Source organism: Setaria viridis, chromosome 6 (genome assembly GCF_005286985.2).
Source record: "Setaria viridis chromosome 6, Setaria_viridis_v4.0, whole genome shotgun sequence".
Classification (NCBI taxonomy): Eukaryota; Viridiplantae; Streptophyta; class Magnoliopsida; order Poales; family Poaceae; genus Setaria; species Setaria viridis.
In genome coordinates, this window is record NC_048268.2 from 10,537,978 (window position 1) to 10,608,804 (window position 70,827).

A 70,827-nucleotide genomic window follows, 5' to 3' on the forward strand; every position below is an offset into this window, starting at 1 on the left:
CTAAGATATCTGGAATTTCTGACATCGAGTCCTTCAAGAGGCTCCTCAAGGGGCTTACGGAGAAGGTCAGCTGGCAATCAGATGCTGCTTCAGCAATCGCTGCTGTTGTAATACAATGCAGATCTGGCAGTGGGAAGCGGCGAAAAATCGGGACAAGGGGTGACATGTGGCTCCTGTTTGTTGGTCCTGACCAAGCAGGCAAGAGGAAGATGGTGAATGCATTGTCTGAGCTGATGGTAAACACGCAACCAGTGGTTGTAAACTTTGGTGGCGATTCCCGGCTGGCCAAGGATGGTAATAGACTCAATGCAGGTTTCTGGGGGAAAACCTCACTTGACCGGATCACTGAGGCAGTTCGGCAAAATCCATTCTCAGTTATTGTTCTTGAGGGTATTGATCAAGTGGATGCTGTTGTGCGAGGAAAGATCAAGCGAGCAATGGAAACTGGTCGTCTGCCAGACTCCCGGGGCCGTGAGGTAAGCCTTGGCAACGTCATCTTTGTTCTCACCACAAATTGGTTACCCGAGGAACTCAAGGGACCAAAATTCGAAACATTGCTCCAAGATGAAGGAAGGATGTTCGAGGTAGCAAACTCTAATTGGCAGCTTGAGCTCTCTATTGGGGACAAGCAGGTCAAGCACCGAGCAGATTGGTTGTGTGATGATGCTCGCCCAGCGAAGTTAGCCAAAGAATTATCCGGTGGGCATGGTCTATCTCTTGACCTTAATTTAGCTGTTGGGGCATTGGATGACACTGAGAGCTCACGGAATTCCAGCGATCTCTCTGTTGAACAAGAACAGGAGAAAGGGCACCTTTCAGTCAAGTGTATAACACCAGCCCCTGACTCTGATCTATTGAATCTCGTTGACGATGCCATCGTGTTCCGGCCAGTTGACTTTGGACCATTTAGGAAGAATGTCACAGATTGCATGGGGGCGAAGTTTGAATCACTCATTGGGAGCAGCAACTCATTCAGAATCGATGAAGATGCCATTGACCGGATGGCTGGTAGCGTCTGGCTCACTGACGAGAAGCTAGAGGACTGGGCTGAGAAAGTGCTCATGCCCAGTATAGAACGATTGTGGCGCAACATGAAGCATCACAATGGCCGTGCTGTTGTCCGTCTTGCAGCAGTCGCAGACAAGGCATTGCCAAGGTGGGGAGGGGGGCGAGAAGGGCTACCAGCAACGGTACCGATCGCCATTGATGGCATGTAGAGAGGGAATTTGGGGGGAGTACATTCTTTTGTATGGTAGATATGTAAATATTGGGGAGAACTCCCTTGTTATAAGCTTAGGGAGGTTACTATATGAAGCACATAGGAGGGGAGGGAGAAAATCCTTTTGACTACCAAATAGGCATGGAGGTTATAGATCTTATAACAACAAATGTGATCTATAGTTTTGATAATATATGTAGCTATGTTCCTTGAAACAAAAAAAAATTCTCTTTTGCACTTCCTAATGTTGCAAGGATTGATGGTGTAGAGGAAGTAAATAATGATGTAGCCCTCAATCAAATTCGACTCCGATCAGATCAGTTGTTGCCATTTGCATAAACTATTGAGTACGCATCAAGTGGCAAAGATTTGACATGTGAATGTATCATTTCTTTTTGCTAGCTCTGTACAGTTGTTTGATGTGAATGTATCAATACATCTTCCTCTGCTTCTTGAATGTTTCGGCAATTCTATTGAAGGATACGGTCGAAAAATGAGACAAATATTATAGTATTCTTTGAGCTGTCTATAAACTAGCTCCAAATTGGTTGAAAATGAAGAAACACGTGTGGTCCTCTTTTTTTAAAAAAAAATTATTGCTAGTGCCGACTTCTTATGTATTTTGCTTATTTTCCCATTTTTCACGTCGTTTTCAAGGCTGAGTTGAATGATGAATCTTAGCCATACCACTGTCCATGTCGAACCCTACTTTCATAATTTTCCAGAAAAGAAGTTTTGAAAATGAGAATATAAAGGTATTCCCAGTTTCTCACTACTTTGCATGTGACAACACAACATTTCTCCTTTATTCTTTTGGAGAGGTTAAAGGTTGACCACACAGATCAATATCACTTTCTGCTATGCTTTGTCTTTTTACATCTCTTGCTTCCTTTGCTCTTTACTTGGGTTATCTAATTTCCAGAAATAAAACCATCAGAGATTTTGTTTTATGTTTTGTGTGTCATGTGACTAATTAACCAATTAGGTGATGCCCTGCCAGTGAGTTTAGCCACACCTAAAACTATTTAATGTGTGTTGGTTATGTGGCATGTTTTGATCCACCAGCACAACACTTATTTGGAACTAAAGCATCTTGTTGTTTTCTCCATGGAAAAATCCTCCTGATCCAAACCAAATGGCCACTTTTTGGCCTAATTGCGGGCCCACACTGATGTGGCAGATCACCAACTCGAATCAACTTGGAAACATTCTATGCTTGTTTATATTAATGTTAAGTGCTCATTACAGGGCTGCATGCATGAGGTGCCCCAAGGAATTGTACCCCTGAAACTCACGCCAGCAAAATAGTCTATGAATCACTAGCTCATCTAGCATTTGTCAGTGACCATAACAAGGGTTCCAAGCGCATATTGCGAGTACGTGTAGCGGTGGCGATTTCTTTAATCATTCATCAAGTTGGCTCTATTATTAACTTTAACCTGTACTTTGCATCCCTCCCTCAGTTTGTTTATTTGATCATGCTGGGGTCACTCAACCTTTGCAAAAAGGTGTGGCAATTGTTTAAAGTGCCTTTTCCATGTGGCAAAAGATAAGGCCATGCACCGTTTTTGTCTCATATCGACGTGGAGTGCTGGTCTGTTGGATCCACATCCTGAAGGCAGATAAACTTGGCTTTCAGGGGGTCCACTTGTCACTGGGTGATTGGTTCACATTCACATACCGCTGTTGCTGCACCAGAGCTCGTAGGTGATACGTTTTAGTCAGTCACCATGCTCGGGAAAAAGGTAGCTGTGACTTGGGGGGCACTGCCGGTTGCCTTTTCCCCAGGCTTAGTTGCTAATGCGCTCATGCGTCTCCCTCGCTTTTTATTGATCTCGCAATCACTTGTGTGTGACTTCAGCTTTCTGGACCCTCTTTGTCCCATGTGGAGTGAAAGTGATCATCATGGAGCAACTTGGCTTTGAAATGGTATTCTTCCCCTGCTTTCAACTGTAGATTGAAAGTTGGAGGATGGAGCTAGTGAAAAGATTTTGGCTCTCCTTTTTAACCTGATGGTTTGGTTTCGAAGGTTCTGTGCCAGCAGAATCATGGTAAAACAGTTTAGAAGGCAAAATCAACGCTTAAGTCTTCTCATAAAGCATATTTAGGTCACTCTCAATGAAAGTTTCACTCTCATTAAATATAGTCAGCATTTTTAATGATGTGGTAAAGAGTTAATGAAGAGAAGTAAAATGAGTTTCACGGTGATGAAACTATGTATACATTGTTCCTATCATAGTTTGTGTCTTGCATGTAGCCTGCGGAAACAACAATGAATGAAATAATACATTGTATGAAACTATTTCAACTATGTACTAAATGTTTTCTTGAAGGAAACATAAACATGAAAGTCCCTCGTTGAGAATGGTCCTTGTTCTTGGGTACTTGTCCCATAGAGGTTGGAGAGGAACAGTGCAAAAATACACAAAGCAACAAGCATGGACAGGAACAGGATCTTGCTACAAAGTACAATTTACACTACAAAGGAATATACTATACACAATGCACACAATGCGCAGTAGCTCTGACTTGATCACCAGGCATTCACGCACAACAACACAAGCTTTTCAGTTTTCACACTGGGAGCAGAGACACTCACAGCCGGTGCGTGACTGATGGCAGGCTCTCACATCGTTGCAATGGCAGCCCCACCGAGACGGCCGGGGGGCGTGCGCAGTAAAGGCCGTCTTTCAGTGCCGCCACAGCCCTTGTCGATCAAATTCGATCTCCTGCACTGCACCCTGTGATGATGGAGGAGTGAATACTGAATGGGTAGGCAGGGCAGGGAGACGTGCGTGCGTGAGAACGGGCGCAGAGATGACAGATTCTGCCTGCGTGCAAGATCCAAGGAGACAAAGGCGGACGCGCCTGGCCCTGCCCTGCCTTTTCGCGAGCACACACATTCATGTCCGGCCAGGCCCCGGACCCTCAATCATGCGTGCGTGTGCTGTTGCTGCTCGTCAGCCACAACAAAGTCCTGTTACCTTGTTGCTTGTGCACGAGGGGTGGTACCCTGGGCCTTTTCTGAAGAAAGAAAAAAAATTCCTTGGCTTGTTTAAAGATCACAGAATAAAATATGCATATTGAAAGTTCTATGTGATGATGAAAAGAGTAAGAAGGTTTATTGTTTATCAGGCCAAGAGGATAGTAGGTGTTTTCGCCCCCTAGGTTGAGTTTTGACAGCTCTATATTTAACGATGCCAACCGGGAATGCGTCTTGCAATGACTCTCGCTGTGGGTCGATATGGACATCACTCGTAAAAGAAAAAAAAAGATCGATATGCACATGCTTCATTTTCGCCGTGGCAACGATTATCCTCGACTCATCATTATGATTTGAGTTAGCATTATTATGTCTCTATCTATTCTCAGCATTATAAGGTGGGGATATGCCATATTCTCTCGCTCTCGCAACGCCTTTTCTGCAATCGAAAAAGTGAGTATAATTGGCAGCCGTGTTTCTAGTTTCCTCTCTTTATATGTTCCCTAGCATTAGTGACAAAGTGGTTCCACTTGGACCACACCTTTTTCTAGTTCTCAACGTGACTTGGCCACCTATGACCACTATCTTTTAAATTCAATGGCGCCCCAGGCACAGCTCCCAACTATAGCTACAAAACTGAAACATGTGCACTGATCCAAAGTTGGAATCAAATCCGCCCCCAGAGCAAATCATGCCAAGGTTGAATGCCTCTTTTTTAATGCTTAACAGATGATTCAGTCAACTAGAGGATCATCAGCCTCTGGCACAAATAAAAGAGGCCACTTGGGAGGTTGGCCACAATGGATGGTAACTCAAGAGCCGTTTCTTAGAAGGCATCCCAGCCAGGCCAAGCCAAATGGGATCACAAGAAAAAGAAGTCCAAAAAGATGGATGGCTGAAAGATACATGCCTTTACAGGTTCATAGAATCAAACAAGAAAGGACATGAGAGACTTTAAACTGAAAAGGAGAGTGGGACCCACACCCACCCACAGAGGCCCCCTCCCCTCTCCAACTGCATTTCCATGTGCATCCATTTATTTGCTTTTGCTCCAGACCTAACTCTGGTCTGCTTGCTGGTTTGGGTTGGTTTGGTCATGTGGTGTGTGATCGATCTCTCCTCCATCTTTCTCCTTTAGCTAGCTCCTCATGAACATCATCCTCCCATCCATGCATGCTTTTCAACTTGCTTATCGTCAACAATGGGAATGGTTGAATTGACCTGATCAGATGACTTGTGGAAAAAGTCCAAGGAGAACTCATAATAATTCTGAAAAAATACTGTGATTTTCTTGGCCGCTTTTTGTGAAAAGAGTGTCAAGTGCGTACGGAAAATAGTTTTTGCACCATCAACAATTGGTAGCCCTGTTTTCATAGTAATTGAATTATATATGCAATTAGAATAAATGTTAGAATTAGACTAGTGATGTTGCAAACTAGTAATTCCTCCGTTCCAAATTGTAGGTCGTTTTGACTTTTCTAGGTGCATAGATATTATTATGCATCTAGATATAGTGTATGTCTAGATGCATAATAATATCTATGAACCTAGAAAAGTTAAAACCACCTACAATTTGAAACGGATGGAGTACGAGTAACACCTAAATTCAACAATTACGTCGATGCATAGTTTCAGTACTGTTCAACTGGTACGGGTTCTCTGGATCTGAGTATATATATGAAATAAATGTAGTGAAAAGTACATAACACAAGCATGAAGCATGCCCATGCTGTCAAAGAGAAAGTGAAAATGCCCATAGGGTTGAAGAAAATATGATCACTTTCTGTTAGATCCTGACTGGGACTTGCAATTAACTTGCAAGTAGTGCATGAAGAAACGGAACTGGGAAAAGCAAGTCATCTTTTCCAGAAGGAAAAATGGAGCCAAAAAGGTGAGTGCAATCAGGAGAACCTTGACCAAGTTGCTTGTGGCCATGGATTCCTTGAGGGCACAAGGAAACAACTTTGTCAAACAAGAAACTGTTGGCCCACTAACTAGGACAATGTCACTGCTGCATTATGTCATCTCATATCTGTACACGTTCGCGCAGGAAACATGTCCGGTGCATAATCCAACACATTCAGTTGATCAGTTCCTCCCGTACCAAAACCTAGCTTTCCGAATTTCAGTGGATCGGATGACAAATTACACTATCTTATAAACAGAAGTATTAGATCCATCCACTTGGTGCAATTCTTGAAATTTTTTGTTCAAATATAGCAGTGTATATCGTTCATAGTCTATGCAAAAATTGGCCTTGATATATTCAATCACATTAATTCCCATTTCTTGTGTCTTTTAGTTGAATCTGGAAATTATGTTTTGGAGGATGTATGATGGATCAATGCTATCAGCAGAATGGCAAAGAATTGAACAAGGAGGAGCATGACAGATTGGCAAATGTATCATGCAGCTTGAGAATCTCCTCCCAACCCTATCCGATCCCATCAGTAGCTAGAGCAGCATGGGTTCAATCGATCAGAGCGTGAGTGATCCATCCATAAAGGCAGAAAGGTGCCTGCTGCATTCCTGATCGATGAGATGCATGAGGAGACCTACTAGCCTTGTCTTGTTGGCACTAGCAGCTGCCTGACTGCCGGCCTGCCAATAACCCACCATGATCATCAGAGAGACCCATGGCACGAAATTATGGGGAGGCCGAAAAGGCCATGGGGGCCAGATGCCATGATGCTCCATCGATCGCCAGCTTCACTTTTCCACATCTCGTCGCCTCTTCCAAAAAGGCTCCATGGCCAAAAGGTGGCAGCTGCAGAAAGGCAGCGAGCAAAGAAAATGCTACTTGCAAAGGTGACCATGACTGCTGTCTCTTCTTGTGCTGCCGAATCTAGTGTGTGTGTGCTGTTGCATCTCTTTTGTGCGCGTGCATGGCATGGTTGGGTGAAAGTGAGGAGGATGCTTGCAGCAATAGCAATGTAACTTTAACCCACTTTGCTGCAGGAACCCTATTTTTTCTTTTGTTGGTGGGAGTGGAATGGGATTCGACCCCCCCCCCCCCCCCCCCCCCACCCCAAAGTTTTATGCATGTGGCAGTGTGTTTTTGCTGGGGGCTCGGGGCACCACGGATGCGCATATACAAGTGTGAAAGTTGCGTGGCTGGGGTATTTCGGATCTTTGGATCTTTCCGGGTCGTCTCCGGAAGAATAAAAATTCTTCAGTGGCTCACAATTGGTAGTCCAGCTGGTGAAGTGTCGGGTCCGCCTTTGCGATGTAGATCCCGATTGCTTTTTTGAAGAATTTTATGAATTATTGTTAGGTTGCTTGCTGTCCTAATCATATCACTTTTCAGGGTTTTTGCAACTTATTGTTAGGTTTATTTTGTGGAAGCGGCTTAATTAGCGACATAAATCCTGTCTCTTTTGATACACACACACACAATCTTGGCAACACAAACCATGTGATTTTGAGAATATCATAAGATTGTAAACCCTTAGGTTTATTTTGCCTTAGCATGGCATGAATTATGTCACTTTTGAGTCAAAGCATTGTAACAACGTAAATTCTATCTCTTTCAAGAATTGCTGAAGATTACTATTAAGTTATTTTGAATTTTCGGGTTCCACGATGCACAATCCATGCATGTGAAAATGGCACAATATTTTAGTTCTTTTGGTCTTTTGGATCGTCTCCGGAAGAATAAAAATCCTTTGGTTGCTGGCAATTGGTAGTCCAGCTGGTGAGGTGACGGATCCGCCTTTGCGATGTAGATCACGGTCGCCTTTTTGAGGAATTTTGTGAATTATTGTTAGGCTTAGGGCTTGTTTGGATACCTCATGTTAAAGTTTAACAAGTGTTAAAATTTTAACACTTTCAAATGGAGTGCTAAAGTTTAACACATTGGGGTGTTTGGATGGTGTGTTAAACTTTAACACCTTTGATGAGAAATGACTCTATTGCCCCCTCATTTATGGCCGGCGGAGAGAGAGGGAGGAGAGAGAAGGGGGCAATGGTGGGAAAAAGTGAAGAGGGGGACCACTTTTAACAAGTTTAACAACTTTTAACACCCCCTTGAGGTGTTTATGAAATTGGGGGTGTTAAACTTTAACACATCCCTTTTAACACATGTGTTTGGGAGGCAATGTGATAAAAAGGTATTAAAAGTGGGGTGTTAAACTTTAACACTCCCTATCCAAACAGGGCCTTATTGTTGTCCTAATCATGTCACTCTTAGGGTTTTGTAATTTATTGTTAGTTTTATTATGTGGAAGCGACTTATTTAGCAACATAATAAATCCTATCTCTTTTGAGATATACACCATTCTAGCAACATAAATCATGTTTCTTTTGTAAAGTTTGTCGATTATATATCCTTTGGTTTATTTTGCCTTATCATGGTGTGAATTATGTCGCTATTATGGAGTCCAACCATCATAGCAATGAAATTCTCTCACTTTTGAGAACTGTTCTAGATTACCATTAAGAAATTCTTTTCCATAATGCACAATCCATGCATGTGAAGTGGCATAATATTTAAGATCTTTCTATCCTTTTGGATCATCTCCGGAAGAATAAAAATCCTTTGGTGGCTGACAATTGGTAGTCTAGCTGATGAGGTCTCGGTTCCGCCTTTGTGACATAGATCCCGGTCGTTTTTTTGAGGAATTTTGTGAATTATTGTTTGATTTGTTGTTGTACTAATCATGTCACTTTTCCAAAAAAAAATTAAACTTATTGTTAGGTTTATTATGTGGAAGCCACATAAATTCTATCTCTTTTAAGATATATACACCATTTTCAAAACACAAATCATGTTTATTTTGAGAATACTGTCGATTATATATCCTTAGATTTACTTTTCCTTTATCATGGTGTGAATTATATCGCTATTAAGGAATCCAAACCATCGTAGCAGTGGAATTCTCTCACTTTTGTTCCCTTTCGCAAAAAAATAAAATTCTCTCACTTTTGCAAACTGTTCTAGGTTACTGTTAAGTTTTTCTAAACATTTCAAATTTAAGTGTGCTCCATGGATGTGCAATCCACGCATGTGAAAGTTGTATGAAATGGCATATTTAATATATCTTTTGTCTTTCAGAGTCCTCTAGAAGGATAAAATTCTTTAATGGTTGCCGGTGCCTTGTCCGCCTTGTGAAGAAAATATGGTCCCTTTTCCGTTGTTTTGTAAATCTTCCCGGCCATGTGCATAATGTTGTTTTTGAGAATTTTGGTTAGTTACCATTAGTTTAACTTTTATTTTGTTAAAAATGAAATTTGTGTCACATTTATGGCGGATAGACCATCTTATCTACGTAAATTCTATCACTTTTAAGAACTGTTAATAATTATCATTAGGTAAATTTTGCGTTAGCAAGACGTGAACTTTGTCACCTTTTTTCGTGCCCAAACTTTCCTTGCTATGCGAATTCTATTACTTTTGATAATCGTCATAGACTACAGTTAGGTTATTTTTTTATTTTTCATGTTTCTAGATCATCTTTAGAAGAATAAAATCCTATATGTGGTGGCTATAGCCATTGGTAATCCAACCAGTGCCGCGGCCTTTGCGATGTAAATCCCATTGCTTTTTTTCAGAATTCCTTATTAGGTCTATTTTAACTGAATTGGAGATGTGATTGTGCCATTGTTGAGAATTTTGTAGCTTTTATTTTTTAGAGATTAGAGATATAAATCATGTCACTTTTTGCAGTGTCCATACAGTCTTGGAGACAAAAAATCATTTCACTTCTGTGAACCTTTTTAGATTATAGTTAGGTTTGTTGTCCTAGCATTATTCAAATTTATCGCTTCTGAGGTCTCTGAGATCATCCTTGTCTTAGAGCATCAAATCATATTACTTTTGGAAAATGGTATAGACTATGTTAGATTTATTACGAGTCAGTCCCATTGATCTACTTCGGAATCTTTGAAAATTTAACTATGTGTTCTAACAATCTAGCATTGTACTCTTAAGGTAACTATACTCAACCTATGAAATATTTATTATTTAATGAGAAATTTTAGAATAATTTTAAAAAATGAGAGCCGTCTATAATTTTTTATAGCTAAAATGCTACTCCGATCCAATCATATCACAAGTTCAACCCAAGGTGCCTAAATGACGCAAGACCTAGATCGTTCGATCGTTCCCAGCATAGTATATGAACAATTCTTTCCAATGATGCTTTCCAACAACTCCTCAGCTCCTAGTCCAATTCCTTTCTGTCGCCTCCTGCTTGTGATCTTCTTCTCGAGACCATGTCAAGGTCGTCGTCTGAGTCAGAACTAATACCACCTTTTTGTTAGTCCGGCTGACGCGTATCTTTTTGCGGTTACATCAGCCATTAGGTGTCCTACTAAGCAAAGGGACTTAAACCCTAGTTTATTTATTGGCCGGCCAGAGTAGATTAATGTGACAAAAGTGCCGTCATGTCGTGTTGCATCATGGGGTTAAAGTAATTGACAAACAAAAGTCCCAAGTATTGTAGACGTCTCCTTGTTGGATCTAGTCAATAGGCCAGAGTCAGGTGGGTCCTAATTGGACTCAATAATTCATTGGTATTGGAAATTTCAACTGGATGATCGACTTCTAAATACCGCTCGGTAACCCCTCAGTACCAGACGTTCAACCGATATCGCTCGTTATTTAGTATCGGTCAACCCAACCGGTACTAAATGCGCCATTTAGTACCGGTCGGTAACTGCGAGCCACGTCACGCTATTGCGGACGGCAGTTAGTACTAACCGGTACTAAAGTTTATTTCTTTTCTTTTTTTACCCTTTTGTTTTAATTCGTATTCGTATCCGACGGAGCTTTTACTAATAATATTACGTTAATATATCAACCCATTCAAATCCAAGTATCACAAGTATCAATCCATTCAAATCATTAACACTCAATAGTTCGTACATCAATACTTAAGGTCCTAGAGATGACAAGTTCAAATCCATAAGAAAAGGGTACGTTAGGAGTCCATGCATGCTACACATTTAATAATACGCTTCGCTTATGTAAATATGCCACATAGCTTAAGTCTCTAATCGTAAAGCCTAGAACTTCATCAATATAAGTTAGATCATGAATTAGTGCACTCTCTAGCGCTTCACAAGGACGGTCACATGCACTACCATAAATCTCGAACAATGGAGATGACGTCAACTGAAATGACATGTAGAAAGTGAGATGAGCCTGGAGCTTGAAATCCCTGGTGCGTATCAGGTTTCCATCGGTGTAACTATAATTCAACACATCCAAGACTTGAGTCAGAATCGCATGAAAGCTCATTGCCGTCAAGGTTTGACCAAAGACATCCTAAAAGAAGAGAATAACGTGATGAAATTTAAAATATGTAACATAATTAAACATAAAATGATGATTAGATATGTTCCATACCATGTCTTGTTGATTCAGCTGACAAAACATCTCAATAGTCCTAGTCACATTGCTTTCTCCCTCCTTCAGTGCTTTTATTCGAAAATATGAGAAGTCTGGCACAAAGTACCCATGATCATTAAACTGTTGTAGGCAGGTCTTCATGACGGTCCTTTCAAAAGTTACCCTACTTGGTGCTAATTGAGCCCATGCGGCAATTGAAACCATCAGGATGGGCTGTCCTAGTACTCTCATCCGGTTAGCCTGTGTTTCTCGAAAAAAAACTTAATAAGAGATTTTTACTCTTTTAAAATTCCATGGACCTAACTATCTCAGATTGCACTAAAGCAGAAGTACCACCTAGAGCTTCGACAACATCTTTCAGCCATCTAATATTGTCAATAAGCTACATTGTATGTAAGTAATTTAGGAATTATTCATATGTAGTAAAAAATCAATTACAAGAAGGAAAGAATATTACTATGTTGGGAATTACTCCTCTGCTTCCATCGCCTTTTGGCAAGTCAATGATGCGATTAGGGAAGTGAATTCCTGGAGGATGAGCAAACGGTGGCTCCTCGAAAATGTAGTGTCCACGGCCGCCACCACCATGGTGGCCACCTCCACGGCCGCCACCACCACGGCGAGAAAAACTTCCACTTACCATAGTTAGCCCAAACTGTCCAAATAAAATTGTGATAAGATAATTTGCCACCATTTTTCTTAACTAATCAACTTTGCCACCAATAATACATTGTCATATATGCACATCATATGCATTGAAATAAATCTAGACCATTATTTCATAGCCATTCAAAATTCTATCACAATGCTATTCGTGAATATCTACGTGTCCTCTAAGAGATATAGCCTTATGCCATAATTGTATCAAAAAAATAATTACTTAGCATCCAATACAAATTGGTATCCAATTCAAGGAAAAATCATAGCTATTTTAATCCAATATGGGTAGCAAAATCATTTTAATGCATCCAAATCAAAATTATCAAAAAAAAACTAACTGGGGAGGGCATGTGAGGGAGGCACGGCGGCGCGTGGGGGAGGCTGGGGAGAGAGAGGCGCGGCGGCAGCCCATGGGGGAGGCGGGGAAGGGAGAGGTGCGGCAGCGGGGACGGGGTGGTGGTGGTCGGGGATAGGGCGACGGGGAACACGGGTGACGGAGCTGGGTATGGGGTGACGGAGATGGCGATGGAGCCAAGGACGAGGTGATGGGCGACGACGATGGGGACGGCAGCCGGGGACGGGGTGGCGGCGGTCGGGGATGGGGTGACGACGATGGTGATGGAGATGGGGATGGGGACCGGACAGGGCGGCGGCAATGGCGATGGAGACGGGGATAGGACCAGCGCGGCGGCGGTGGGCGACGACGATGGCAACAGCGACGGGGACAGGGCAGCGGTGGTGGGCGAGGGCGACGGGACCGGTGCAGCGCAAAGTGAGGAACTGCTAATTTTTGGAAACTGTTAAGTATTTGGAAAAGATTAAGTATTTGTAGGTGGGATACTTTAGTACCGGTGCTAGCCTTTGCCCGGTACTAAATTCCTCCATTTAGTACCAGGTAGGACTCCCAACCGGTACTAAAGTTGCTAAATGGCAGGATCTTAAATTAGGGGCATTTAGTACCGGTTCCAGCCTTTGCCCGGTACTATTCCTCCATTTAGTACCGAGCATGCTTCCAACCGGTACTAAAGTTGCCAAATTGGCGGGAGACTGTCCGCCTCCAGCAGTTTTCTTTCCCGTGCACACTATTTTAATTCTAATAAAATGTTTCAATCATTACGATAAGGTTGTCACATGTATATATGTATATATATGAAATAGTAGAGATAAAAATTCATCACAACTATTAAATAGAGTACATTACATATGAAATTCATCGTACATATTAAATCTTACATTAAATGAGATACTTAGAACCTAGAATCGGCCATGTCGTGACCGTTAATCATCACAACATACAAACTATGATTTATATCGATGATGTCAATTCCTAAGAACCTATTGATATAATTTAGCTCATATATGTATGCACTATCCCTAGCCTTGTAGGGCATGTGAAATGTCTCTCCAAATATTCTCACCGAAGTCGTGGATGATGATAAAGTAATGTCAGCTTGCCAACCGCCACGTACTTGACCCCGCGTAGGACTTCTTTTAGACCTTCGTCGGCGTGCATGAAGCCATGCTACTACCGGTTGAACATACCAGAGTATTAACTACGAGTCCTCATGACATACATAGAGTATTAACTAGAGTAAATTATATATATGAAATAGTAGAGATAAAAATTCATCATACATATTAAGTTTTACATAAATAATATATGTAGAACATAGGATTGCCCACATCACGACTGTTAATTTGGGAGACAAAAAGATACACCAGTCCTAAAATAATGGTACAACATGAGATCTACGAGTCCACCTACTTTGGCTGAATATCATAAAGGAATCTTGAAATAATTGTCCAAACGTCTTTTGGAGCAAGTGCCATATTTTCATAATAGAAGTATGGTGGCCCAATAGTCTGTCCAGGTAAAAGACATGTTCACTGAGTATGGTCCATTTTGGCAATCCAAAACCAATCATAAGTCGATGGGTCAAGGTCAGTGAATAAATCTCTGTCTGAACTGGCTATTGGCCACCATACTTCTATTATGAAAATCTAACTCCAAAAGGTATTTGGAAAACTATTTCAAGATTTTTTTTATGATGTTCCGCCAGAGTTTGTGGACTCGAAGTTCTTCTGTTCTCTGTTCTCTGGTATTGGAGGAGCGAAGGTATTACATCTATTGCCGGTCCATTTGCATCGTATTACGTGAAAAATTGGACATAAAGCTTCGTATTAGATAAAGAACTTGATCAATTTTAGGTAGAGGAAAGATAGAGTAAATGTGTTTATAATATTTAATCCTCGTTCTAAAAGATCAACAAGTACTCTATTTTGTAACATAAAACTCATTCTAAAAAACTCTCCATTCTACTCACTCTAAAAAACTCTCCATTCTCCTCGTTCTAAAAGATCAACAAGCTAGTACTCCATTTGTAACATAATACTCATTTAAAAAACTCCCCATTCACCTCACTCTAAAAAACTCTCCATTCTCCTCGTTCTAAAAGATCAACAAGGTAGTACTCCATTTGTAACATAGAACTCATTTAAAAAAACTCCCCATTCACCTCACTCTAAAAAACTCTCCATTCTTCTTGTTCTAAAAGATCAACAAGTACTCCATTTGTAACATAAAACTCATTCTAAAAAACTCTCCATTCTCCTCATTCTAAAAGATCAACAAGCCAGTACTCCATTTGTAACATAAAACTCATTCTAAAAAACTCTCCATTCTCCTCATTCTAATAAAGCAACAAGTACTCCATTTGTATCATAAAACTAGCTTATTCAAAAAAACCTAGAATACTATGACCAGAGGAGGGAGAATGAAGTTGCTAACCGGTCTAGCGAAGAAGCTGGTCGAGTGAAGAAAAACGAAGCCCAAGCAAATGGTTGAGCTTGCTTGAGGAGGAAGCTAAGGAAGCAGCTCATTTATATATAGAGAAAATGGTTCACATTAGTACCGGCTGGTAGCTTCAACCTGTACTAAATGGCATTCTCAGTACCGGCTGATGGTTTCCTGGGAAATCTAGCTGTTGGCCACATGGTCCACGTGCTGCCATTTAGTAACGGCTGAGGCTCCAAACCGGTACTATAGGGTTTCTGGTAGCACTGTGCGTGATGACCGGTACTAGTACTGGATGAAAACATGTTGGACAAATACCGGACGAAAACGTGTTGGACGAATGCTTAGTTTCCAGTAGTGTTAGGAACCTGTATATGTTCTCTGTTGATTCTTTGGCATCTTGGTGAGGAAAAAGACTGAAGTTGCAACAATCATATAGAAACTTCGCCTCACACGCTAAAGATAATTGTGTACACATTATTGATGCGTACCAAAAGTTGGAATAAAATCCTTGTAGCTCCTTCCAACACTCAATCCTGCGTCTGATACAACTACCCACCAGGCCACCACAACCTAACCGATAACCATCCATCTGAATTCTCTACATATTTTGTTACATCTTCAACAACCTAGTTTCGGAGCATCCCTCTGGTCTCTTTCAGCCAAACTAGCTTCGAATTTGAGCTCCACGCTCCGCCACCGCCGTACCAGATATTCAAAGAGAACTAAACAAGCAGGTGGTACTGAAACCTGCACCGTGTCGTCCAACGATACCAATACAAACATTTCTAGCACACCCAATAAAATCGTCCCAGAAAAGGCACATTCATACTGCCATACCAACCGACCGATCTGAAACTGCAATTGAATCCAGTCCAATTGAATCGAGCCCTAAATTTGCCGGCATTCAAGCTGCCGTCAGGGTTGTACGAGTACCGTCAGGCACAATCTGCGTTTGGATGCGTCAGTGACCTGTTACCCTTCTCCTTTTGATCTGAAATCTCAGTGCAGAGGATGCTCAATGATGGGCACATGGGGAAATCAGTGAGCCGCAGATGAAAAGGTGACACAGAATCTATTGAAGCTGCAGCAATGCTGTACAGAGATGCAGATGAGGACGATGAGACAATCAGCCGGACCACATGGCTGGATGGCTCCTAGATTGAGACCGCTCATTCATGGCATCATGATCATGCACACTACTCGCAATAGCAAAGTTTCTGTCAGCTTTATCGTTCAAGAGTTGTTCTGGTGATACAGGGGAGGAACCACTCAAAACAAAACCAACCAGATGTGATCAACAAGGCGTCACTATACAACAGCTCAGGCACAAATTCTTTGTAGATTCAGATCTTAAGAATCTAAGGTACATATATCAACCATGTTAAACTTCAAAACTTGACCAAAGTTCACTTGTCCTGCTAAGGATAACACAGCAGGTTGGCATGAAAGCCAACTAACCTGAGGTATACCCATTTTAGATACAGTGGACGAGCTATTCGGAGTCTGATGAGTCGCCAGTGCCTGATTGCCGGACACTTCGTTTGGAGGCAGCGGCGGCCTGCTTCGACACAAACGCAGACCCTTCTCCATCGAGGAAGATCACTTGGGATTTCGCGAGGCGTTCCTCCAGATCCTCAGTGCTGAAGTCATCTTTGCCACCAAGCTCATCGAAGCCAACCTTGTGATACCAGAAGAAAGAAAAATGATTGTATGTTAAATACAAAGCTAACGAATCAGCTAACAATAGTGTTCACTTACCACATAATCCTCAACCTTGGCATTCTTTACTATAGCAAGGGTTGGAAGGACGACGATCTTGAGCTTCTCCGTCAGGAATGGAGCCTTCTCAGCATGAACCTTAATAAACCGTGTCTCTACATGCTGTTTCGCAAGAATTGACAAATGTTTGTCCAAAACCTGCAGACCAAGAGTGAGATGTGATAAAAATTTTGGATAGTGCAGCATTGAACATGGCATCGCTGGTACCAGAAATGCAAATAACCAAAAGAATTAATAGATCATAACTGCACTAAAAAGGGTGAAGAAAAAAACATAAGTAATAATATCTCTGAAATTATAATGGAAAAGTAGTCGATGGAGGTTAAGTTTGTGACTTTTCCTATACAGAATGTCATCCATGCAACCCAAACCGCACTCATAGTGCAAATACATATATCTACATTTTAAGTTCACAATGCTCCATAAGAGAGCAGAATGTCATACAAGGAAGATGGAACACATTCACGATGGAACTCATGAACCCAAATCCGGTGAAAATGCCTCAGTTTGTTGTAATATTTTACCCTAAAAACGGAAGAACCACGTGCATCTGGTGGCCCACAACTAGATTTACATTCATGGAAGAGATGGTCCACTACAAACTAACGGCTGGGTGACAAGCAAAAAAAAAATGCTATCGAGAGTCTGCACATGACGAAATGCAGTGAAGTTGCTGAACCAACCCTCTTCTATTGATTGCTACCATCAAAGCTTAGCCCTGTACAGCTAACTCATTATTCCACGATGCACTCGAACTCATTATAATTCTTCTCAGAAGCCTAGAATGTAAGTAAGGAATCACAAGTCATTTATCTGAATGGCTGGCGTTTGTAGGGGACTAAGAATCAACATTTGTTGGAGGTAGCATGTTTTGGTATGTAGAGGACTAAGAATGGTTTGTCAATCAAATACTGTATAATACTTGGTATGAAGTCCCCAAGATTGGCTTCTATTAGGCCAAAGGGAGTTCAAGATGTCACAAGTGTTTGGATTTTGCATGCGCAGATGGCAAGACCAAAAGATGTTGAGGTGGAGGAGGCAACAAAGGGAGTGAAGGTGTATAACACAGGAAGGTTAGAACTTAAGCTGAGTTGGCGGCACACCAGAAGCAATTGAGAAAGAGCAGATACAACGTCTTAGTATACTACATGCTCCATTCCTAAACCTTTCTTGGATGCCTCCCCAACCCAAATACCATGTCTACTGAATCAAGTCATATCTTCTAATATTGAGCATTACAAAATCCATGTCATTCACCTGTATTCACCTGCGAATAAAATATTTATTGCGTTCAAAAATACAAGTGTTGTCTAAGATTAGCAAGTTGCTAAGCAGGCAAGTATGTTTAAAAAAGCACCTTCGCACTCTTGCGATGAAGAAAAAAATAAAAGCCTATTTAACTTCTCACATGGATGATAGAAGCAGGATGCGAATAGGTGCTACCATGAACCAAACTCCTAAAGGCAAGGTTGGTTCCAAAAGGTTATATGGGCTATTGCATTCTTGCCCCTATTTTTTTGAACTCTAATTATGATTTTACCCTCGGTTTTGTTCACTGTGTGATTTCACCGTTACTTTTTGAATTTGAAGAGAGAGTTTACCCCTACTCCGTGAACAGCACATAACGGTGTCAAATAAGTTGAAGGAAGACAAATTTGACCTTATAAATATGCCCCTACTTTGTTGTCTCAACATAGCAGGTCCCGAGCCCTAGTAAAGGAGGAGGGTTGTGATAGGCTTGGCGAGCCAACGTTAAACCTAGCCAGTCTAACGGAGATGAAACCCAAGAGAAATCCGTTGGGGCATAACCCTCCTAGCGACGCGCTATATCAGAACCCAGGTATGGTGTTAAATGGGCAAGGGCCGGGTCGCCTCCCCCTTGGTGACGCGTCGTGTCGCGATCTGGGCATGGTGTCAATTAAGCAAGGATCGGGTCGTCGTTTCCTTAGTGGCGCGCTACATCGGCGCCCGGGTGTAGTGAAAAATGAGCAAGGGTCTTCACATCTCTCTCGACGGGTGCAAGGGGCAAGGAAGCTAGTCGAACCAACTAGGATTCGTGTAGGTAGTTGGAATGTAGGGTCTCTTATAGGTAAGTTAAGAAAGTTAGTTGACGTAGCAACTAGGAGGCGTGTAAATATCTTATGCGTTCAAGAGACTAAATGGAAGGGCCAGAAGGCGAAGGAGGTGGACAATACCGGTTTCAAGCTTTGGTACACAGGGACAGCTGCAAATAGAAATTGAGTGAGAGTTTTGATTGACAAGAGTCTCAAGGATGGAGTGGTGAACGTGAGAAGGCAAGGGGATAGGATTATCCTAGTTAGGCTTGTCGTTGGTGATATGGTCCTAAACGTAATTAGTGCATATGTCCCCCAAGTAGGCCACGATAAGAGTGCTAAGAGGCTTTTCTGGGAAGATTTAGATAGCCTGGTTAGAATTGTACCTTCTAGCAAGAAGCTTTTCATAGGAGATCTTAATGGGCATGTAGGTACAACAAGTGCAGGCTTCAAGGCGGTTCATGGAGGTTTTGGGTATGGTAGTAGGAATCAGGAGGAAGTCTTGGACTTTGCAGTAGCTTTTGACTTGATGATAGCGAACACTTTCTTTAGGAAGAGACGGTCCCATTTAGAGACTTTTAGTAGTGGCCAACACTATAGCCAGATTGACTTTATCCTCACAAGAAGAGGATAAACGGGCATGCTTGGATTGCAAGGTGATACAAGGGGAATGTGTTGTTTGTCAACATAAGCTTGTGGTGGTGGACTTTCATTTTCAGATGTACACACGCAGGGACAAACAAGCCAAGATTGCAAGAACAAAGTGGTGGAACCTGAAAGAGGAGATGTCAGAGGTCTTCAAGGAAAGGGTAATAAAAGCGGACCCTTGGAAGGAAGGAGCGGAGGCAAACAACATGTGGGAGACGATGGCAAACTGCATTCGGAAGGTGGCCTTGAAGGTGCTTGAAGTGACCAGGGGGGTAGAGGCATAGATAAAGATACTTGGTAGTGGAATGAGGAAGTCCAAAGGACTATTAAGGAGAAGAAAGAATACTATAGGCGCTTGTTCCATGACAGGAGTGTGGACAACATAGAGAAGTACGAGGCAATAAGTGTGGCAAAGGGTAGGGCGTATGAGGATATTTACCAACAATTAGGTACGAAGGAAGGAGAGAAGGACATCTATAGGATGGCTAAGGTTCGTGAGAGAAAGACGAGGGACTTCAACCATGTTAAGTGAATTAAGGATGAAATAGAGAACATCTTGGTAAAGGAGGATGAGATCAAACATAGATGGCAAGAGTATTTTGACAAATTGTTCAATGGTGAGAATGAGAACACAACCTTGCAGTTGGATGACTTTTTTGATGACACCAACAGGCACTTTGCGCAGAAGATCCAAGAATCTGAGGTCGGAGAGGCGTTGAAAAGGATGAAAAGTGGTAAGGCGATGGGCCCGGATGGTATCCCAATTAAAGTGTGGAGATGCCTCGGGGACATAGCCATAGTATGGCTAACCAAGTTGTTAAACCATATCTTTCGGTCAAACAAGATGCCGAAAGAGTGAAGGAAAAGTATACTGGTACCAATATACAAGAATAAGGGAGATATTCAAAGTTGTACTAATTACCGAGGAATTAAGTTGATGAGCCATACTATGAAGCTATGGGAGAGTTATCGAGCATCGTTTGAGAAGGATAACACGGATCTCTATGAACTAATTTGGTTTCATGCCTAGAAGGTCAACCATGGAAGCTATTTTCTTAATAAGACAAGTTATGGAGCGGTATAGGGAGAAGAAGAAGAACCTCCACATGGTTTTCATTGACTTGGAGAAGGCATATGACAAAATACCAAGGAATTTTATGTGGTGGGCTTTGGACAATATAAAGTCCCAACAAAGTACGTTGGACTGATTAAGGACATGTACAACAATGTTGTAACTAGAGCCCGTATAAGTGATGGCGACACAAATGACAAACATAAAGTCCCAACAAAGTACGTTGGACTGATTAAGGACTGAATAGGACTGCATCGCGGGGCTACTTTTGAGCCCTTATCTATTTGCCTTGGTGATGGATGAGGTAACAAGGGATATTTTCAAGCGGATATCCCTTTGTGTATGCTCTTCACGGATGATGTAGTGCTAGTTGACGAAAGTCAAGCAGGAGTAAATAGTAAACTGGAGTTGTGGCGGGAGACCCTAGAGTCAAAAGGTTTAGACTCAGTAGAACTAAAACTGAATATATGAGATGTGACTTTAGCACTACTACACATGAGGAGGGAGATGTCAATTTGGAAAGCCAAGTAGTGCCCAGGAAGGATACATTTCGATATTTGGGATCAATGCTACAACAAGATGGGGATATTGATGAGGATGTTAGTTATATAATCAAAGCAGGGAGGATGAAGTGGCGCCAAGCATCAGGAATTTTATATCACAAGAGGGTTCCATTGAAGCTAAAAGGCAAGTTTTATAGGACGGCGATTAGACCTGCAATGTTGTATGGTGCAGAATGTTGGCCTACAAAAAGACGACATGACTAGCAGATAAGTGTTGCGGAAATGCGTATGTTGCTTTGGATTTGTAGTCATACAAGGGATCGAGTCCGGAATAAGGATATGCGTGATAGGTTAGGGGTAGCACCAATTGAAGAAAAGCTTATCCAACACCGGCTGTGGTTTGGACATGTCCAACGAAGGCCTCCGAAGGCACCGGTACGTAGTGGAACCCTAAGACGTGATAGTAATGTGAAGAGAAGCAGAGGAAGACCAAAATTGACATGGGAAGAGGCAATAAAAGGAGATTTGAAGGGATAGAATATACCCAAAGATTTAGCCCTGGATAGGAGTGCTTGGAAAACAGCTATTCATGTGCCCGAACCCTAATTTGTGGCTCTTGTTGGGTTTCAACTCTAGCCTACCCCAACTTCTAGGACTGAAAAGCTATGTTGTTGTTGTTGTTGTTGAAATATGCCCCTAATTTTTTGAGAAATTACTGATTTCGCCCCTATTTCCTTAAACTCCATCCCTTGGGAATAAATTACTCCATGGTGGCCACCAGGATTGTAACAGGATTCCATTTGTCTCTTTTACTCAATACAATCTGAAACCCATTAGGGAATAATTAGTAAGTTGTTGTTCCAAAAGGTATAATCCATTCCTTTCAATGAAACAAGGAAAATGAGGACAGTGAGGTTAGTTTTTTAGCTAGGTGCCCTTCTCTTTGCTTTACGAATCTGCTCCTATTTCAACTAGGGTAATAATCTTTTAACCTGCTAGAATCTCCGTTATTTCCTTGTGCTCTGCCCGCAGGCTGCACCAACTGAGCAGCAGCCTACCAATGCAAGGTGCAAGAGGCTGGAGCAGGACTGCAGCTCTGATCCACAGGCGCTGGAGATGGAACTGCATCTCTGAGGGAGTCGAACTCGCTCCTGCCTACAGGAGATCTTGAGGCCCCAAGAGGAGGCTGAACGCGAGCTACGGGAGCTGCGGGAAGCTGACGTGAGGTGCTAGAGGCCGAAGAAGGACTAGCCGCCGCTCGCCGAAGATGACTAGCCGGCCATTGCCGCTCGCTTGGCTCCCGCACGAGGCCACACCCGCGCCCACGCCGCAGGCCAGCACGCCTGCCCGCCCACCGCCACCGGACATCATCACCTACCGCATGCTGGAGTTAGGAGAGATACTGAGAGGAGAACGGTGAAGGCCTAAAGGTATGAAGGGATAAGGGATATTTTTTGTCTTATCACCATACTATGAAGGGTTATTTTTTAATTCATTTATTCTGGATCCAACTAACAGAGTTAGGAATAAGGGTAAACAGAGTCTTCTAATTCAAAAAGTAGGGGTAAAATTATAAAGTGAACAAAACAAAAATGAGGGTAAAACCACAATTGGAGTTCAGAGTAGGGGCAAGAACGCAATACTCCCAAGGTTATAATAAAGCACATGTAAGAAACTGTAATGATACATTTGCATAAGTGGTAAGGATAAACAATGATAAGAATATCGATTTGTGCATCCTCAACTTTGAGCGGTTCCTTCAATAGTTGGATGCGAAGGATATTTTCCTCCATGGTGATTTACATGAAGAGATCTACCTGGAATTCTGGATATCCCTTCTGGATATGGAAATAGAAAGGTTGTTATCAGGGTTGCAAACTCAAGAAGTCAATCTATGGCCTATAGCAATATCCAGAAGCATGATTCAACAGATTCACACAAATGATTAGTAGCATGGGCTACTTTTACAACCAACCATAATACTTATTAGCCATTTAAAAAAATGTTATTTGTGCAAATTGTCAGTTTTAGCCTTCACAAGTCATCATCTTCTCCCACTGACACCCACTTGTCGATAATCCTCCCACAGCCACCTCCCCATCTACTAACCTACCACGTAACACTCTCCAACTGCTTCTAAGACTAACACATTTCCTAGAGACTTGCCCCCAAACTTGACATTTGCATCGGAAATAGAGCTGGCACAAAAAAAGGAAAGAAAAAAGAAAAGAGAGAGGGAGAGAGAGGAAGCTAGCTTCCAAACCGTCCATCAGCTTTGAAAAACTTATTTAGGGGGAAAACACATAAAGAGAGGGGAATATAGAACTTTCTAGGGGGATACCCACACAACCTGGAAGTACTCGGAACCCAGGTGGCCATCCTCTCTAGTGGAGGCTCTACAAACTGTCTCAATGCAGATAACATCAGTGCAAACCTTTGGCTTATGCTACGTATCAAGTATCTTCCAATTGAAGATATGCTGAAATGCTAAATAAAATGTGCAGTACAACAAAATCCCACTTAAAATACAGGTGCAGTACGTGCACTCACTCAAATGAGGGGCTGAAAAAATAAAGCTTGAGCAGCAGCATTGCAACAACTGGGACATTAGCACTTCAAGTCTAAGAACATGCCTCTGGTGCGGGACGCGTCTACCAGTGGCACATAAACTGGTAAGTGATAACATTCGCTCACAAAGAAACTGGCAAGTGATAACATAATATCTGTGCCATCCTTCGGTGAGTTCCTAGTGAATATAAGTCTTTTGTGAATGTTTCTTACGTGGTGCCATAGTGCCAAAAGTGGCCGAGATGTGAAAGAACAATTATCCAAAACAACACTTGATAGCTCATACTGATAAATCCTAACAATACATTATCATTATTTTGGGGATATTTTGCTAAAGGCACAGACCTGACATACATTTGAATGGGTTGATAAAAAATAATCCAGCATATATCTACTTGAAAGCCCCTTTAAGTGTGCAAGTATTTTGAGTTGATCAACGCACTAGTCAAGTACAAATCCTTTTCAGATAGGGTCAGCTTCAAACTTTTGGCTGACCCTCCAAATCAGTATTCTAAACAGAGATTGCTAAGAGAAATTTCTGTAAGATGCAAGTAAAGATTAACACAACAGGTTGAATGTTGGATATTTTGTGATCTTCTCGGATAACAACTGAGAGGAACTTGTCGCGCAAGTTCTCCACCTAAACTCGCATCAAATTAGTTGCTGTGCTGTGATCGGCAAGCACACATAACATAATCTAGGACTCGGCCCCAGTCCCTCTTGCACCTCTTTTTTTTTTGGAACGAACGGCAACAGATTGCGCCATTTCTATTGATATAGAAGAGATTTACAAGTAACTGGCCCCAGCAGACTGGTGATCAAAGAAAATTGGAGCTCAAAAAAGGAGAGCTGAAAAACAAAAACCAGGCAGGAGGCTGCCCGAACTGTACACAACAAGAGACCTAAATCTCTCCCAACAGGCCGGCCAGGTGCTTCGCGCCGGCCATCTCCCAAGCACGATCCTCTTCTTTGATCTGTAGCATTAAAACATGAGCCGGGCGTTCTTTTCTTTGGAAGGTTCTAGCGTTTCTCTCTAGCCACAACTGCCAAGAGACGAGCAATAGTAGGGAGTGGAGTCCTTTCTTGGGGACCCCCGCCAGGGCGCCCATGTGCATCCACCATTCCTTTACAGTCACCGATTGCTCCCACTGTGCCGGGTTTAACTGGGCATAACTATGGTCCTGCACTCAACTATGAGGTGTTTAAATGCCTGAAATGCAAGTTCTGATCACATTGTTTTGTGGGGCCAAAATAAACTATGCTAAGCAACTATAGGCATTGAACTTCTTGGGTGATATTCTAGAGCTTTTGGATTAACTGGCAGCATAATGCAAAATGTGTGTCTAAGTTCCATTTAATTCATCAGGAGAAAGAGCTTATGTTAGATTATCAACAAATCGATGACAGTAAGTTAAACAGAAAGACTAAATCTGTAGAATGGAGCTGCTGTCACTAAATCTTGCGGATGACTCTGCTACATGCAACACGAACAATACTAGGACGAGAATGGGATGACCTAATCTTGATCTACTCAAATCACAGCACAACACAAATACAATCCCCAACGGGACTCACACAATTCACCACGAGATCCGCATCCGGACCAAGCCAAGCCATAGCGCAGCAATGAGAGAGAAGTCCCGAACCTTGCATGGCCAGTTGTCGCGGTAGAAGTGGCATACGAGGCGCTCGCTGGCCTTGGCGGCGGAGAAGAACTCCTTCTCGGGGACCTCGGCGTACTCCCCGTGCCCCTGCGCGCGCCACTTGGCGCGGCGCTCGGCGGCGCGGCGCATCTGCTGGATCCGGCGCTCCCGCAGGGCCTCGATGTCGTCGGGGTCGAGGCGGTCGAGCGCGGAGATCTCCTCGTCGAGCTTGTCCTCCACGGCCTTCGCGGCCGTCAGCACCTGCTTCTCCAGGATCTGCAGGCAACCAGCCCGGCCGCCGCCGCCGCGTCAGGGAGAGCGAACAGAGAGCAAGAGAGGGTGGGTTGAGGAGGAGCCGATGGATGGTTACCTGGCTGACGACTTCGTCCATGGCGGCGCAGTAGGAGGGAGGTGACGCCGGCGGCTGGCCGAGATCGGATTTGGGAAGCGAACGCCGGAGAGTGAGGAGTGGGGAGCGAGAGGGACGGAGGTGGTTGTTGGGAATGTTGCGAGTGATGGGCCTCCAACGGGGATTTGTGCGAAGAAGTTGGGCTTCCAAATTGGTATTACGGCCCAGCTTGCAGATTTTCCCACGTCACGTCCCTGTCACCTTTTCGGTGGTAAAATGAATTTTCGCGGGCTATTAGAATATTTTCACCAAGCGCCTTTTTTATCCGAGAGCTAAATTTTAGCTCTGCACTTTTAGCCTAAAATTTAGCTCTTGGGATCCAATCTAGCCCAAAATTTAGCTCTTGGGATCCAATCAGGTGGGCAAAACGTGGCAAAGAGCTAAAATTTGGACTAAAACTTTTAGATCCCAAAGAGAACCTAAAAAGGCCTAAAAGTGTTCCTCCCCACCATTTTCCACCTCCTGCCCTCCTTTCCTCTCTCTCCTCCGCCTCCCACCCGCCGACACCCTCCCGTCCGTCGCCGCCCGCCCCCGTCCGCCGACCTCCCTCGCCGCTCGCCCGCCCGTCATTGCCTGTCCCCTTCCTCGCGCGGAGATCTGTCGACGCCGGCCCCCGGATCTCGCCGCAACGGGCCGCGGCGAGTCCACGGGAGACCCCGGCCTCCGCCGCAGTCACCGGCGACGACGATGACCGCGCCACCGCCTCGCCTTCCGCCACCTCCTCCTCCGCCTCCGCCTCACCCCCGCCGCTACCTCGTCCTCCGCCTCCTCCTCCGCTTCCGCCTCGACCTCGCCGCCGGCGGCCACGATGCCGCCGGTCACTGGATCTGGGGGCCGCGGCCGCCGGCGGGGAGGAGAGCGCCGCGACCGCTGGCAGGAGGGAGGACGATGGGGACAAGCTCGCCGCCCCTCTCGCTGTCCGATCTCACTGGAGGTGATGCGGGCGGCCTCCCGCCCGGCCCCCGCCGCCTTCGCCGTCGCCACCCCTTTCCCTCGCCCGGCTCCCACTGTGGGCGCGGCTGGTGGGGAGGGGAGGGCCGCGGCTGGAGGAGCGAGTGGGCGAGGGAGCGAGTAATGATGAAGGCTAGAGAGGGCTGGAGTGGGGTCATTAATGAAGGGGCAAATCAGTCATTGTTTGATGAGAGACTAAAGTTTAGCTCATGGATCCAAACACCCCAACAGTAAAGTTTAGGGGCTAAAATTTAGTCCATGAACTAGTGATCCAAACACTACCCAAGTCTTCTTACATTTTATTTTGATTTGAGATAGAGTCATTTCTGACTTTTGCCCACGTCTCGGTGCACACAGATATACATAAACAGATAAAAAGAGAAAAAAAAAAGAAAAAGAAAGAGGTTTCCACGATCCTAAATCATCATGACCTCTGCTGGTATATCAAAAGCCTGCGTTAAAATCACCTTTTACCGATATGCCACCACCCGTAGGGTAATGTCGATGCAGCACCGGATCTGCCTTAAGAGCAGCCACAATGTACATGTAAAGGTAACATTAAGCATTTAATGCAACTATAGGAGAGCACTAGAATCATTATGGGTAATGTTCTCATATTTTCTGTGAGTGTCAGAAATTCTGACACCAGCCGGAAGTATTCAAAAACTTCCGACCATGAGTCCTCGGCTGATTTTATCTGACGGCATCGGAAGTTCCGATGATGTGTCGGAAGTTCCGATAACAGTCACCGGATGTTTTTTGAAACTTCCAAGGAGAGGCTCTCAGTCGTTTTAATCTAACTTTGTCGGAAGTTTCGACAAGCACATAAATGTATAGTAATAGCTAGTTTTGGGGGCTCGGATATAAATACCCCCTCAATCCCCCATTCATTGTTGCTAAACAGCTCGAGCTAAAACAGCCCCAAGCATTAAATACTCCTCCCCCGCTCCTATTTGAGCTAAATCCTTGAGAGTTTGAGCTAGGGATTGGGTGAGAGCAAGATTGAAGGTGTGAGTCTTGAGAATTTGAGTGTGAGGTCCAACAAATTCATATCAAGAGCACTCCAAAGCATCTTTGACCATCGATTCGCGTTTGTTACTCTTGAAGCTTGCTTCTAGACAGCTAGGCATCGCCCATTTGAGTGCCCTCTTTGTGTGGTGCGCCCGGTAACGTTTGTATCACCCATCTTTCGTGGATTTATATTAAGTGACTCAATCCTCCTTTGTGGTTGATTGAGAGAGATAAAGGGTTAGTGAGGAACGGGCTCTTTGTGAGCTCCTCAACGGAGACGTAGCTTCCTTTGTGGAAGTGAATTTCGGTAAACAAATCCTTGTCTCTTGTGCTTATTGTGTTCTTCGTGTTCATATTGACCTAGAAGCTTGATTTAAGCCGATCTATAAATTTGTGTGGTTCCTTGCATATCTATCACCTGCAGTAGTCTTTACATTTCATTTATAATCTTTTGAGTCAAGCAGAATTGGCAGATTTAGGTTTCATTTTGAATTTCATTTAGCTCACTTTCTACTGTTGGAAGTTCCGACCCATCGAAAGTTCCGGCACAACGTCGGAAGTTTCGACATATCTAATACCGTTGCGAAGTTTTTCAGGAAAAATTTGAAGTTAGTTAATGTGAAGATTCTCTGTTCTCTCCGTGAACAGTAGTATGTACTATTCTTTGATTCATTCTCCTTTCTATGACAATGGGCCATTGCATGCAACTTTTTTCTTTGCACCGGATGCCCAAGTTAGCTTCTAGTTCCAAGCTAGCACCTCCAGCAAAATTTGCTCCAGTGATTAGCTAGGGTGCTATCTCCTTCTCTTTCCTCTTCGCACCCTAAAAACACCACACTGGAGCTGCCCTTAGGCTTGTGGTGTACCACAAACGAATAAAAACTAATAAAAATTGTCGAATCTCTCTCTCCTCCATCCCATTCTTCTCTCTCCAATGTCGTTGCCTACTCCCCCACCACTAGGAGTAAGCCGAGAAGATGCCCTGCGGCTCCAGCTAAGACAGTGCAAGGTCGGCGACAACCTTCCCCTATCCCATCATCGTCGAACCCGAAAAAGGAGCCGTGAGAGAAGAAATTGATTGAGATATAACTCATATCATGAAAGTCATTGGCAGTCACACCTTGAAATCCACCGGCTTGGGAGCCAATCCTATTGATGCGAGAGCCATAAGTTCACAAGCACTTGATGTTTCAAGTGGGGGATGCCCCCATAGCCGAATCGAAGGATGAAGCTCGGTGACGACGAAGACAATGATGTCCTTGTAGGGCACAATGAAGAGCAGGCACACCTTGGAGCCGGAGCCATGGGTGAGGAAAGAAGCACTCGATTTTACAAAGATCTGGTCGGCAGCTACCGGATTTGGTGAATGTGAGTTGAGATTTCATGGGATTGGAGGAGGGGTAAGCAGAAGCGAGAAGGGTGAGTGTCGCTGATGCGGAGGAGAAGGAACCCGGGAAGAGAAGGCCGGTGGTTGGATTGGACTTTTTTATACCCATGTTAATGCTACCTTTTTCGCACGCTACCTTTTTACGTTTCCATTGTGCATGGAAAAGTAACAAACGATAACTTTTTTGGACCCATGCTCTTACCTCAAGGAGGTGTTGCAAAGTCATGATGAACATTCTGAGTCACGTTGGAAGCCACGAAAGAGCTACGCAAAATGGTTAACGCATTGGGAACGTGAAATGCTTAAAACTTGTAAACGTTAGAACATATATGAATTTTATAGGAAATATGTGAAAAATAATTGAAAACCCGTTGAATTGCAAGTGCAATTTTTTCTCATATAATTAATTAATTTAGTTAAGGTCCCGTCCAACCAGTTCGCACACGGCCCACCCGACAGTGCTCACGCATCCTCGCATTCCTCTTCCAGTCTTCCTCCATCTCCACCCTCACGCAGCGGCGGCGCGAAGGGAGCGGCGGAACGCGACGATGTCGGCGACGACGGCGGCGGTGCCCTTCTGGCGCGCGGCTGGGATGACCTACATCGGCTACTCCAACATCTGCGCCGCGCTGGTGCGCAACTGCCTCAAGGAGCCCTTCAAGTCCGAGGCCGCCTCCCGCGAGAAGGTCCACTTCTCCGTCGCCAAGTGGGCGGACGGCAAGCAGGAGAAGCCCAGTGAGTGCCCTGCCCCTTCCCACCTCCCGATCCGTTCGCTCCCGGCATCCTTTGTTGGATTCTTTTAGATTCCATGCGATCTGCGGGGTTCCTGTGTGCTGTGACCGGATCTTAGGGTTCGCATTTGGCTTCTTGGTGGTGCCTTCAATCTGACCTGCGATTGTTTGATGCTGTTAGCTGAAATATGATGTGTAGAGGAAAACTTAAAAGGATGCCACCTTGGTCATCGTCAATAATAACATTCTGGGGATTTTGGGAATGGGCTAATGACGAGCTGCCCAATTAGTAATGTGACTCCATCTGTTTGAATTCCATGATGCAATTTGAAAACATCAAAAGAAATGCCAGCATTGTGTAAAACGGAGCTACCTAGAAATCCCTGCTGACTACTGTAGTTGATGATTGTAGAGCTGAATGGGTGCTTGTGAAATCTGAATACATTGCATGGTCGATCTTATATGTATGCGTCTCAGGATCTCAACTTTTTGTGGATAGGAAAAAACTAGAGACTTTCGCTTTCCCATTTCGAACTGTAAAAGTTGGATTTAGGGTCCTATGAGAACATACTGAAACCATGATGACGTGCAGCTGCTCTACATTGTTGGATGAAGTTGTGGAGGTATTACTGCTATGCATGAAAACGGGATGCACATCACTACAGGGAATCACGATGGTTGATATAACTTGGAGGAAATCATGGCACTGATGATGTCTAGTCTATCTTGTGTTAGAAAATCTAGCTTGAGGATAGCAATTGATGATATTTGTTGATTCATTCCCCTGACAACGGTGCTGTTTTTTCTATCTCATTTTTTATGTAAATTTTAGAACCATATAATCAGCTGAATGCCTGAATCTGTCATTGCACAAAATCACACATAATTTGGGGGAAAAAGAAAAATCCTCGTAGAAAGAAAACCAATTGTTTTATGAATGTTGATATACCATGTTTCAGTACCTTGTAAGCTAATTCCATGGAATTAGCTCATTATGATTCTAGATGAGATTGAATGTTCCTTAATGATTGGATAAACAGTTGTACCTTCACAGTTTCAGTGCTTAATTGTTCTGCAGATGTCTTATCGAACTTGAACCATGTTAGCAAAAGGATGTTTACAATTGTACACTTGCACAATGAACACTTGGGTAAAATGGTTGAAAACTTGCAATATGTTCTAGTGATCCAAAGCACAGGATATTTCAGTTTCACGCTAGCATCATCCAGGGCACTTGCAATCTGCATAAAAGTAAAGAAATTATAGAAGTATAGTGAGTTTGATATTTCTAGGTGTTCGGATTGGATGTTATTGTTGCTCACAATGATCTTCTGAAATTGCTGCATCTCCATCTATTTTATTTTGAGTAATTAGCAATCTCTTTGATATATGGGAGTGTTTGTTGTTTATATTTTACTTCCATAATGGTTGTTTGCAGCTTGTTTTAAAAATTTTGCAGAAGAAAAATGAATTCCCATACATAGTGTTTTTGTATGTTTCTTTTGAAACTTACTTGGTTCTTCGTTTTCAGCTGTCCGCACAGATTCTGATCAATAAAGGTGCTACGGTGACCTGGGCTGTTCGGATTGAGAAATTATCTCATCCTGGATTTGATGGTCCATCTTGAGATCACTCCATTTCAAGGGATGAGGAATGCAGTGGATCTCTGCATAGACAGCCTGAAAATTCTTTTAGTTTATCCTCCACAAAGTTATATATTAAAAAAATTGAATTTTTATATGGAAGGTAGAAACGTCATATACAACATAAAGGTAATCTGTTCTTGCGAGCTGTTGTACCTGGAATCTGCTATTTAGCAGCTTGATAGTACGGTCAGTGCTGAAGAATAAATTCTTTGTTACAATGGATCCTTTTTGAACAATCTTGAGTTATTATCAATGTTGCTAATTGCTCTTGTCTATTCAAATAATCACGTGTAGTTCGATCTTCCTCTGTCATTTGGTATCAACTATATTTTCGTAATATGTCGTGCCAGTGTCCTGGCCAGACAAAAGGATTCCAAGCTACCCTCAGCTATTTCAAAATTTGCCCCACTAAAGCCACATTACCTGTGTTGCTAGCATATTATGATCTACATGCCGTACTTGATCTGCAGCTGTTTTTACTCCCCTGTGAGTTCTTCGAGAATCAAAATTTATTACGTGTTTCTTGTGAAGTTCTGCGAAGCATCAAACCGTTGTGAATTTCCTCATAGTTTGCCTGCCGATGAATAGAATACTCCTGTAAGAGGGTGTTATCTTGTACCTGGAGTGAGCACAGTGCGAATTTTGTAAGATCAAATGTTTGCTAACATGATTCGGTGAGCTCTGTTTTCAGGCACGAGCGCCAAACGAATTTCAATTTGTATGTGTAATCTATCACAATAAGCTGCATTGAGCCTAGATTGGATCTCACTAACCTATTAAACATTTATAACACATACAAAAAGCGTTTACCTGGAATGTAACAAAACTAGAGTAGATATACTTTCGATTTCAAAGATGGACAATTATTTTGAAGTTGGAGGCGCTAACCAACGGTTTTCTAAAATTATTTTAGATCGTGGTAATAATAGTAGCCAGATGCCAATTGGATCATCCATAACCTATTCGAACTGTCCTTTGTTTACCCCCATCTATTCCATTTCCATGGAGAGCTCTCGTGCCGTCTCCATCTTTAAGAGCTCTCCTATGGCTGGATACGCCCTCATTCTTTACTGCCGCGCCAACAAGGCATTGACAAACCATCATGTTGAATGCCTTCGTGCTAGAACCGCATCTGTCCTGTCTTTTGCTACGAGAAAATTCATCGTGTATTCTTCGATTTTTCAGAAAATATACATCTGACCATAGTTTCTGAAAATCTCTTTTGAAAGAATCATCGTAATAAACTTTGACAACTATTTCTATGTCCAAATTTATCAAAAATAATTTCCTTTAGCTTGCCTGCCTGTGCAAGCTGGCGCCCAGCTCTTGAGCCTCCTCCTCCCCTCCTCCCCGCGGGAAAAACCAGCCATACGAAACCGCGCCCCGTTCCTCCTCCCTCCGCTCCGCTCCAACCGCCGCGCCGCGCGCTCGCCTCCCCCTCCCGCCTGCCACGGCGCATTCCCCGACCCCCACCAGCGAGCGATCGCGGTCGCTGTGGCGATCGCGGTCGCGGTCGTGCTCCGACGTCGCGGTCCCCATGCCGTCGTCGTCCTTCTCCTCCTCGGCGGCGCCCTCGCCGACGCCCTCGGAGCGGGCGGAGGCGCCGCGGTCGCCCACCCCGCCGGCGCCGCCGCTGGTGGGTGCGCTCATCGAGTCGCTTTCGTTCCGCGGCTGCGGGTTCGGCCGCGCCGCCGCGTCCCCGTTCGAGAAAGAGGACCTGCGGTCGCGGGCCGCGCTCCCGCGGCGCCTCCGCGCCGCCGTGCACGCCGCGATGCGCGCCAGGGACCCCGCCGCGGGCGCGTTTGCGCTAGACGACCGCGACGGCGCGTGCAACCCGTGGTTCGACGCCGCGGCGCACGACGACGCGCCCGAGTCGCCGCTCGTCGCCTTCGTCAACCCCCGCAGCGGCGGCCGCCTCGGCCCCGTCCTCAAGACCCGCCTCCAGGAGCTCATCGGCGAAGACCAGGTCAAATAACCGCCCCTTTGTCTTCTCTCTCTCTTTCTATTTGTATATGGCCGTTCGTGTCGCGTGCCGTTGCCCGTGACGTCATGAGATGGCCGGCGTCGCGGGCTACGTGGAGCTGCTGTCCCACTGCGGCGAGGCGCGGGCAATCGCGCGGATCCAGGCGGCGCTGGTCACCTCGGGGCGGCTGCGGCGGAGCGCGGAGCTCCACGACGCGCTCATCCGGGCGCTCTCCCGCTCCGCGCGGCCGCACCTCGCGCACCCGCTCTACGCGCATCTCCTCCGCGCGGGCCTCCTCCCCACCCCGCACACCCTCCCCTCCCTCCTCAAGTCGGTCGCGCTGTCCCTGGCGGCCCCGGGCGCGTCGGCGCTGGCGCTCGCCGTGCACGCCCACGCCGTCAAGCTCGGCCTGGAGCGGTTCCTCCTCGTGAGCAACGCGCTCATCCGTGTCCACGCCGGTCTCCTCGGCCGGCTCGACGACGGGCTTCTGCTCCTGCGGACCGCTGCTGCCGTGGACGCCGCCTCGTTCAACACCCTCATCACGGCCTATGCGAGGGCGGGGCGGGTGGCGGACGCCAGGAAGCTGTTCGACGAAATGCCAGCCAAGAATGCCGTGTCCTGGAGCGCCATGGTTAATGGGTATGTGCAGGCTGGGGACGGGAGGGAGGCTCTGGAGATATTTGCACGGATGCAAGCTGAAGGTGTTTGCCCAGACGACACGGTGCTGGTTGGGGTGCTAGCAGCATGTGCGCAGCACGGGGCGCTGGAGCAGGGGAAGTGGGTGCATGGTTACCTGAAGGCGAATGACACTCGGATCACTGTATTTTTGGGCACTGCTTTGGTTGATATGTACGCCAAATGTGGTGAGGTGCAGCTTGCAATGGATGTATTTGAGGCAATGAAGGACAAGAATGTGCTGGCTTGGACTACTATGATAAAAGGCCTGGCAATCCATGGTCGAGGATCAGAGGCATTAACGCTCTTCTCCCAGATGGAGAGCTCAGGTGTCAGGCCGGATGATATTGCTTTCATTGGCGCATTGTGTGCGTGCACACATGCTGGGTTGGTTGACAAGGGTCGGGAGCTTTTTGATTCTATGGTGAGGAAATATGGCATTAGACCAAAGATTGAGCACTACGGATGCATGGTAGATCTTCTGGCACGAAATGGCTTGCTTGGTGAGGCAAAAGAGATGGTTCAGAAAATGCCCATGAAACCAGATGCCCTGATTTGGGGAGCTCTCATGGCTGGTTGTAGATTTCACAAGAATGTGGAGTTGGCTGAGTATGTTGTCAAGCATTGGATTTTGTTGGAACCTGACAAAAGTGGTGCCTATGTACTTCTAGCTAACATTTATGCTGCTTCAGGTAGGCACAATTCTGCGAGGGAAATTAGGCACCTAATGCGTGAAAAGGGAGTTGACAAGACACCTGGTTGTAGCACTGTGGAGATGAAAGGAATTATTCATCAGTTCATTGTTGGAGATCTGTCTCATCCACGCATAAAAGATATTTTGGCAAAATGGCATGAAATTGATAGTAGAATTAGGTTAGAGGAGGGTTACATCCCAGATAAGAAGGAAGTTTTGCTTGACATTGAAGAAGAGGAGAAGGAGGATGCTCTCAGCCGGCACAGTGAGAAGCTGGCAATTGCTTTTGCTTTGATTAGTACAAGTGTCGACATGCCCATTCGGATAGTCAAGAACCTCAGAGTTTGCCATGATTGCCATCATGTCACCAAACTAATATCCAAAGTATATGGAAGGGAAATTATTGTTAGAGATCGAACACGCTTCCATTTGTTCAAAGATGGCAGTTGTTCTTGCAAGGACTATTGGTAACAGCTAACAATGTTTGCGCAAAAATTGGTACCTGATTCATGAGTATTGCCTATTGGTTAGTCAATACAGAAAGGTTTTTGTTCATCAAAATTCTGAGTATCAAGGATTCCCATGTGGAGGGAATCAAGTTAATTGAAGGACAAATTCCTTGCTTCTACTAATCTACACCTGTAGTTATGCTGTCACCAAGTTATCGTCCATGGATGCAATTGTTCATACTTTATTTATTGATTTTTGAACATTCAAGATACAGTGATGAATCTGCATTGAGCTCATGCTATAATCATTTGTGGAAACTGAGGCTATTGCCTTTTTAATTGATAATTACAAGTAATCTACTACATAGGTGTGAACCTTGCCTGTGGATTAAATGGGAAATGCTACTGATCCATTGCCACCATTCTTACCCTACTATGGCACTAAGTAAGAGATGAACTGTCTAACATTGGTAGGGATCTAATCTTTGTACGTGGAGATATAGTTAAATGGAGGTAGTACATTTTCTAGATTTAGATAAAATAAAATTGAGCTGGGTAGAACAGATCATTTTCCTATGCTAGCATAGGAAACTTATTATTTCTGTTTTATAATCAATACATTGTGTGCTAAGGAAATTTAAATTGTCAGATAGAAAAACTGATGCACATTCATGAATTTTTCTGATGTTTCATGCAAAATATTACCATAGCTATCCTTTGTATTGAAGTTGGTTCAATTTATATAAATATGAGTTGGCTTATTTTATACAGCACTGTATGAAGTTACTATCCTTTGTAGGTCACTATTGAAACTTGTCAGGTCTGACCACTACTACAAACTAGATACCACTTGAATTTGAAAACTGTAAAGGAAGTTGTAGAAACACTCATTTTGTACCTATGCTTAGATGAAGGATGGAAACATTTATCATCATGCCATATCTTTAATATATGGGGTTGCTCTGTTCTGTTTATGAAACTTCGAGATGGTTTGGCACTAAATGCATTCTTACTAGCAATTGCTTTTCCAAATCCAGGTTTTTGATCTTACTGTTGTGAAGCCTTCTGAATTTGTGGAATATGCTCTGGCTTGTTTGGAACAACTTGCCGACTCTGGGGATCATAGTGCGGGGTTTGTTCGCAATAATCTGCGAGTCATGGTATGTACAAAACTTTTTTGGTTGTGGTAGCTGCAACATTCACAATATTAGTATGCATTTCTCCTGGTTGTTTTATGCATTTCAGGGAGCTTCATGAGTTACATTTATACTAGCTAGATTGTAGATATTATAATTAGTATCAAGTATTCAAGTATCTAAACAAAATCATCAACAAGAAGTATGTTGGTTTGTGTTTGATATAACAGAGCCAGAGTAGTCTACAACAACCTCCTTTTACATTCAAAAATACTATGGTTTCCTCCATGCCCCATTGAGAGTTTCATGAAATCTAGCCATGAGTTTCATTTAGTTGTTGTCCTTGTATTGCAGTGCAAATGATGTTGAGATCCCCAGCAATGATCCGCAGTTGAGTGCTTTTGGGCGTGTTCCAATTCATTTCATTTTCTATTGAGGCCTGTCGGCTGAAATAAAATCCCCATTCTTATTGTTAGCCAATGTTCCTTGATATAAATGAGAACTGTACTTTTGAGACATTTTGAACACGGACTCAGATTGATTGCCACCTCAGGAAAAAGGTGTTGCAACTTCTAGATACTTATTATAGTTCATCTTTCCTAGGTTGCAGGAGGTGACGGAACAGTAGGTTGGGTGTTGGGATGTTTAGGAGAATTATATGTTCAGAACAGGGAGCCTGTTCCTCCAGTTGCTGTTATACCACTTGGAACCGGAAACGATCTCTCCAGAAGTTTTGGTTGGGTAAAAGGATCTCTTTTGTCACAATACAATCTTGCAAAGTTAATTACTACAGGTTTTTCATCACATAACAGTTATTTTCAGGGTGCTTCATTTTCATTCTCATGGAAAGCAGCTGCTAAACGGTCTCTCTACAAGGCTATTTTCGGCTCGGTTTCTTGTTTAGACAGGTGACACTTGTTTATGAAAATGAGAAGTCATTAATATCTTCAATGCATTCTGTTGCAATTTAACATTGAAATATATCTATACCTTTTTTTTAATATTGATATATCTTCTTTGCACTGATTGAGTTTGATCTTGATATCACTGTAACAAGGAATGCCCTTAATTTACTCTCTCTATTTCAAAATAGATTTGTTTCCCTCAAACACACAGGAGAGCTGCATACCATTATATTAAAAAAGAAGAAAGGGCTAGAACCCTGAGAACACTACACACACCCACACAAAGATATTTCCAAATAGATCTTTCAGACCTCATCATAATATTCTCCAATACACTCCTTGACCATATCTTTTTAATTATATGTTGGTTAAAATGTAAAAAGCTCTAATGAAATGACACACAGCTCTCCTGTGTGTTCGAGATTTTCTTTAAAAGAGACTCACATGGAATAGTTTTGATGATAAATATACTAATTTAATTTCCATGTGAAAAATCTAATAACTATATTTATTTGGAAATGAAGAGAGTACCATCATATATAAATTGATATGGCTTCCAGCTCTAATCGTGCAGCTACATCTACTCTAATATATATCACAGAGCAATCAAATGGTGCAAATTTCACTAAGTCAACCATTTCTGTACTAGCTTAATAGAAGTATGCATGCAGATCCTGTTGACCTATTAGGTTTCTAATCCCACATCAGGACCTAGGGCTGTGAAGCGCTGTTGACTTCATAGGTGTTATTACCTTGGTGGGTCTTAGTTTGGTGATTAAATCGACAGACCATGATTGCTAGCTCAGAAGTTTTACGCCCATGCTAAAGCCTTTAGAGGAAAGTTTTACTATAGAAAGATGGCCATTCTCCCCCATTCACCTGTGTAGCTTTTCATTTGGCTTGCTCCTTGATGTTTGTTCTCATTCTTATTCTTGCTGAGTTACTTATTCCTTCACCAACTGTAGCAACATAATTCATCTTTATGATCAAGTTCACTTCTTCGATAGGTAAGATCCATACACCAAATTTACCAGTTCGAATGACTCATATTGTGTTGCCCTTGTGCAGTTGGCATGTTGTTGTTTCTATGCCTGAAGATGGAGAAGAAGAAAAGGAAGAATTGGACCTCCCTCATTCGCTTCGGCATCTTGGAGGGTGTACATTTTTTGATGTAATGCATCAATGCATCTAGACTATCCACTTGGGTTGTCACAGCTGTGCCACTAATAGCGATAGAAGTTTATCTTTCCTGTAGGATGGCACTGCTAAGGGAGAATTGCCTGAAACAGTCTCTTGCTTTGATGGTGTGTTCTATAATTACTTCAGCATAGGTATTTTCCTTTTTCACCCTGTAAATTATTCAAGAACATATTTGTTAGCGTCTCATTAATCTTTGGATTATTCTTTTTTTTTAAAAAATCATGGGTACAGTCATTGTTATATTATAGGCAAAATAATTGTTGTTCTGTTTGATCCTTTCTGAACCTTCTCATGTTGGTTCACTAATAAAGGGAGTAATACACAATCTCGATACTACCTTGGAGACATGAGATGAACATCTTTCGAGGAAAAAAAATCTTTCAAGAGTTTCTTTCTTGTTACCCCATTAATTCATGTCCAACATCAAAGAAAATGATATATAGGACATTAATACTTAACATATACATGCTGCGACTCTGTTCGTTGTTACCTATTACCATATATGGTCATTTCTAATCTGAGGCGGGGTCTTGACAATATATTTCCTTTTGTAATGCAGGAATGGATGCTCAAGTGGCTTATGGATTTCACCAATTACGTGATGAGAAGCCATTTCTTGCAAATGGACCTTTATCCAATAAGGTAAGGAACATGTGGATTCTCTTTCCCACATTTATGATGACCCATCAGCTCATCACCTTAAACCCTAATGTTGATCATTCTAGTTTTCCATGTAATTTAGAAATCCTTTTAGATGAAGGAAAATTTTCAATTCATGCTTGTAATGTTAATTGTTAAATTGAGAATTGGTTAGCATGTACAGGAAATCTGCAGTCAACATAGAGGAAGTTTCGTTGGTTAACTAACAATGATGCTACATTTTTAAGAAAGGGAAAGCAATTTGAATAAGATATGCTCTGTTCATTGTAATGTATAGTTTCTCTGGGTGATCCAAAAGGCAGTATATGAATCTGAATCACCTTTTCTTCAAGATATTAAGATTCCATTAATTATCTGCAAAGCAAAGGCAAGATATGAACTTTTAAGCTTAGTATATTTAGTACTATGTATATAGGCCCAATTAGTTATGGTTTCACTCATGCAGGCCATTTCTCTTTCCTCTCTCGTATAAATACCCTGTAACAATAATGGGTAAGGAGTACACTTGAAAATAATCTCTTCTATAAATTAAGTAACAATGAACCCAAACTTGCAGCTTAAGGAGTACAAATTTTCTAATTAAAGCAGTGATAATTTAAGATTTTTTTGTTTCACTGCATGAATGGAAACATGCCTTATCCATTTGAGGATATTTTTTTTTCAGTTTGTTGTTGGCCATAGTACAAATAAGAAAGAAAAAGGAATAACATCAACTCAATAACATCGTAAGAAAGAAAAATAACAGCATGGTGCAGTTGCATTGAAATAATACACATCTTCAAGGTGACACAAACAAAATTAGGCTCTTGTGTGACTGTTGTGATGTTTGCTATGTGGCCTATACTTTTAAACACTTTTAGAGTTAGCATTTCTAACTAAATTACTGATTGGCTGATTTTGTGACAGTTAATTTATGCAGGATACACCTGCAAGCAAGGATGGTTCTTTACACAGTGTATTAGTGACCCTGAATTAAGGTACAGTACCTTTTTTATAAATGTATCATACCTTTTTACAGATACCTACATGTGTGGTAACTTTACTAATCAATCGACAACTCTAGTATTTTAGTTTTTTTATTTGTTTAAAAATTTTCTATAATAAAAATGTGTCCATTTCTAATCTTCAACTATGACATGAGTTCAAACATCAACAATTGTCACTTTTAAACAGTTTTGATAGTTAAGGGTTAATGTTTATATTTGGACTCATATTATTTTTCTTTTTAATGGTATGATGTGCATCTCTCCTTTGTACTTGAGAAAAAAAATTGGACCATAATTGAAGGTTGAATTTATTTTTTCCTTTTTCTAATAGAACCAAATGGGTTTTCTCACAAATATTGGCATGCGATGCAATTTTGACCAATTTATCTGGAAACATCCTTGTACTAGTTTGCACCGAATTCCAGTAATCAGATACTATTTCAGTTGCTGACAAATAACGGATTAGGGCTGGTCGAGTCTTTAGTTTAGATGCCCAATATCGTCTGCTGTCAGTTTCCTTTCTTTTGAATTCTAATTGTACATTTGTTAGTTTTTAAGGCTTTCTGCATTTTTTGTTCAATCCAAACGTAATCTGAAACCAAGTCATCCACAAATCCAAATATTGTTCACTAGGGTCTGCTTGCTTTTACACTTTCTAATTAAGGTAAATATTTCGGTTATGAGAAGTTAATCATCAGCGACACTGATTTATCAAACCCAGGTAGCAGAGGCAGTGTGGGGTCTCTTACCTTGTTCTTTCTATAATATGTCAGGGGATTGAGGAACATTATCTGTTTATCAATCAAGAGGATGGACAGCTCTGAGTGGGAGAGCATTCCTGTACCTTCGAGGCAAGCTGACAATCTCTTGCTATTTTGGGATAACTAGGGACCATGCTTCCACATATAGAAAATGAAAAGTTTCATTTGAGAATCTGTGATGCAGCGTGAGGGCTATTGTTGCGTTAAACCTTCACAACTACGCAAGTGGAAGGAACCCATGGGGAAATTTGAAGCCTGAATATTTGGAGAAAGTATGTTGAGTAAATTAATGTGATCACTCATCATCTCAGTTGCATTAAAACTGTCGTCTAATACATTCATTTGTGCAAACAGAAAGGCTTTGTTGAAGCCCATTCAGACGATGGCCTTCTTGAAATATTTGGACTGAAGCAAGGGTGGCATGCTTCTCTCGTGATGGTTGAACTTATATCTGCAAAGCACATAGCTCAGGTACTTGCTCCCTGCACGAGTTGTTTGAGTCATTACTGAAGATGATTTATTATCTAATGGCATAACTCTGCCATGCCTTTTTTTTTTTGTGAATTTCATTATAAGAGGGGTGATTTTCCATCTTACAGACATACAGTGTTTTACAGGGCAACAGATAACCTGCTATGTGCTCATTTTCTTTCCTGTAGAGTTTCATGTGACAAAAGTGTGAATAACAGGATGTTCACGTTCATTAAGACTGAATGGAGGTCACAACGGAGTTATTTTGTGGCCTGTGAGCAAATTGCACAAATGAAATGAAAAAAAACTTCTATAAACTGTAGAAAAAGTGGAAAGAATATTGTTAGTTCCGCTTATAGAAGAGATCAATATTAAGTTTGGTGCTACCATTCCCATTTCAGGCAGCAGCAATCCGGATAGAGATCAAGGGTGGCCAATGGCGGGACGCCTTCATGCAAATGGATGGGGAGCCGTGGAAGCAACCACTTAGCTCTGAGTATTCCACATTTGTTGATATAAAGAAGGTGCCTTACCCCTCACTGATAATCAATGGTTAAGACCGTTAGCTGGAGACCATTTTTTTTTTGGTGGCGTGGCCTAGCTTGAGCGGCCAAGAAAATATTTTTGGCTTCCAGCTTGGAGCTCGATGAACTCCAGGCACAACCTTGATCACGGTTACCTGAAACCGTAACTGTATATTGAGTTGAGCATGTATGTGGAAAACAAAATGAAGCGGTGTCTCTGCTATGCTTTGATCGCAATTCTGTCTGAAATTACATGTACTGCATGAAGCTACTGTTGGAGATATATTCTCTAATCTGAATGACGGTATCATCGACCGTATTGGTTGCAGACGCAAAGCGAGGTGGCAGTCAAGTTGCCACCCTTCCTTTTCGAGAATACAATAGCCTCAAATTCCGCTTCAATAACTGAATGGATTATATCCCGCTAATTGCATGCATGGACGTGTCCTAAACTTTTTGAACAAGCTTTCTGACCGATACCCATTACTAGAGTTAGCAGCAGACACCATATCAGATAGCAAGAGAAACACATGAGGTACCACAAGGATAAGAGGATAACAAGAGAAACACATGAGAGAAACACATGAGGTACCACAAGAATAAAAAATGTACGAGTGCATTGCCTTTGAACTTATACTTATATAAGAGATGTAAGCTCGCAAGGACATGACTCAATAAGCATGAATGCTTATATTGCTATAGTCACTCTTATAGAATTGTTAGTTCATATTGAGAGTGAAATAACATGCTCTTAGAGTGATGCACCGGATCGAGAACGCGCCATTAAGAGACTACACAAGATAAGCTTGAAAACAAGTTAGTCTTAAAATCACAAACCACAGGATAAGCTCCCCCTAAATGTGTGCATTTAGTGATTGAATCACCAACCAAGAGTATGCACATTGTTTTTGACAACAAAAGGGAAACTAACCCTATCGAATGTGCTCATGATACCAAAGATACTAAATGAAAGAGCATGTATCATGAAAGAACCACACATATCAAACCATGTAGGTTGCTCATGGGTTAGAGAGAAACACAAGCAACCTACCATATGAAAACAACTAGGCATTGCAACATAGATCATATGAGAACACAATGCAATCCAAGACATGGCAATGGAGCTACAATGATGCTTGAGTTAGGTTCTAGCTACCATTACCTTTGGATGGGGGACTTGGGCATATATGTCCAATGTTGTGAGCTTGGCTTCTTAGACTTGAACCTTCATCTTCTTGTGAGCTAAGCCTCCAAATCCCCCATAGCCTGATCATGGGCTTCACGTGTCTTTTGGAACCAAAACCATTTGAGGCCCTTTCATGTTGATGATCACTTCCTTGGGCACCCAAATGGGTCGGTTCCAACCCCACTCATTCTTCATCTTCCCAACCTTATGCGCAATCACCTTGCCATTGGTCTTCTTCTTAATGATGTATGTGTTGCTCTTGGCCTTGTTCTTGGGGTTGGGCTTGGTGTAGATGAGGGAGCACTTCATGGTGAAGTTCATCTTTTTCTTCTCATCTTTTATCATCTTCTTCACTTGAGGGCATTGGTAGGACTTGTGGCCTTCTTCATGACACTTGAAGCAAGTCACGGTTGCTCCCTTCTCAAGCTTCTTCACCATGTGATCACGGTTATCTTGAGAAGGTTGGACGTTGCTCTACTTGTCTTGAGATACTTGTACATTGTCTGCCTTGTCCTTGCCCTTCAACTTGGCCAATTTGCCCACGAGCCATTGCACTTCTTGTTTGAGCCCATCATTCTCCTTGGCAATGAGATCATCACATGATTCTACAACAATATTCCTAAAGCATTTCTCATTGCAAGATGGTGAGCAAGATTCATCAATTAAATCAATGCAAGAAGTTGAAACATCTACATTAGATATAGGAATTGCACAAAGGATAGATGATTCATCTAGCTCCAAGGAATCATTAGTTTCAATTTCAATGCTCTCAATTTTAGATTTGAGCTCTTCATGCTCCTTTCTAAGCAAGTTGAATTTGCACAACAAATTTTCATAATTTGTAGCAAAGGTAGCATTAAGATCATTGAGAGCATTGAGTTCTTTTATTTGCTTAGATTATTTCTTAATGATTCCTTTTTGCTCATGGATTAACTCAAGAAGATCATTAATAGAAGAAGAATCAGATTCATCATCACTTACATAGCTTTCCATACCTTGGGCCATAAAGCAAAAATGTGATGATGATGATGATGAGGGACCTTACATGAAGCGAGTGGTGAATTTCTTGCTTGATTCATCACTTGAGCTACAAGAACTTGATTCTCCACCGCTTATCCATTCACGGACGACGGTGAGTGCTTCTTGCTTGGGCTTCCTCTCCTCCTTCTTCTTGTGCTTGATCTTCATGATCTCTATTTTTTGATGATGACGTCCTTCTCTCAAGTGGACATTGTAGCCGTACATGTTGATCTTCTTCACGTACTTGAAGACCTTCTTGGCGTACACATTTACCAAGGACTTGGTTTCTTCATCCCTTGAGGAGCTTTCATCATCATCATCATCATCATCATCATCATCATCATCATCATCTTATTCTTCTTCACTTGAGCTTCCATGAATTGCCATCTTCCTCAAATTCTTCTCTTGTTGACTTGAAAGAGCAAGGCTTTGAGTTGGATAAGATGGTTCTTTAGGCTTATCCTCAAGTTGCACCTTGGACTTGTCCATTAGCCGAAGCTCAAATGCCATGATTTTGTTTAGGATTTGGTTTGGAGTCAACTCATCGAGCTTCTTTTCAAAGAGAATTTCCTTCACCAAATCATAATCCGGCTTCCGGAGGCTATGAAGGATCTTGCGATTGAGTTCCGCATCCTTGTCGAGCTTCTTTTCAAGGAGAATTGCCTTCACCAAATCATAATTCGGCTTCCGGAGGCTATGAAGGATCTTGCGATTGAGTTCCGCATCCTTGATGTTCTTCACACCTAAAGCATTGATCTCATTCACAAGGACATTTAAGTGTGAGTACATAGCCTCGACATTCTCATTATCAAGTTGCTTAAAGCTATTGAGCTTATCAATGAGAACATCGTATCTTTCATTAATACGTCCTTTGAGCCCTCATTGTTCTCTTTGATAGTCATCCATAGCTTGTTAGCATTTTCACAAGTAAATACACGATTGAAAACACTTTCACTAAGTGAGGACAAGATAATGCTCTTGGCAATCACATTTTTTTTCCTTGTTGCCCTTTATTTTTCATGCTCTCACTAGTGACTCTCCAAACATTTAGACCCTTAGCTTAGAGAAATGCTTCCATAAGAACTTTCCAACGTGGATAGCCCGTGCCATCGAAACATGGAGCCAAACCTATTGCATCCATCCCTTTCCCCTATCGAGCTAACTCACAAGGTGGTGAAGCCTAACCATTTCCAATGACCTAGTTTCACAATTTGCCAATGGAATTGGCGATTCTTTGTGAAAGATGTGAGTCCCGACTCTGATACCACTTAAAAGGAATCGGTGCTCGTAGTCTAAGAGGGGGGAGGGGTGAATTAGGCAACTTAAAAGCTAAACCTATGGCTTCCACTAGTTGCATCAAAACATAAACTAGATCATGCTATCTAGATGTATAATCTACGTTTGATCTAGTGTGAAACTCTCATCCCAAAATAAGTTTTGCAACCTATAGCCAATCCTATCAAGATACTACTCTAGGAAAGTAAAGGCATACAAGTCGCAAGTATGAAATACGGAAACGTAAGAAGGGGATGAGGAGAAGCAAAATATTGACACAAGGATTTATCCCGTGTTATCGGTAGGCACTAAGCCATGTTGGAGCACCCACTAAGAGTTTTTCTCCCCCTCAAGCTACCAAGACTTGAGTGCTCACTAAGAATGTCCCTTCTCCATCTCCGGAATGGTGGACTTCAAACTGTGTATAAGATCTTCCTCTTGGTCTCCCACAATCTCCAAGAGCTCACCAAGAACCTCCAAATTACCAAGCCTGTCTAGGCGATGTCAACCACCAAGAGTAATAAACCTCAATGCTTCACTTGACCAGCACTAAGCTCAGCCACGAACTAGATGCACACTTATCACTCTCAAGCACTAAGATAAGTCCTTAATCTTGCAAATCACAAATCACTTTTGGCTCTAGCACACTCTCACTTGCTCATGGGCTGCTTGAAGTATTCAGGGTGTCAAGGGCAGCTCAAATGACCCAGGGAAGGGGTATAAATAGGCTAGAGAACACCAGCTAGCCATTAGAAAAGTGCTGCAGAAAAAAGCACACCATCGGATGTTCCGATGGTCTCCATCCCCAGGGCGTCAAAACATCCAGTCGCTCATAAGTTCAAATTCTAGCTGATAGAAAAGTAACAGTGAAAAGTTCATTTGATAATTACTCCAACGGTCTTGAGCTGAGCATCAGATCATCTCGTGCTGAAGGGGGTTTGGCCAAAAACCTTCTGTAAGTTTCAATTGAAAATATGCTTGCTCCAACGCATTCATCCGATGGTCATACACAGGGCATCGGATCAACCGGTGCTGAAGGCCCAAAACCCAAAAACCTTCTAGAAGTTGAATTGTAAATATGCTTTGTCCTATGGTCTGTACCAATTTGTCTGATGGTAGCATTAGAACAAGTGATGCCTCCCTCCAGAGATTCTAGCCTTGGAAAATTCATCCGATGCAACTAAAAAATAGGGTGTCGGAACATCCGACGGTCCCCTTATCTTTATAACTCATCCAATTCAATCTCCTTTGAGTTTTTCATTGATTTCTTCGCTTCTTAAGTTCTTCCATGAGTTATTTGAGCTACCAAGTGCCAGAGAGTACTGAGTGTGCATCATTTTCATGGCTACCTTCACATGATCAAGCTACTACCATCGAAACACCTCTTAATAGTACGGTACATGAGCTACAAACTAGCAAAACCTATACTACAATAAGTGTCCTTCATCTCCTTGTGACACTTGGTTCTAGAAAGGTCCTTAGCCTTATCGCATTAGCTCCATGTCCGTTTTTTCAATTCAAATTAAGGGGTCACATTCCAATATACTCATGATGAGATAACCAAGATATATCTGCTTCAAAGCACACGGGTTAATCACAAGTATAAGGTTGTCATTTATCACCAAAACACACCCTTACCAACAGTGCAAAAGTGCCTAGATGACACCTAGGTGCTTCAATCTCCCCCTTTTTGGTGATAGATGACAACACATAAGTAGAGATATAAAATTTGAATTTAAAACACAATTCAAATAAGTAATGCAAGACAAGATAAGGAGAAGGTAAACAAGCACACATGCATTAACTTAAAAGTAACCACACACATGAGTAGACATGTCAACAACCCAACAAGCACAAAAGCCAAATGACATGTCTATACATGAAGATTCACAAAAGAACCAACAAACTCCCTCCAAGCTCCCCCTATCTCTACTCCCCCTATCTATCTCCCCCTTTGGAAACGAAGCACCAAAAAGGAGGCTCTAGTCCTACTGAGATGGTGAAGTAGGCGGTGAGGTGGAGGCGGCGGCTCCGGAGGGCTGCACAACGAATCCTGAGATGTCAGCATTAGAGCTCAAGCCGGAAGCGATGGGAGAACCCTTGGGAAGAATTGGGTCAACACGAGAGGAAGCGGGCACACCCTCGGGCAAAGGTGAAGAAACAGCTATAGTGACACGCCCAGAAGAAGTAGACGTGGTTGAAGTGTCGCCCTGAGAAACTGTCCTCTCAATCTCAGAAGCCATCTCTGTGTTAATCTGTTGAGTGATAGAGCGGAGAGTGGCATCCGTCTCGTCAAGCTGCTTGGACCGAGGTGTCACAAAGGACGGAAGAGGAGAACTGAACCTCGGACCTAGGAGAGAGGGCACGGTGTTTGCTCAAACACGAGTGGAGCTGTAGAGAATGGAGCAGACACCTGAGTCGACATCTGACTCAAGAATTGACCCTGCCGTAGCTGCTCAAGAAAGGTTGGCTGTGACTGTGTAAGCTGTGGCCCGGTCGACTATGGTAGTGAGAACATCCCTGTATGTAGAAGCGGTGAAACTAGGAAAGTGGCTAAGGGAGTCTACACAAAACCACCAATCGGAGGAGGAGCCACAAGATCATGCGGGAGCTGCTGAGAGGTAGGAAGTGGAGGTAGCTCTAGCCCAGTATGATGATACAACTATCCAAGGCATCCAGAGAGAAAGGTAAACATCTGGGAGTTAATCATCTGCTGCTATAGGAGCTGCTGCCTCTGAACCTTCTGCTGCTGTCTAATACTCTCAAGAATGACCTACTGGGTCTCCTGCAGAAGAGCAATCTATGCCTGCATCTGCACCTGTTCTCCTCACTCGCTCACTGCCCGGCTGCCAAAGACTAGAATATAGCTGTGAGCGTGTCGGGCTGAGTGACCTGAGCAGTTGTCACTGTGGGAACTGTTGGCTCTGGCTCATGCTGCCCTGGAAGAGAGGAACCACCTGCCTCATCATCATGAGCATGATGAACTCTGAAAGTAGGCTCAGAAGGAGTGTAGTCCTCATCCTTGTCGGAGTCCTCTGAGTCTGTGGCAAGGTAGTGAGGCAGAGGAGCCTCAGCTACTGCAAGAATCTCATCTTCTCACTCTGTCTCATCCCTAGCAGCCTGTGCGATAGCTCGCTCCTCAAGCTCAACATGTGCACGTCAAATCCCCCTAGCTCCTCTCCGAGCATCATTAGGCATTAAAGGCGTATAAAACTTGAAGCACGTCTTGGAGCTCTCCAAAGTAGACATGTGCCTTCGAGCTCCCAAGCAAGCCAATAACCAACTAATCCAATGTGCATATGGCTGCTGATGGTTCATGCCCATCCCATCCATAAAAGCATCCTCCACCTCACACAAAATAAGATCAATGATGTCAAACGGTTAGTGTGTCATGATGTGGAGAAGCCACTGCTGCAGTCTGGTGATCGACTTGGCATTCCCAACTTTGTAAAGTAGAGACCTCTTGAGAGCATTGTGAACCACATACGCCTCAGGAGTCAAGCGGTCAGGAGTCCTTGGGGTGCCTGGAAGGAAAGGCTGAACAAACAAGGGAGTAATCTACTCATCTGTCGGGAAAACGAGGTCATGAGCATGATGAGGAGGCTCAATGCCTGGATAGTACAACCTGTGAAGTGACACATCAGCCTCTGGAATACCAAGATAATGAGCTATATCAGCCCTCGACAACTGCCGCTACTCTCCCATGAACATAAAATGGATCGAGAGCCTCTCAGAGTAAATGTGCACTGTAGCATAGAAGACTCTAACCCAATTGGAAACATACCGGGATCTCTCACTGAGTAAAGCTAGCAGGCTTGTGATGTACTCAAAATGCAGAAGGATGGGAATACCACCTGCGGTTCTCCTAAGAGCTGTCCACTGCAACATCATGTGTGTGCTAAGCTAAGAACCACATCGAGTGTAAGAGGCATGGAAGCTCTCCTGCAACAAGGTCCAGAAGTGAGGATCCACATTGTGGTCACAGCTAGGTGTGAACCACTCAGAAATAGTCACGCTCCTCAACTTCTTCACCTTAGGCCCCGGCAAGGACCTCAGATCACGAACATAGGCCCCAAAAACCTCAGCCTGGGTGCCCCTGATCCTGCCTTCCTCCTCATCTATATCACTATCGTGTTCCCTCTGAATGACTGGAGAAAAATGCTGCTGTGGTTGCCTCTGAACACTTCCTCCATAGGTCCGAGGACCAGAACATTACACGGGAGAGGGAGTAACTACTGCCTCAGGCTGGCGAGTGCGGCCTGACCTCCTCAAGGGCTACTCCCCCTGAGCCTCTGCACTGCCCTGAGCTATGTCACCAATCCTGATACCCCTCTGTGGTTGTCCCTATGTGTCCAGTACGCTCAAGACATGCTCCCACTCCTTATTGGCCTTGCTCTTCTTCCTCTTAAGCACAACCTTTTCCTTACCCTTCCTCTTTTCACCTACCATCTGCAAGAGATATGGTGGAAGATTATTGAATGGCGAGAGAGGGATATATAAGAATAAAAAGTAACTAAGGGTAAGAGGTCCTTAAGTAAAGCAAAAGATTTGATTGAGCCTAATTGAGATATGACTAGTGGATGACAAGCTCATAGCCATGAAACAGAGGTGGAAAATTAGGATACATGTCCTTAGGTGTATCAATGATGTGCACGTGTGATTAGAACCTAAGACATGGAAATTGATTTACATGACAACACTAGGACAGAGAGAATTTTTACTCAAATTTTCATGATTTTCAACAAGGTTTTAACCATAACTTGAGGAAAATCTGAATATTGATGGAAGTAATGCAGTAGTAGTGAAAAAGCACATCAATTTCAAAAAAATAACCTCCAATCTCACATCTAACCGACCAATCTAATGAATTTGCATGAAAGCATAGCAAATTTTAAAAAATGGGCAGTTAAGACGGAAACCTTACCACTGCATGAAGATGGGAGAGAGGGAAGGCAGTGGAGGTCAGAGGAGCTGGCGGCGGGCCCGAGGATGGCGCTCGACGGCCGGAGGTGGCGGCATCAGACATGAAACGCCCGGGCAGTGGAAACCCTAGACTGGGGTTCCCTGCGGGCCGCGCGCTCGATTCCCCATGAAGGAGTAGTGGAACGGTGGCGGGAACAGCTGGCGGAGGAGCGTTGGAGTTCGGCAATGGCGATAGACGGTGGCACATGGTGCAAGGGTGGCCGGAGGCGGTGGCGAACGCTCGGGCATGCGGTGGGGAGAAAATAAATGAAGGATGAGCCGGGATGAGCGGTTTTGACAAGCGGGCTCGCACGGTAGAAGAGCATCGGATGTTCCTATGGTTTGCAAAAAGAGGCATCGGAGCAAACACTGGAGAGGTTTTGACTGAAAAGAAAGACATGCTGACCAGGGCGCTGGAAGGTCCGATGATATGATTTCTAGATGCATCAGACGAATTTTGCAAGGGTCCAAAAAATACTAAGATTTTCATCAGCACCGGAAGTTCTAATGGTCCAAAAAGAAAGCATCGAACAAAGTGCCAGATGAAAAACTATAGTAGTTTGAAAACTTTCAACCAGACCCTACCACTGGATAAAACTTTCAACCAGACCCTGCCACTGGATGTTCCGTTGGTGGAACCTATATGCTGTCGGAATATCCGATGGTGACATTTTTGCTGCGCTGAACTAGAAACTCTTCATCAATCCAAAAATTGACACAAACAAGACAAAAACAAACTCAATCTTGGATCAAATATGAGTGACAACTTCTCCCCTCAAGCACTCCTTTGAAAATACTTAGAATTCTCTAAGAAGGGATAGATAACATATTTTTCAAAGAGGCAAATAAGAACCAAAAGGAGGGAACTCCAAAAAAATGGAATGTATGAGTCACTTGCCTATAAACTTAAAGATGGAAACTTTAAGTTCGTTAGGACATGACTCAATAGGCATGAAAGCACAAACATTTCTCTAATCGCACTTATTGAGTTGTTGATCCACATTGAGAGCAAAACAACTTTCTCTAAGAGTGATATCTCCTTTGTGATAAGTCTAACATCAATGCAATGCAATGTAAGACAAGTGCATGAGAAATAAACATGAGTGCATTCTATATGACAAGCAAAGATGCAAAACAAGAAATGTAAATTTATCTTGTCAAGTTTGAGCCCTTGTCAAGCTTATTCATGGTGAGCCAAACTTCATGCCTTGAGCGAAATAAGAGATCCACCGGCTCAAGTAAAACCCATACTCACCACTATCTTAACAAGGTTAGACAAGCCCCTAGGCATGTACATATGAGATGCAAACTATATGACAAGCATTCACATGATGTTTGATGCATCAAGCACATTTAGCTCACTCCTTAACCTACAAAAGGTGGCTTCATCCAAGGGTTTTGTGAAGATATCCACCAATTGCTATTCAGAATGAACTCCACAAAGTGAAATGTCATTCTTAGCAACATGGTCCCTTAAAAAGTGATGGTGGATGTCTATGTGCTTGGTGCGAGAGTGTTGAACCAGGTTGTTAGCTATCTTAACCACACTCTCATTGTCACAAAGGAGGAGAACCTTATCTAAAACCACACCAAAATCCAAGAGGCTTTGCTTCATAGAAAGGATTTGAGCGCAACATGCCCTGGCGGCTATGCACTCCGCCTCTACGGTGGATAAGGCCACGGAATTTTGCTTCTTTGAGGACCAAGAGACCAAAGACCTCCCTAGCAAATGAAACCCACCCAAAGTGCTCTTACTCTCTACTCGACACCCGGCAAAATCCAAGTCCGAATAACCAAAAAGCTCAAAACATGCACCTTTGGAGTACCACAAGCCAAAACTAGGGGTGAGCTTTCGACACCTAAGGATTCTTTTCACGGCACTTAGGTGTGATTCCTTAGGGTTGGCTTGAAACTGAGCGCACATGCACATGCTAAACATTATATCCGGCCTAGATGCGGTAAGGTAAAGAAGCGACCCAATCATAGAACAATAAAGCTTTGGTCAACCAGTTCATCTCCCTCATCCAAGTCGGCATCCAAGTCAAGTCGATACCACGGGAAAAAAATCCAGTTGTCTTGTGTTCTCTATCTTTATGTTTCAGTACTTCCTTTGAGGATTTACTTCCTACAATTTACTTGTTATTTTGCTCTTGTTCTTGTTGTGTTTGTGTCGGTGCGAAATCTGGCTGACAAATAAATATTTGTAGTTTTGCTGTGCGTTAGATCGGATATGGCTTAGCACACAATGACACAGGATGTATACTGATACGAGCAATAGGCCCTATGTCCAATCGGGGTCAGTCGGTCGACTTTATTCCTGAGCCCAGGTGCTCAAAGTTTGTAGTGGGAATACAAATGAGAGGAGTATGAGAGGGGTGCCTGAGTCCTGGCCTTGTTCTCATCTCAGTGGAAGAGAGTGGCAGGAACTCAGATGTGTGCTAAGTGTGTATGGGTGTGTGCGAGAACGTTTGTCTGGGAGTCACAATACTTCCGAGTCAGAGTCCCCTCAGAGAGAGGGTCCGTCCCATTTTATAGTACAAGGGAACGACCTAACAGGTCGGAGAGGATAAGAGAGTGAGTGTTCGGGTGCTGCCTAGTCTTGTCGGGGCCCACGTTGTATGGTGCGGTATGGCCTCCGTCCTCGGTCCCTGTTCTCCTCGTCAAGCCACTCCGTCGTAGTGAGTAGGTTTATGGCAGCACTGTGCAAGGCGTGCGCAGGGCGTGGCGTGGTACGGCTCTGCGTACGACCGGCTGACTCGGGCACTTTCTCATTATCCGTCCCACTTGCTCCCTGGGCCCATAGCGGGAGGGCGTCTCTGGTCGGTTGTCCCAGTCGGCCCCGATTGAGTTGGTCGAGGGGAGCGGTACGGGTGGTACGGTGCATCCCCAGTCGGGGGGACTTGGTCGGGAGAACTCAGCTGGGATCGGGCTGCAGCCCCACCCCTGACCAGCTCCTTCCAGTCGGGGTGCTAACTAGGCTTCCTGGTCGGAGAAAATGACAGTGGCCGGATCAAGGCCTCAGCCTGGTCGTGCGTAGCCGGGCTGGCCCAGATGCTCGTTGTGGCTGTGCCCTTCATTGGGCCAAGTGTCGCGGGAAGGCAGTTCCATTGGGGACCCCAGGTCTATGGACCCATCAGGAGCCCCTGAGCCCCTTTGGGGCTTTGTTGGAGCCTTGAAGAGGCTTTCGGTCGGAATGTTCCATTAGGGGGGGACACACACGGGGGTGTTGTTTGTTTTTGTCTTGTTTGCGAAGCGGTTGGGCTGTGTTGAGGGGCCTTGCCTGTTTCCAGGGCGATAAGGATGGACTTCATGTGGGAGCTGTACCGGTGCCTTGTGACTTGGTACTTTTGCCTCGGTCTTTGACGTGCAGTAGTTGAACCGTCGCCTCGATGTCAGGCTCTTTTATCGCGCATCCATGGATGCGAATCGTAATCGCTCCCGAATCATGGCCATTCGCCTGGATATAAACAGGGGAGGCTTCTTCACCCAGAATCTCGATGGCTCAGGTTGTAGTTCCCATGGCTCGGGTTGTAGATCCGGTAGGTTTGAGATTGCTGCTCTTTGCCATGGATGGCTTTGGCCGCTCCTGATGATGCCAAAATATCTCTCGTAATAGGTGTTCCACCTCCTTCTCACAGTCTCCTTCGGTTTGCCTGGGCGCCACGATGCGAGAAGAACTCTCGTAACGTGAATCCGCCGTGCAATGAGGGGCTGGATGAGAGGACGAGGGCACTGCCTCGGGAGGAAGGGGGAGCATGGCCTCTTTGTCCTCCATGCCACGCTCATACCCTAGGCCGCCGATCGCCGGAGGTCATCATCCTGGTCTACCACATGCACGGTGGATTCGGAGGTGGAGAGCTAGTTTACCTAGGTGTCCGGGACGCGGTGCTCGTACTCCCTCCATGCCTTTTCTTCTTCATACAGATCACCACAGAGGGAGGAGAGAACTTTGTAGCTGAGCTAGCTTGGTTCTTTTACCTTCCTCTCTTCTGGTGCCTCCTGCTCGGGGGAAGGAGGTTGATGAAGAATCGGCGAGGATGGGTCAACGAGCGACATTTTGAGCGTAGCTTTCTTGTATTGCTTGCGCTCTTTTTGTTTCTTTCATTCCCAAGTCATAGGGTAGTCCCTGGGTTATTCTTGCACGCTTTGTGTGATATTGTAAAGAAAGCCTTTGGGCTCCTATGTTCGCACGCTTTGCGTGATATTGTAAAGCCTTTGGTTTATGTCTCTAGCTTAATGAAAGCTTATATTCGACTTGTGAGTCTTGTACCCATCGCGCCATTAAGGCGGATTATCGTCAAGACTTTTGGTGTTTTTTCCTTTATTTGCTGCATTGCGTAGGGTAGCCGAGTGGTTCGGGTGTTCTAGCCCCGAAGTAGGTGCAGACACCCAGCTCTTGAGGGGACGACTAGTAGAGGCCGCAGGGGCGTGTCAAATAGACTCTAACGCCCAGCTCCCAAGGAGATGGTTGGCATGGGCCATAGGGGCACGCTGTGTTGTAGAGGGTGCCTGGCTCCCGAGGAGGGGACTTGTTTGTAGTCTATCTACTGTCACATTCGCGCGAGCGGACCCGGTGGGTCTAGCCCCCGAGCCTGCAACTGACTAAGTAGTCGGTCAGAGGCTGAGCATTTTGGTACCCCCTTTGACTAGAAGCGAGTCGAATGGACACTAGCGCCCTTCTCCCGAGGAGGGGATCCATTGTCAGTCCGGCTTCAGCCGGGTGCGTGCAAGTGCACCCGGTGGGTGTAGCCCCCGAGCCTGCGGCCGATTGGAGAGTCGATCGAAGGTTGAGCACTTGGGTACTCTTTTCGGGGGCTGCGGACTTTGGCGTCTCCATCGATCGGGATGAGGTGGTCCTTCTTGCGAGTCAGGTACTTGCTTGTGTTCGTTCTGACCATGACTTGTGTCTTCGGTCGCATTCCCGAGTCGGGATATGGCAGCCCGAGCCTCCGAGTCTTGTTGGGCTCGGTCGGCGTTGATCGAGTTTTCATGCGTTACCCCGTCCACGGTCTCCACGACCGGAGGGGCTGAGCTAACGTCACTTGCCTCGATGGCTCGAGTGACGCACTCGGTGAGCTCGCTAATGAGCAAGTCCGAGTGGAATCCAGGCCCATCGTTCGTAAAGGGGTTGGCATATGTGGTGGAACCACCCAAATTAACCCAACTAAAGTGTTCTCAACGTCGCCTCATATGCGAACCACACTTTAATCAAGTCAATTTGGTAGTCCATGGGGTTATACCCAATAAATCACTTGTTTCGGATTGAATGAAAAGCATCTCACACGAAGGCGAGTCTAGAGATTACAACATTCTAGTACTTAAAGCATAGATCCAAATTAAGTTATTACACATCCATTGTTCAAAAGTGCATAAGTAAAATGTTCAGAGTTTCAAAGCAGCAGAAAAATGATAACAACTACATGTTGAGACAAAATATCACGGCGAAGCCAACCATGATATCAATAACCGTGATCCTCACCGTCCGAGGATGGGTCCCACTCGACCGTCCAATCTAGAGAAAGCTGGGTCGGCCAAGTCAAGCTAGCAGCACAATCATCAACATCTATCATATTACCTAAAAAGATAAGCCACAAGCAAGGCTGAGTATACTAATACTCAACAAGGCTTAACCGTCGGGTGGTAACTACTCCACCAACTTCTAGACATGCAAGGCTTTTTGGCTGAGAGGTTTGTTTGCCAAAAGCATCTAAGGTGGTCCTTACTTTCAAGTTTTAGCATCAGGTTCTAGTTGATTATCCATTCTAGGTAAGCACCTATTCTAAGAAAACATTTGATCAAGAAATTTAATTCAAGCATTAGTATTATTCATCGCCATTTGTTCCTCTTCTTACTCAGTGCACAGTCAAGTAGTCTCAAACTATGAGAGGCAGATGATTCAAATCGAGTTTCTTAACCTTGCAAGGTGAACCTAACCCCACGATATATGCTACTGCCGCGCTGGGTTCACATATATCAGCCATCCCCATCAATTCGTGACATTTGTCTAGAGCCTACTTCCCTTGGCATACAATGCCCCATTGGTCCCGGAATGACGCCATACCGAGGCTGCACTTGTATCCACATGAGGTCTCATGGGAACTCGGTTCTAGAGAGAGTGGGGTAAAGGTCCATGCCGGTTCAATCAGGTACTAGGCTTCCCCATCTCATACTAGGTATGAGATTAGTACTTTCAAACACTTGACCACTGTTCTAACACATCTCGACCTTAGCAGTTTTCCACTAGACAGACGAGGCAATCCACCATCCACCAAAATAGAACATATAGCCCAGCCCTGCCCGTCAATCCTTATGGTTGCAACATAAGTAATCAGGCAACTCCTATAGCTCGCGAGTGATAGGAAATTACTCGACTTTTACCGTGTCCCTATTTAGCATTGCAACTACTCATCTTAACATACTAGTATTTAGCACATAGGTACCTAGGTTCATGCAACTAGGGTTTCAAGCAACTCCTATAAACTTAATTCACAAACATAACTAGCATAAGTACTGCATAATTTTAGAAACCAGGGTTATGATATGGGGCTTGCCTTCTCGTCCTAAGTTTAGATTAGCCTTGGGCTCTTCCAAACTTGGTCCGGGTCTTGATTTGCCTCGATTACGTCTGGCTCAGCGGGTGTGTCCTTCTTCATGTTTCAGGCCGAGCTCGTACGTTCCGTCCACGAGGTTAGCTTCTACTCGAGATGCATATGCAATAATTCCACCTTTCATGGTATGAATGGCATTTCATATATTATTACAAAGCATAGCTAACTCAAGACCAAACTTATTTAGACAAGCACCTGTACTATCTTTCTTCACGGTTTAGTGCATTTTCGCGATTTAGACACTTAGTTCTAGTTTGATGGTGATTGTGTACACATATAACAAGTTTATTAACTTTAGATCGGAAAGTTCTCCTGTTTCTGAATGTTTTGTTGTACTTCTTCCAATATTACCATTTTACCCTTACTACTACTTAATGTTCTTTTATTCATTTAATCGGGTTTAACTTCCAAACTTCGTTTCAGCATGCAAACAGTGAGGTATGACACCGAAAATTTAACAGGAACTCAAGGATGTCATTCGTAAGTTACTGTAAAAATTTGGAGCTCAATGGACTTCGACAAAAATCATTAAAATGACACGAAGATCCTATGGTTGAGAGCACTTAACTATTTTTATCTTGAAATCTACAGAGAATTTGTTTTTGAAATTTCAATAGTGTGTTATAAATGTGCAACCGAGGTTACACTGAATTTTCCATGATGTTTGGTGAAGGACATATATTTTCCATATTTTTCTAGTATTTAACTTTGCATAAAAAGGAAAACATGTTTCATCATGTTTCATCCAGTGAACCTTACTTTTCCTAGCAAGTATGTTTCATGGGTTATCTACAGAGGTGGTTTCATATTTTTCTCTGACAGATTCTATTACTTATGCAAAAAGTAAAATCTTTCACTAGATTTTGAAGATAAATCTAAAACAGTGTGCAAAACATGTAAACTAGGGTCACAAATATTTTTGCTAGCACAAGCTCAGTGTGACAAAGCTACCAGAGGTAGTTTTGTTATTTTACCATTTTTGGGTGATTTACCAAGCATTTAAAGGCTTAAGCACCAAATAAAATCTAGTGCTAAACACAAATCATAAACATGAATATGAGTATTTTTAAATTAAACTACACATCACGAAGAACCTAGCAAAACAAGAATCACATTTTTCCCATTTTTTTACATTTACTTATGCATTTTCAAAATTTCAGCCCTTTTAGATCTACGAAATAAAGAAAACCGGGATCAACTTGCAAACTAGCCCCCAGATCTCAGGTTCAATCGTGCAAAGGTCCTTGGATTTCTCCCATACCCCCCTACACTTCTCCTTCTTCCTTCACGTCCCTCACGCATCAGACACAACACAAAAGCACGGTATAGTAGGGATTGACATGGCCGACCACGGCAGGGGAAAGGGGGAAGATGTCGTGCTTAGGGAGCAGGCAGAGGGGGCAGGGATGTGCCCTGGGGTGGCGACGCTTACCAGTAGGGGCACAGCGCAGGGAGAAGAGCGGCGCTACAGGAAGTTCATGGGCAGGAAGGGGGCAGATGGGGGCTTGCTGTGGACGGGTCTGTCCGGCGAGGGAGGATGGTCGGGAAGCGGCAAAATGGATGCGTGGAGTCGAGGAGGCGCTGTGGCTGCAAGGAATTGACCGGAGACTCAACAACGGCAATGAATTTCTCTGGTAAAGGATGGGGAATAAATGGAGCTTGGTTCTGGCAATGGAGGTTTGGAGGAAGGGGCGAGTGATTCTGGGAAGGGGCTGGGGCTGCTTATATAGCTGGGGTGAGGCGAGGATAAGAACGGCGAGGTGACAAAGCTTGGGGCGCAGCCATTGGAGGGGAGGGGAGCTCTGGTGCTTGGGCACCACCAGGCAGCCATGGGGTGGAATCCTTGTTCCGGCCAATGGAGGGCAATGGGAGGCGTGGAGAGGGAGGGAGGGGCACATGGGAGATGCCCGGTTGGCCTATAGGCAGAGGAGGAGCCCTGCAGGCTCTAAGGGAGGGCCAACTGACAATCTTTGGGTTGCCGTGCCAGCCATAGGCGTGCAGGTGGCGTTCTGGTGTTGGATGAAGGAGGAAGAGGGTGCTGACGTGTGGGCCCACGAAGAAAATACAACGTGCCAACTTTGTCCCCTTAACCGACCTAGCTATAGGTGTTCAAAAATTCCCTTAAAATACTCGTTGGAAAGGTAAAATCATGAAGAATCTAATGCAACAAGACTAAAATCAAAAGCTATTATGGTTTGCACACAATCGAAAAAACAAAATAGTTAAAATTGAACTTTAACTGAATTCTTAACCCAAGCAAACATCTCTGAAAAATTTGGTAAAAATATTTTAAGTCACTAAATGGTGTATAGTATTTGAATAAAATAGTTGGGGGCATATTTGTGTGGCAAAAATTAGGGTTTCTTAACAAATTTGAATTTTTATAAATAAACAACAATTGTGTGAGATTAATAATGCCTGCCTTCTACTCAACTTTGAACATCTTCTTAAAATCCGAGAAAGTGCTAATAACAAAAGTTTTTTTTAAATGTTCTACAACTTTTATATTGGCTAAAGTTGAGTTGTTATATGAAATTTGACTTTCTACTCTTACCCCTTTTTAGTGCTTTTTAGGCATTTTCCAACACTTGGTGAATTTAAAAGGTTTTCAAAAGTTGGGATTTGAAGTTTGGGTGTGTTTTCTACCTTCCCAAACTAATGTTTTGTTTTTTTATATTTAGCTGCTTGGTTGGCCCTATTTTGCTTTCTTTTGCCCTTTGTGGTATTTTTATGAAGTTGAAAGGCATTTGAAAGTGCAAGCGGCAAAAATTTTGAGTTTAAGTGTGATTTAGGTGCTTAGTACCTTAATTACTCTCTTGCAAGCTTGATTGAAACTAGGGATGTTATAGTATAGCCCTCATGTGGCATTCCACTACTCCTTAACCCACCTCCCGGCATATGCCCGAGCCGTTCTGAAGATCGACTCAGGTGGCTTGCTGGCCTCCCCTTGATGGAGATTCAGTGGGCGTGGCTTGAGGTTAGGATCGAATGAGAAGGTCGAGATGATCCTGTCCGCTTCTGAGCAGGTTGAGCAAAGGCCGTTGGGGCTTCATCTGCGTTTTCCCACTAGCTTTGTTTGACGCGAGGCGGCCTCGAGCCCTTCGCGGGCCAGCTTTCGAACCCCGATCGGTCGCAGCTCATATCGAATGAACTGCTATTGCTTCGTGATGTGACAAAAAGCAATTAAAATGCAATGATTGCATGTATGGGATGAATGTACGATGCATGAATGCATGCACGCATGAGATGTATGAATGAATGAGTGCTTGCTTGCAGAGCGAGTAAATGGGGGGTCGGTAATGTTACCCTGATTGAACTTTCAAGCATCGCCCCGTCCGCAGTTTTTGCATCTGGAGGGGCTAAGCTAGCATTGCTTGTCTCGACAGTTCGAGTGACAGGCTCGAGGCACCCTTAGCAGGTACACCCAAGTGGAATCCGTATCCGTTGTTCGTGACGGGGTCAATCATGTCCTGCACGTTAGTTCGTTCGAGTGACAGGCTCGAGGCACCCATAGTAGGTTCGCCCAAGTGGAATCCATATCCGTCGTTCGTGATCGGGTCGGTCATGTCCTGCATGTTAGTTTGTTCGAGTGACAGGCTCGAGGCACCTATAGCAGGTTCACCCGAGTGGAACCCGTATCTGTCGTTCATGATGGGGTCGGTTATGTCCTGCATGTTAGTTTTCCTCTGCTTTTAGCTGTCTCCCGTTGGATGCCTGAACCGTCTGACCGACCCAAGTGCCTACCGGCCTTGGTTCAGTGCAGGCTCTGATGGTGGGTCCCTCCGCTCCGTCCGACTGACCCGAGTGCCTACTAGCCTCGGTTCAGTGGAGGCTCTAACAGTGGGTCCCTCTGCTCCCCTGTCTTGCAAGGCGAAGGGGCGCTTGCGTGCGGTTGTCCCCCATTTTTTACGGCTTTGCTGCAGAAGTAGGTGGGCCCCTCATAGGCCGCGCCTCATCGTGTAGGGCCGTATCCCGTTGGTTGCGGCCTATCCACCAGGGGGAGGGGCGGAGGTCTTCTATCCTATCCTTTCACCTTTTCTCAATTGCTACTGCTTCCTCTTTCGCTCTTACGCCAAAACTTCCTTGCACGCTGTAGTGAGTTCCGAGAGAGAGAAGGGTCAAGGGTGAGAGTGAAAGAAGTCTTACAGATCCATTCGTTGCCTCCCATTGTGCGATGTCGAACTAGAGGCTGTCCATCATGACGGAGGAACTGTTGGAGGACTTCGCGAGGAAGGGGTTGCTGCCGCCGAAGGCAGTTGCGGGTTGGAGAGTGTTAGAGGCAGGGGACGTTGTCCCGTGACCTGAGCCCGATGAGGTCGTCTCCTTCCCTGCTTTCCATGAGCATGGGCTTGGATATCCCATGCATTGGTTCCTGCGCGGCCTCCTCCACCGCTGGGGGTTGGAGTTGTAGCACCTCAACCCCAACGGGGTGCTTCATATTGCCGACTTTGTCACCATTTACGAGACCTTCCTTGGGATGGAGCCACATGTGGGCTTCTTCGCAAAGTTCTTCTCCGGGCGAGCTTGGTCCGAGGATAGGGGGGAGGCGAGCCTGCTAGCCCTGGTCGGGGGGTTTGCACTTGAGACAAAGCCCAAGGTCACATACCCGCCATACACCCCCAATGATTCTAATTGGGGATGGCTCGGTGAGTGGTTCTACATCCGGAACCCCGTAGAGGCGCCGTTCCCAAAGTTCACCGAAGGGAGGCTGACGAGACAGGAGAGCTGGGTGTGGGGACCCGCTTTGAAGCAGAAGAAACACATGGAGGTCCTCAAACCAGCGTTGCAGCAACGTGTGGAGGAGGGCCTCAATGGGCTACGGATCTTCGACACCTTCATCCATTGGCGGATCGCTCTGCTGGGGCAGAGGGCATGGGCAATGTGGAAGTATTCTAGCCCATCGGATCCTGATCGCGTGTCTCCAGTGGAGTTGCCGGAGAACAAGATCGAGGCACGCCTCGATCAAGTGTTGTAGTTAGGGGGTGACGTGACCCTCGGTGGGACGCCGGAGCCCTTCCAAGCTGGAAGGTAGCCTGACTTGGTATGTCTCTCCCCTTGCACCATGCTTATTCTTCATACAGTCCTTCCAACCGATTTTGAGCCATTCGCCTCATAGGGGCTCGAGTGTCACAAGTCCCGACCGAGCCTCCCGAAGGGGTCGAAGGGCGTGGCCTGTGAGGCGGCCCAGAGGACAGCAGTAGATGAGTGGAAAAAGAAGAAAGCCGCAAAGGCCTAGAGGCAGGAGGTAAGGAAGTGAGAAATCAGCCGGTGAGTTCGTGGCGGCGAGAGCCCATCTGCTATAGGGACGGAGCTCGAGTCTGCCGACCCTTCGGGGTCGGGAGATGATTCGGACTCTTTGGGGGACGAGACGAGCAGGAGCGTCGTTGTGATTTTGACTGGGCGTTGTGAGCCAACTGCCGCACCCTCTGGCGGAGCGCATGGTACGGAGGGACCTTCTGGCACCCCTGAGTCAAGGAAGCATGCCGCAGGTGGGGACGCTGCCCGCGAGCGAGAGACGAAGTAGGCGCGGTCGCCGCCATGCCGTTCGGAGGTGCCACCGGTGTTGCAACCAATGGCGTCGAGCGAGAAGGCGCGAGGTGGTCGGTCGGAGGGATGCGGTCGTACGCCTGCGGCTCAGGAATTGGCGGACACACCTGGTCCTTGGCAAGGGGATGCTTCGCCAGCTGCTCTAGTGGATCCGCCATGGGCCAGGGTGCCCTCGCCCTCGGTTGTCCTGGAGCGAGCTGGGTGGCATCCCTTGAGTGGTTCTGGTCCAATGGACTTCCTTGTTCCTCCAATCATGCATGTGGCTGTAGCTTTTCTCGCCCGTGTGGACACGTTTTTTGGCGTGAATAGTCCGTTTCCATATCTTCTTTTGCAGTAATACATCATCAGCTCCCCTGGTCATCATGCTGCCTCCTGTACACACGAAATGGACGCCCAACCTGCATCGGGTCATGGTGAGCGATGGGAGGAGCGTGCTGGAGTTGGCCCGATCCATGTTGATAGGGCTCGTTCCCCCCTGTCGACTGCACCTGCGCCAGCGGCTGCAACAACGGCGACCCCTGCAGTGATGGCAAATCCTATGGCAACGGTGGATCCCGCGGTGGTAGTAATCGTGGCACTCCCTCCCCTACCGGTCATGGAGGAGGTAAGGGAGGGACCCGTGCTCCCCGTATCACCCGTAGGAGGGGCGCACGCCATCGGCTTGCCCTTTTGGTCGGATTTGGAGGGGAGTAGAGAAGCCGGGGTCGAGACCGCCAATGAAGTGGTGGAGGTTCACATGTCCCCCGAGCTAGCCCAGGTCCATGCTTGGGCAAGTACCCTTTCAAGCCCACCCGGAGGTGGCATGTTGGAGGCGACTGGAACAGAGGAAGAGTCATTGTTGGCGGGCCGCGACATCCCGGTGGTGGCCCTTCCTTCTGTCAGAGGGGAGGTCACTAGAGTGATGGATTTGGGCATCCCGCCATCTCAAGAGCAGGTGATGATCCCGGTGCCGCTCGACGCGGCGGTGGCTGGGTCTTCAAGTTGGTCGGAGGTGGTTGACGACCTGGTGTGGCCTCAGCTGAGCGAGCCAGGGAAGGCCCAGTTCATGCTCCGCGATGGGAGGGAGCAGGAACTCTAGGACTTGCTCATGAGCGGTGGGCTGTCGGTGCGGTCCGGCCTCATCTCTATCATGGCGAAGTTGAAGGAGGCCTTGGAGGAAGCTAGCCTTGCCAACCGGGCCATATCCGTCGATCTGCCGCGCATCGGAGAGGTAAGCCTTCTGCAATTCTGACTTCATCCCTGGTCTTTTCTTATTGAACCGGTTGCCTTAGCGTGCCTGCCCTTATCTTGCAGAGCCTGGAGATGATATCGACCAGTAAGTCCTGGTTCCTCCAGGAGGAGCACGGTCATCAGGAATGTGATGCGGCGGCATTGCGGCAGGTCGGTGATCTTGCTCGAGAGCTAGAGATTTCCCATCGTGAGTCCCAGGACCAGATGGCACCCGCGACCGCTGCTGAGTGGGAGCTTGCCATGATGGAGTCTTGCCTGGCTGAGGCCATGGTGGTGGCCCAAGAGCGTCAGGAGGCAGAGCGCCGGGCGGCCTAGCGGGCGACTACCACCGAGCAGGCACTCGCCACGGTGCAGAAGGCCCTGGGGGCAGAGCAAGTGGCTCAAGCGCATGCTGAGCAGGAGGCTGCTCAGCTACAAAAGAGGGTGACCTAGCTGGAAGAGGGGCAAATCATCCTTGAGAGTGCCAGTCAAGAGATGGGTGAGAGGAATGCCCTTCTGCAGCAAGAGCTGCAGCGGTCGGAGGAGGGATGCATCACGGCCGTTGCTACGATGGAGAGTAAGTCCTGTTGTCCTGAGAGTTTGAGGTGGGGTCATACCCCTTTTTTGCCTTCTGTTGACTTGGTCTCTTGTGCAGTCCTAGAGGGGGAGTTGAGGATGACCTAGGCGATGGTCACACAGAACATGGAGGCATTGGCCTGGTCCCTGGCAGAATGGTCCACCCTCTCAAATGTGCTCAACCAACTCTGTGACGTGGAACAGGTGGTGGTGACTGAGGTGCTTGGGTCAGGCCCGAGTACCAGAAGGCCTCCCGTCCAGCTTGCGGAGGTCCCGGACATGGTCAAAATGCTTATCTCCAACAGTGTGTTCCACGGGGCATCAGGGGTGCTGATGTTGGTGGCGACCCACTACCCTGACCTAGACTTTGAGGTGATCTGCAGAGGGTATGCCGACAGAAGGAGCTTCGAGGAGATCCGGGTGCTAGGTTAGAGCTTGGCCCCTGGCGCGCGAACGATCCGCCACTCACATGATTATGACGTGGGTCATGGAGGCTCACCACTCATGGATGGCTGCACGCACAAGTCGGGAGAGTGCCAGCAATGCTGATGCAGTGGTGCAGGCTAGGATGGAGCTGAGCATTGCCCCGACCGAGATTGACCCGAGCGTCGGCCCGACTGCGACTAGGGAGCCCTCGTCCTTGTCAGCTACACCGCCAACCGACCCGGCCGAGGGGGAGCAGTAGAAAAAAGGTAGTTAGTTTCTTTGTGTATGTAAGAAATTTGCGGGGGGATTGTGAGCCCCCGAGTGAACAATTTTAAGTTTGTTTGTGATTGTGAGGGGAGCTGGTCCCACCCATCCTCGTTTCCGCCCTTAAGCAATTTTTGCTTTTCGCCCTTTTCCTTTCAGACCTGCTTGTTGACCATAGGCTGCAACCTTAAAAACCCGAGCGTGGCCCCCGAGGATCAACTGCTTGTAACCGTAGTTGTGATAGGGTCCGATCGGTTTGTAAGCTAGAGCATAAGTTGCTTTTAGGGTGAGTTAGAGGATGGGATGCCCTTTTGTGGTTATGCAGAAAGTAAATAGGGGGTGGTTCGGCACCTCTATGGAGCCCCCGAGCGACCCGGGCTGAGAGTGCTCGGGCCAGGGTGCTGTAGGAGCGAGTGTTGAATGGAAAAGGAGTGGTAATGAACCGATCTAAGGAAAGAAACAACATAACTACTCAATGTTCCAAGTGTTGGTGAGGATGTTGCCGTCGTCATCCTTGGAGTGGTCAAGGAAAGTAGGGACAGCTGAATCGACGGGACAAACCTCTCGGTAACACACCTTGCGCTGCCGCTTGGAGTGATCGGCGTCGGATCCCCCGAAGATCATGAGGCAGGTTTTGGGTTTGGGGAAGCTGTCCCCATCCTTGCCCACTGCGGCTTCCTTCTTGGCCGCGTCCTCCTTACTCTTGCGCTCCATTGGCTTGCTGGCTTGCCGCAGGAAGCGTTTGAGGAGTTCTCAGTCCTTGTAGAGGTGCTTGACGGGGTAGGCGTGGTTGGTGTAGGAGCTCTCCATGAGCTTCTCGGAGTGATCGTGCTGGCCCGATGGGGTTGTTTGCCCGGTCGGTCAGCCGCGGCGACCAAGGTTGGGTCGGTCGGGTGTCACCGATCCTTCTTGTTCTTCTTGCCCCATTGCGTGGGGAGGCCTTCCTCTCGGTCTTCATGCTTAGCCTTGCCTTTGTCTCAACCACCACTGAAGACCACCCCGACCGCCTCCTTGTTGGAGGCGTGATTCGTTGCGATGTTGAGCAGCTCACGGGTGGTCCGGGGCTTGACACAGCCAAGCTTGTGGACCAGGGACTTGCACATCGTCCTGGAGAGGAATGCACTAACAATGTTTGCGTCGACGACATTAGGGAGGGAGTTGCATTTCTTTGAGAACCTGCGGATGTAATCCCGCAGGGTCTCGTTAGGTTACAGCTTGCAATTCTTAAGGTCCCTGGAGTTCCCAAGGCGGACGTACGCCCCTTGGAAGTTTCCTACGAAGAATGTCTTTAGTTCTGCCCAGTCGCGGATCCTGTTGGGCGGAAGGAACTCGAGCCACGCCCGAACGAACTCCCCTATGCAAATGGGGAGATACTGGATGATGAAATAGTCATCATCGGCTCCTCCGGCTCGGTAGGCGAGCTAGAAGTCTTCAAGCCACACTCCGGGATTCGTCTCCCCAGTGTACTTGGTGATGTTGGTGGGCGGTCGGATGCGCTGTGGGAAAGGCTCTTTTTGGACGTGGCGACCGAAGGCCCGTGGTCCCGGTCTGTCTAGGCTAGGGCTCCGGTCACCGTTCGGGTCTCTTGGTTGACCGCCGTGCCTAGAGCGCACTTCTTCGCGCTCCTCATCGGACCGGTCGCAGGCCACGTCAGCCGCTCTTGCCGCCATCTGTTCAACGTTGGCGTCATACTGCGCCAAACGTATCGCATGGATGAAACTACGCGTGTCATGGTTCAGCCTGATCCGCTCGTGCACGGGCTGACGCTGTGGCGCTGGCACCGGGTCGGGCTGTGGAGCTGCCGCAGCGCTTCGCCTTGCCCGTTGTGCTTGCGGGGGTGAGCAAACGGAGTGGTTTGACTGGTGCAGCCCCGGCGCGCCTATTGGGCAAGAGGCTACGTGTCGTTGTCGTGACGCAGAGCTCTCCACCTGCTGTACGGCGGCAGTTTCCACCAACACTCGGAGGTTTTGGTGGATTGCCTGCTCCTAGGGGTCAGCTAGCTTGGAGAGGCTGCATAGAAGCATCGTTGTGGCGGCGATGTTCTATCCAGCCCGAGCGAACTGCGGGGGGTCGTCCCCTCCTGCCAGGATGTTGTGCTGGACTTGGTGGGTGCGGCCCTGAGTGCCGCTTGCCGGGTTGCGCACGTGCGGTGCGGAGTGATGCGCTGGGCGCGCTAGCGGAGGCGGTTGCTATTCCTGCTGCCACTGTCATGGCTCGTCGCCATGCACCTGCGCTCGTGCCAGGGCTTCTGCGTGATGGTTCGACGGGGTGTGAGTCTCGACAGATTCCACCACCTCAGAAAGCTGTTCTGGGGGGTGCACTTTCAGGACAGAGGATGGTCAAGTGCCATCACGTCACCAATGTTGGAGCCGTCGCTCTCGAGCTCTTCCTCACTGAGGTCGTGGAAGGAGGTGGGAGTGTAGTCCGCCATTACCACGAACTTGCACGGGTGGAGAGATGACGTCATGACCCTCCAGAGCCCCCGTATGTACATGTTTGTGGTGGACGCAAGACCGAAGGGGAGCCAAGCGCGCAGCGGGGATAGCGGAGCACCTCTGAAGAGCTGGCTGAAAATGTTAGCCAGTGAATACATAATAGTATCCATGTCATGAACCGTGGGGCTCGTGCCCAACACAGACTCGATGCAGACTACAAGCGCCTCCACATTGAGATCGTCGAGTGGCTCATGGACGATGATGCGAGCCTCCTTTTCCAGGGATGTCGGGGGAGTCGTCTCCTCGCGGAGGCAGAGTACACCGAGCTGATCGGCAATGAAGTCCAGACTTCTGAAGCAGAAGATTTAGAATGGTGTGAAGGCAGGTACATCCCACCGAGTGTGAGAGCTGGAAACTCTAGCAAGCCAAAGCGAATCGTATCGCTCGAGCCTACCATGCCGAAGGTGGTGGTAAGGTGGGACATCCAATGACTTGCAAAACACGAACGCAACAGCGTCTTCCCCAAGGATGGCGCCAATTATCAGTGCGAAATCTGGCTGGCATGCAAATATTTGTAGTTTTGCTATGCGTTAGATCGAATATGGCCTAGCACACAATGACATAGGATGTATACTGGTTCAGGCAACACACCCTACATCCAGTTGGGGTCAATCGGTCGGCTTTATTCCTAAGCCTAGGTGCTCAAAGTTTGTAGTGGGGATACAAACGGGAGGAGTATGAGAGGGGGTGCCTGAGTCCTAGCCTTCTTCTCATCTTAGTGGAAGAGAGTGGCAAGAACTCAGACGTGCGCTCAGTGTGTATGGTTGTGTGTGAGAATGTTTGTTTGGGAGTCTTAGAACTTCCGAGTCCCCTCAGAGAGGGGGGTCCGTCCCCTTTTATAGTACAAGAGAACAACCTAATAGGTCGGAGGGGATAAGAGAGTGAGTGTTCGGGCATTGCCTAGTCTTATCGAGGCTCACATCATCTGGTGCGGTATGGCCTCCATCCTCGATCCCTGTTCTCCTCATCAGGCCACTCCGTTGTAGCGAGTAGGTTTACGGCGGCATTGTGCAAGGTGTGCGTAGGGCGTGGCACCGTACGGCTCTGCATACGGCCGGCTGACCCGAGCGCTTCCTCGTTATCCATCCCACCTGCTCCCTGGGCCCATACCGGGAGGGCGTCCCTAGTCGGTTGTCCCAGTCGGCCCCGACCGAGTCGGTCGGGGGGAGTGGTACGGGTGGTACGATGCTGTTGACGCCAGATTTTGATACGTATGGAATCGGCGTCAAGGAAGGAGAGGACTGGCTGATGCGGCAGATTGAAAGGTCATGATTAGGAATCGGCCAATTGGTGCTACAGTTGGGGATCAGCCGATTGGTGCTACAGTGTTTTGGCAGACGTAGTTGGTGGAGATCGGCCGATTGGAAGGCTGGAGTGATTGGGCCAATATGGGCTTAAAGTGGGTAAGAGGAAGAAGATAGAGATTGGTCTGTGGAAGTATAGTAACCAAATCCGATATGCGTTGTATTTGTAAATATTCGTTTTTGTTTAAAGTTAGAGATAGATCCTAGTCAGTTAGGAAGTTGGTTGCAACAGGCTATAAATAGCCATCTTTAGAGATTTGTAAAAACACAGATCAATCAATACAAACAAATCTACTTTTTCATCGCACTTTACTTTCAAGTCGGTGACTTCGCCAATACTTTTCTTCTTTCATGAGTTCATACGGGTTGACAGGGCTGCATCGACACGATCTCCGGCCGATTCTGTAAGTTCCGCTTATCGAGTAATATCTAAGCTTTAACTTTGGGCGCATCGCTGTCGTTTCGTTTAGATTTATTCACCAGTTTTGTTTCGTGTGTCCGACGCTGAGGGTCAATCAGCTGACTTTTAGCACCAACACACTTTTGGCACGCCCGGTGGGACCACTTGAACCTCTAACATGTCGAAAGCTGCCCAAATCTCCGAAGATAATGTCATCGAAGTGACGGAAGCAGATCTCAAGGACGACCAGAAAGAAGAGTTGGAAAGCAGATAGAGCAATACCGGAAAACATGCCTACAATCTTTTAGTCGTACCAGGAGCGGGGAGACCGTCAAGAAAGCTCCTTTCCCAACTCCCCGCTAGATCACCATCGCCGTGGACTCGGGCAAGATGTCCGATATGGTTCAGCAGTCCGTCTACCAGGCCTTCATCGATCAATCCCCGGTGATGGCTAACACGGTATACAATGCCATTATCAGCTCCCTGGCCAATGGCATATCTCAAGGATATCAGGGGCCAGCATACGCCCCGCCCATTACGGCCCCAGTCAAGAGCTTTCCAAGCACATCTCACTTAGCTCCTTAGCTGATGCCAACTCAACATGGAGGACACCATGCCTCACCGCCTTCAATGCATCCAGGATACAACGGTGCACCATGCTTTCAATCGCAAGTGCCACCGCAACCTGCTCAAGTTTCCTCCGTGCAATCATTGCCATCAAACTCAGTGCCTTGGGGGGCACCATCGACAGCGGCCGTTCTGGATCAATCGGCCGGCTATGGAGGCTCTCCGATCCAGGCACCATTCCAATCGGCCGTCCGGCCGACGGTTCCACAGTATCAACGTGCCACATTAGAAACCGGCAGGGGGGCAGACGCTGCTAAGGGGCTCCGAGGTGTGGCGCCGATGATACTGTATGATGAGGTGGCCGATTCGCTACGCCACCAAATGTCAACTACTCAGCTGGCCACGTTACCACAGAATCCGCCGCACGCCTTGATTCATCACCTGGTCATCCCGCCGCCAATCCACCAACATGTGCCAATTCCTTAGCCAATAATTCATCATCAGCAAGTAGATTGGACGGCAAGGATAGCGGAAGTGATTCAAGATCAGTTCGGGTTGAAGCCAAAGGTATAAACTTACACATACAGGACGCCATACCCGCCTGCCTACGATCCACTGCCGTTTCCCCATCGGTACAAAGTTCTCGACTTCACCAAGTTTTCGGGGCTAGATGACACCTCAACTGTGGAGCACGTAAACAGATTTATCATCCAATGTGGGGAGGCGGCTACGCAGGATGCTCTACAGGTGCATTTGTTCTTGTCGTCCCTGTCCGGGTCGGCTTTCCAGTGGTTCACTACGCTACCACCCAATTCCATAGTTACTTGGGCCGACCTGGAGAAGGAGTTCCATAAATACTTCTACGCGAGAGTCCATGAGATGAAGCTCTTAGACCTGACCAGCCTCAGGCAAAGGAGCGACGAGCCAGTGTCCAATTATGTGCAGAGGTTCAGGGAGGTCAGAAACAAGTGCTACACCCTAGTCCTGACCGACGCGCAGCTGGCTGATATTGCCTTCCAAGGCCTCCTGCCACACATCAAAGAGAAGTACGCTTCCCAGCAGTTCGAGAGCCTGAGTCAAATCGTTCACCGATTGGCCGACAGGAAGTACGCCCTTTTGATCAGCAAAGAAGTTTTTAGAAGAAGGTGGTGT

General features: G+C 45.5%; 5 protein-coding genes across 6 annotated transcripts in view; 4 read left to right on the forward strand and 1 right to left on the reverse strand.

Annotated features, from left to right (window-relative positions):
* The window catches only part of LOC117860682 (protein SMAX1-like), a 4,140-nt gene extending 2,520 nt beyond the window's left edge, over positions 1-1,620 (forward strand). Inside the window, exon 3 of the mRNA XM_034744059.2 lies at positions 1-1,620. This exon is cut by the window's left edge and continues 364 nt beyond it. Coding sequence (XP_034599950.1) covers positions 1-1,217 — 1,217 coding nt within the window. The 3' untranslated portion in view covers positions 1,218-1,620.
* A 14,596-nt stretch (positions 1,621-16,216) lies between these two features.
* Positions 16,217-25,807, reverse strand: LOC117860971 (thioredoxin domain-containing protein 9 homolog). Of its 2 annotated transcripts, XM_034744417.2 has the most exons (4): positions 25,648-25,807; positions 25,281-25,553; positions 16,769-16,927; positions 16,217-16,688 (listed from the first exon to the last, which is right to left on the reverse strand). In XM_034744417.2, the coding sequence occupies exons 1-4, from the start codon at positions 25,666-25,668 to the stop codon at positions 16,503-16,505; spliced, it is 639 nt and encodes a 212-aa protein (XP_034600308.1). In that variant the 5' UTR covers positions 25,669-25,807; the 3' UTR covers positions 16,217-16,502. The 2 variants fall into 2 exon arrangements, with proteins under 2 accessions (XP_034600308.1, XP_034600309.1); XM_034744418.2 differs by lacking the exons at positions 16,217-16,688; positions 16,769-16,927 and adding an exon at positions 22,690-24,815.
* A 3,672-nt stretch (positions 25,808-29,479) lies between these two features.
* Positions 29,480-31,674, forward strand: LOC140223049 (ATP synthase subunit epsilon, mitochondrial). The gene is made up of 2 exons (XM_072294392.1): positions 29,480-29,770; positions 31,298-31,674. Exons 1-2 carry the CDS (start codon positions 29,584-29,586, stop codon positions 31,321-31,323), a joined length of 213 nt encoding a protein of 70 aa, XP_072150493.1. The 5' UTR covers positions 29,480-29,583; the 3' UTR covers positions 31,324-31,674.
* A 1,069-nt stretch (positions 31,675-32,743) lies between these two features.
* Positions 32,744-42,073, forward strand: LOC117861146 (diacylglycerol kinase 4). Its single transcript, XM_034744644.2, has 12 exons — positions 32,744-33,378; positions 36,231-36,353; positions 36,933-37,070; positions 37,152-37,237; positions 38,303-38,405; positions 38,490-38,565; positions 38,994-39,076; positions 40,001-40,071; positions 40,854-40,931; positions 41,026-41,113; positions 41,196-41,312; positions 41,714-42,073. Exons 1-12 carry the CDS (start codon positions 32,950-32,952, stop codon positions 41,867-41,869), a joined length of 1,548 nt encoding a protein of 515 aa, XP_034600535.1. The 5' UTR covers positions 32,744-32,949; the 3' UTR covers positions 41,870-42,073.
* On the forward strand, positions 33,413-35,225 carry LOC117861145 (pentatricopeptide repeat-containing protein At5g66520). The gene has a single exon (XM_034744642.2). It carries the CDS (start codon positions 33,467-33,469, stop codon positions 35,213-35,215), a length of 1,749 nt encoding a protein of 582 aa, XP_034600533.1. The 5' UTR covers positions 33,413-33,466; the 3' UTR covers positions 35,216-35,225.
* Positions 42,074-70,827: the final 28,754 nt, after the last annotated feature.

What these genes read in the sequence shown, in the direction of transcription:
- LOC117861146 (XM_034744644.2), top strand. Translation starts at nt 32,950, where the DNA reads ATGCCGTCGTCGTCCTTCTCCTCCTCGGCGGCGCCCTCGCCGACGCCC. An exon ending in AGCTCATCGGCGAAGACCAG is followed by an intron (nt 33,379 to 36,230) that starts GTCAAATAACCG and finishes TTCCAAATCCAG; the next exon opens with GTTTTTGATCTTACTGTTGT. An exon ending in GAGGGTGTACATTTTTTGAT is followed by an intron (nt 38,406 to 38,489) that starts GTAATGCATCAA and finishes TCTTTCCTGTAG; the next exon opens with GATGGCACTGCTAAGGGAGA.
- LOC117860971 (XM_034744417.2), bottom strand. Translation starts at nt 25,668, where the DNA reads ATGGACGAAGTCGTCAGCCAG. An exon ending in TGGACGAAGTCGTCAGCCAG is followed by an intron (nt 25,554 to 25,647) that starts GTAACCATCCAT and finishes GGTTGCCTGCAG; the next exon opens with ATCCTGGAGAAGCAGGTGCT. An exon ending in CCAAGGTTGAGGATTATGTG is followed by an intron (nt 16,689 to 16,768) that starts GTAAGTGAACAC and finishes TGGTATCACAAG; the next exon opens with GTTGGCTTCGATGAGCTTGG.
- LOC140223049 (XM_072294392.1), top strand. Translation starts at nt 29,584, where the DNA reads ATGTCGGCGACGACGGCGGCGGTGCCCTTCTGGCGCGCGGCTGGGATG. An exon ending in CGGCAAGCAGGAGAAGCCCA is followed by an intron (nt 29,771 to 31,297) that starts GTGAGTGCCCTG and finishes CTTCGTTTTCAG; the next exon opens with CTGTCCGCACAGATTCTGAT.
- LOC117861145 (XM_034744642.2), top strand. Translation starts at nt 33,467, where the DNA reads ATGGCCGGCGTCGCGGGCTACGTGGAGCTGCTGTCCCACTGCGGCGAG.